General features: G+C 46.8%; 4 protein-coding genes across 7 annotated transcripts in view; 1 reads left to right on the top strand and 3 right to left on the bottom strand.

Annotated features, from left to right (window-relative positions):
• The first annotated feature begins 37,771 nt into the window (after positions 1–37,771).
• On the top strand, positions 37,772–40,996 carry LOC123113322 (lysosomal beta glucosidase-like). The gene is made up of 9 exons (XM_044534525.1): positions 37,772–38,016; positions 38,114–38,318; positions 38,488–38,578; positions 38,663–38,805; positions 38,920–39,163; positions 39,272–39,376; positions 39,751–39,933; positions 40,022–40,226; positions 40,326–40,996. Exons 1-9 carry the CDS (start codon positions 37,800–37,802, stop codon positions 40,805–40,807), a joined length of 1,875 nt encoding a protein of 624 aa, XP_044390460.1. The 5' UTR covers positions 37,772–37,799; the 3' UTR covers positions 40,808–40,996.
• Positions 40,997–41,260: 264 nt separating this feature from the next.
• LOC123113323 (F-box protein At5g07610) lies at positions 41,261–44,169 on the bottom strand. 2 transcript variants are annotated; one of them, XM_044534526.1, is made up of 3 exons: positions 43,231–44,169; positions 42,441–43,101; positions 41,261–41,554 (listed from the first exon to the last, which is right to left on the bottom strand). In XM_044534526.1, exons 1-2 carry the CDS (start codon positions 43,980–43,982, stop codon positions 42,963–42,965), a joined length of 891 nt encoding a protein of 296 aa, XP_044390461.1. In that variant the 5' UTR covers positions 43,983–44,169; the 3' UTR covers positions 41,261–41,554; positions 42,441–42,962. The 2 variants fall into 2 exon arrangements, with proteins under 2 accessions (XP_044390461.1, XP_044390462.1); XM_044534527.1 differs by having other exon boundaries at positions 41,261–41,551.
• Positions 44,170–59,727: 15,558 nt separating this feature from the next.
• LOC123113321 (pentatricopeptide repeat-containing protein At5g19020, mitochondrial) lies at positions 59,728–64,719 on the bottom strand. Of its 2 annotated transcripts, XM_044534523.1 has the most exons (3): positions 61,089–64,719; positions 60,642–60,871; positions 59,728–60,325 (listed from the first exon to the last, which is right to left on the bottom strand). In XM_044534523.1, the coding sequence occupies exon 1, from the start codon at positions 64,528–64,530 to the stop codon at positions 62,560–62,562; it is 1,971 nt and encodes a 656-aa protein (XP_044390458.1). In that variant the 5' UTR covers positions 64,531–64,719; the 3' UTR covers positions 59,728–60,325; positions 60,642–60,871; positions 61,089–62,559. The 2 variants fall into 2 exon arrangements, with proteins under 2 accessions (XP_044390458.1, XP_044390459.1); XM_044534524.1 differs by lacking the exon at positions 60,642–60,871.
• Positions 64,720–68,775: 4,056 nt separating this feature from the next.
• The window catches only part of LOC123113320 (probable LRR receptor-like serine/threonine-protein kinase At3g47570), a 3,801-nt gene continuing 1,031 nt past the window's right edge, over positions 68,776–71,545 (bottom strand). Inside the window, exons 1-2 of one of the 2 annotated variants that reach the window (XM_044534521.1) lie at positions 69,552–71,545; positions 68,776–69,423 (exon numbers count right to left, since the gene is read on the bottom strand). The exon at positions 69,552–71,545 is cut by the window's right edge and continues 1,031 nt beyond it. In XM_044534521.1, the coding sequence (XP_044390456.1) occupies positions 69,047–69,423; positions 69,552–71,545 (2,371 nt within the window). In that variant the 3' untranslated portion in view covers positions 68,776–69,046. The remainder of the gene's footprint in view (positions 69,424–69,551) is intronic. The other variant, XM_044534522.1, reaches the window with a different exon arrangement.

The following is a 71,545-nucleotide window of genomic DNA, read 5'->3' as shown; positions in this document are numbered from 1 at the left end:
TCGTCGCGAAGCCACCTTCAATGTCCCATGAACACGGTTTTCGAAGACCCAGGATCTCTATCTAGCTGGCGATACGTTGTGTCATCCATGCACCTGACAAATTCAGAAAATCCGTGGACCACCTACCCCGCGACATATCCATAATAGAGATAGTCGTGCACCGTCGTGAGCAGTGCGACTCTCATAGGAAAATATTCTTTCTCTACGGTGTCCCACGTATTGGGTGGTGTTTTCCACAGCGTGTCTAGCTCCTATTTCAGCAGCCCCAGATACAGATTCATGTCGTTTCCTGGTTGTTTTGGCCCTTCAATTAGCATACTCATGTGAATGTACTTCCTCTTCATGCACAACCAGGGGGAAGGTTGTACATCCACACAAACACAGGCCAGGTGCTATGTGTGCTTCTCTGGCTGCCAAACGGATTAACTCCATCGGTGCTCGCGCCCAGCACGATGTTCCTTGGATCGTCCCCAAATTCTGGGTGTTCGAAGTTCAACGCTTGCACTACAAAAAAAATACACTTCCGTGATGATACGTGTTTGTCACAGTAGGTCGCATTTTTTGTCATGCATGTACATCCATGACAAAATTATGACAGAATCAAGATAGTCATACCTGTGCTGTCATAGAAATGTTCCATGACATTACCAAAATTATCATCATGAAAGTGTCCACTTCCATGACGATAAATCGCGCGTCACAGAAGTGCTTTCGTCAAGGGTGACCGACACATGGCATCCACCATAACGGAATGCCGTTAAGCTATCGGTCGGGTTTTGGATCCGATAACCCGTTAACAGCCCCTACCAATGGGGATTTTCCACGTGTAAAATCATCATTGGCTGGAGGAAACACGTGTAGGCTCACCGTTGGGATAGATGTCATCCACTCATTGGACGGAAGACTCCTATGGTATGTCGACACGTGGCATGGCCCAACAGAGGCCCATTCCTGTGAAAAGGCCGGTCCAGTAAAAGTTAGCAGGCCAGCCCATATAAGGCCTACTTGTGTCAGGTCCATTTAAGCCCACGGCCCATACGAGATGACACAATTCGGCCAGTCAACGGCCCGTTAAAGATTTGACACCATTGCAGCCCATCGTCAGTCCGAGCCCGTTAACAGCCCGCTATATATCTGGGCTCAATATCGGCCCGATGAGATTTCGGCCTGTTAACGGCCCATTTAATGGATGGGCCAATTTTCAGGATGTACATCTTTCGGTCTTTTAGCGACCCATTTAAATGTTGGGCTAGTTTCCGGCCCGGTGTGTCTTTCAGCCTGTTGACGGCCCATAAATCTGATGGGCCATTTGTTGTCGGACCTGAGTTTTGGCTTTTTAGCGGCCCATTTAAGTGCTGGGCCAATTTTCCGGCCCGGTGTCACTTTCAGCCTGTTGATGGCCCATAAATCAGTTGGGCCATTTTTAGTCGGACCTGAGTTTTAGCCTTTTAGCGACCCATTTAAGTGTTGGGTCAATTCCCGGCCATGTGTGACTTTCGGCCTGTTAACGGACCATAAATGAGTTGGTCCATTTGTAGTCGAACCTTAGTTTTGGCCCTTTAACGGCCCATGCCCTTCATGGTCCAATACCAGCCCGGTTTCCCTTTCGGCCTGCTAAAGGCCCACAACACAGTTGGGCCATTTACAATACGACCTGACTTTCGGCCTCTTAGAGGCCCATGTTCTTCATGGTCCAGTACAAGCCTGCTGTCTCTTTCGGCCTGCTAAAGGCCTACAATATAGTTGGGCCATATGTAGCCCAAACTTAGTAACGGCCTGTTAACGGCCCGTGAAATAAACTGGGGCCACCTGTTGCCCGCTTCGATGTCGGCCTGTTAACGACCCGGGAGGTAAGAGGGCCGACCATTAACTTTTGGCCTAGTAACGGCCCATTAACTTAATGGTCCCACTAAAGTTCGTACATGTCTTTAGGCCAAATTAGATAATTTGAGCCCATTACGACGAGCAATTATGCACAGGACCAAAACCGATCACGCAAAGGTACGACATACAGGGAATAACGTTGCACATCCAGCATATATTACAGGAAATTACATCCACTCGGCAATCAAAGATTGATGTCAGTGCAAATAAATGAGCAGAACCTAACCATCTACAACGTCACAATCTGCAACCTCAGCATAGATGACGCCCATAAGCATGTGGGCAAGTTCTTGCTGCTTTGCTACACTATCTCTGAAAACATTGATCAGTTGTTGTGTCGCACGACTCTGCACCTCTGATTCATCCACCATTTTCATAATTGCTTCAGCCATTAATTGGTTCACAAACATACATTTATTCCGTTGCATTTGAGATAGAGGATACTGAACAAATTCAGATGGAGATTTTGGCAGGCTTGTATTATTGATAGTGGAGAGTGTCTCGACCACTGCGTCATATCATAAATTAGGACGGGAACCAAACAGATTAATCATGAGTTATTGCCATATTACCTGGCCTAGATTTACTGGAAAGAAACAATGGGGTTGTCGTGCTGTTTTTAGAGTTTGTCTTCTTATCTTCAGCAGCCTGCACAAAATTAACACACTAGCGTTGCTATCATTGGCCAAGTCAGATAATAGGAAAGCAACATTGACACAACGAACGTTTGGGCAAGTAGCCTACACCAAATTAACACAATATGGCACAACTATCATCAGCCAGGTAAGGTAGTATGAAAGCAACATTGACACAATGAATGAATGGGCAACCAGAGAAGCACTACAATTCAGTAATGTGCGTGATATGAGATAGTAAATTCATGCAGCTCAGTATGCAAAACTACCAGACAGTTTTCCTTACAAAAATCAACATTGGCGCCTTTAACATTTTGCTACAACTAATTTTAGATCAGATAAAGGTTAGATTCACGCGATTAACAAAATACATGTTGATGTAAAAATATAGTGATATACAACAGGTACTTACATCAGCATTGGAGCACTGAGAATTCCCGCAAGATATTTTCCTCGAATACGATCCCAATGGAGGAAGTCTTCTATCGTTTAACCTTATTTTCTAAAAGAGAGATGGGTAAGAAACATGTAGAAAATATGATCAGAATGCTATAAAATTTCATGATGCGAGGATACGCACACACTTCTTAGAATGGAGTTGACATTCTTTTGCTGGACTGGAGCAGACTAGTTCTTTGGCCACTGGAATCTGCTTATTATCAGTAGTTGTTGGGTTTCTCTGTGCTGGAGCAGTATCTATAAAAACTGGAGTTGGTTTATTATCTCCTGGTGTTTGGATCTTTTGCAAAGACCTGGTTTGTAACCCTTCAGATTCTAACAGAGTCGTCTTCCCCTTGCATGCCTTATATAGAAGAATGGTGATTCAGTTATAAAACATGCTACAGCAGAGATGGAATAGGTACTGAAGAATAGGAAGCCATGACATATTGACATGTATTCCCTCCATCCGGAAATAAATGGACGGGTCTAGGCGTATTTCAGTTCTAGATACATCCAATTTTATCCATTTCTGCGACATTTAATCCGGACGGAGGGAGTATGATGTAAGAGCTAGGGATACGATAGAACAACACAGTAAAAAAACACTAAAAAACCCACTACAGAACCAAAGTATTCAAACCCACTGATATGAGATAGTACACTCATGCAGCTCATGATGCAAAACTACCAGGCAGTTTTCCTTACAAAAATCAACATTGTGGCCTTTAATCATACATTTTGCTACAACTAAATTTAGATCAGATAAAGGTTGGATTCACGCTGATTAACAAAATACATGCTGATGTAAAAATATAGTGATATACAACAGGTACTTACATCTACATTGGAGCACAGAGAATTCCTACAAGAATCTTTCCTCACAAACGATACCATTGCAGAAATTCTTCTATCTGTTAAGCTTATTTTCTAAAAGAGAGATGGGTAAGAAACATGTAGAAAATATGATCAGCATGCTATAAAATTTCATGATGCAAGGATACGCACACGCTTCTTAGAATTGAGTTGACATATTTTTGCTTGACTGGAGCGGACTAGTTCTTTGGCCACTGGAATCTGCTTATTATCAGTAGTTGTTGGGTTTCTCTGTGCTGGAGTAGTATCTATAAAAACTGGAGTTGGTTTATTATCTCCCGGCGTTTGGATCTTTTGCAAAGGCCTTGTTTGTAACCCTTCAGATTCTAACATAGTCGTCTTCCCCTTGCATGCCTTGTATAGAAGAATGGTGCTTTAATTATAAAACATGCGACAGCAGAGAGATGGAATAGGTACTGAAGAATAGAAAGGCATGACATATTGACATGTATTCCCTCCATCCGGAAAAGAATGGATGGGTCTAGGCGTATTTCAATTCTAGATACATCCTTTTTTATCCATTTCGGCAACATGTAATCCGGATGGAGGGAGTATGGTGTAAGAGCTAGGGATACGACAGGACAACACAGCAAAAAAAAACTAGTTGAATGTAAAACTATATGCTAGCGGAATACATACCTAAATAACCAAGGCAACATACACGTGTATGATTGGGAAAATAAGATGGCATTGCAACAGAGCACTAGAACAACACTTCAATATAAAAAAACATGGTATGGCAGACAGATGAAGTACATACTGATGAATAACAATGCATAAGATATTCAGAAGCATGATGTCCAAATTAAGCAGATGGCATTGCGATAGAGTAGAATGACAGTACTTGAATTTGAAAACATGTTATCATGAATGGAATAGGTACTGAAAAACAGGAAGGCATGACATATTTACATGCATGATCAGCATGCTAAGCACATGGCATTGCAACAGAGTAGATACACTCCAGGACATTGTATGCATGTTGTACCCATATCACAGGCCAAGTTAGAGGAAGGACCTTGTGGGGTGAAAAGGATTCATCATCTTTCTGCAAGTCTTCTGAAAAACTGCCTTTACATGTTCCATCATATTGGGTATCATTGACATCAAGTTTATTGGCCTTTACATTGCTCCGTGAGGTTCTTGTGGATATATCAGTGTGTGCAATTATATCTGACATGCATGGACGACAACTACTAGTTAGATTTATGTAAATGAGTGCCTGTAGGAGACGACATAAATAGTAGGACTGGGGTTACCTAGCAGCAACAGGTCTCATAAACTAAAGGGAGAACACAAATGAAAGCTACAGAATATGTATCGTTTGTACTCGAGATTAACTAGATGGCACACAAAAGTATTAAAGAACAACATAGGTAATACTAGAAGTGGTATAATACTATAATCACCAGCCTGTGGGATAGCATTGGCTGATGGATGATAACTATGGAACAGCGTTACCTAAACAACAAGTATCTTAGCTGAACTATGGAACATCGTGAACTCCTGAACAAGACCCGTAAGAGATCAGCATGAATATACATTGAAATGTGATGATCTATTTTCCGTGCTTAGATGAATAACAAAGCCATAAATGTTGCACACAAGAAGATGAGGGTACAACATATCTGGCTGCCATCCATAGGACTGAGCATCATGTGTTGACTTGTCGATGGTCCTGCAGTTGTTGTGGCTGTCCATGTCGGGCGCGCGCATTCGATGCAGGGAACTGTTGACTGGGGACTGTAGCTCCCTTCTGGTGTATGCTTCCCTTGTTGGAGCAGCTGCGGTGAGTCGGAAGACAGTGTGTCTGAAGATGCAGATAACGCATAAAGTTAAGAACGGCATATCTCTTTGATCCGAAGAAATACACTAAGAGATCAACAACAAGGTATGAGAGTGGTCACACGTCTGTTGACTAAAGACTAAATTGGGGTCACACGATTTTATTTTATTTTGGTACTGTCCGATCTACGCCGGGTTGCTTGATGGCCGTCTTGTGCCTTCCGGCTGACACTGTTCGGAATCTTCCCCGAAGAGCCAGCGACCAACAGCAGAGCAGCCTGCCTCCGCCGTCCGTGGCCCCGTCCAAAACCCCGCTCCCTGCCCCACAGCACTGCCGTGGTTGCGCCGCCCCCGGGCCAATCCACAAAGACTCCCTGTCATCCAGATCTGGCGGCGGCAATACCTTCAACCCACGCAACTCTAAAATATAGCCATCTAAGCGCTGCTTCCGCGGCGAACTTGCGGCCCCGCACCCTTACGTTAGACACCAGCCAATCGGCAGCCTAGGAGCTCCGCCACCTCGAGGGGTGCTGCTTCCCATTGGGAATCGATTGGCCCAGAATAAAAATTCAGACAACTGACGCCTAAATAAAGTGATTTCAGATGAGGGTGCGACCTATCTGGCAGCATGGTGAAGTACGTAGGTCCAGCTGCCGAGTCGGTGAGGCCGGCGCGGTTGCGGTGGTGACTGGCGGCAGGGAAAGAGCGATGTCGCGACGGTCGACGGCTACACGGAAGCAAAGCCAGGACTCTGGACGAATCCTAAGTTGGAGCCTCTCCGACGCCGTGAACAACGATGGAGGTGAATCAGCTCCGATACGGTTCACGAGATCGTCGTCGAGGCAGCACCAGCAACACAGAGTAAGAGGCACACAACCCAGTGCACGACGGCAATTGGACAGCGTCTCCGGCATTAGGGAGGAGGGCGACTGTGAAATTGGTGCGGTGGGGGCGCCATGGAGGTGGGGCTGAGGTTTCGCGGCTCGGGAGAAGGGAGCTTCCTGAGGAGAAGGTGATTTGGCACCCACGAGGTATGAATGGGGGCGGGCGGGGGGGGGGGATTTGCAGGGGAGTGGAACCATGTCTTACGGACGCATTTGTCTGAAATGTGAGGGGGAGTTACAGTTCTACCCTTGCCTATAGGCTTCTCGGCTTGGGTCTGTGTACTGAGGGTCGGGGATAGTAGAGTAACTTTGCTTCTCCCCAAATAGTGGGCGGGAGCGATTTCGGGCGAGGAGGGCGTGTTTTGAACTATAGTGGGCGCGAGCGAATTCGGGCGAGGAGAGCGTGTTTTGAAATAGTGGGCGCGAGCTATTTCGGGCGAGGAGAGCATGTTTTGCCGACCATGGTTTATGAATTATTCGGCACATGTCATTTCGGCCGAGGAGAAGGCGCGCTTGGATGAAGTCACGAACCTACCCTCGATGTACAACGGGCAATTGATGCGTGTCCCACATAGGATGGTAATTTCGCGTCTCCCATTTATTTGCTCAGGCGAATTCCACCGAGCAGAGAGGATGTTTAAAGGTTCGTTCAAATTTTGGGAGAACGAGCATCCACGTCTACCTTACCAAGTCGATTTGAATCAAAATTTGAAATATTAGCTTGCCACTTCTTTTTTAGATGGAGAGATGATGCTCGGGAGTAATGTGTTTTTACATGCTCGTTGCTAGCGATTTACTATATGACAAATAGTTGACCCACTCAAAAATGCGAATCAAACCCAAAATGAAATATCTCGATTCAATGAACTAGCTCGTTCAGTAGGTCAAAATAGTGAACTAAATCCAAAATTGAACACCTCAATCGAGTAGCATGTTGTACAGTATTATAGTACTCCATGAACATGTTGAAAGTCAAATTAATGAACTTGTTTGATATAGGCATATATCCGTTCATGTGTGGATTGCAGACAACATGGTCTCCAATTTAAATATTTGAATGCAAGTTTATATCAGTCTTTGATGCATAAAATGCGACCTCCCCCTCTCCCGGACTCCTGTTCTCTCTCTCTCTCTCTCTCTCTCTCACTCTCACCGACAATCTTCAATTCTGTCGCACGCATCCGACACAAAAACCTTGTTGGTCCCTCTCCCTTTCTCTCTCTCTCTCTCTCTCTCTCTGTGTGTGTGTGTGGGGGGGGGGCGGGTCTTTCTAGTCCGCATTCATATATACACCATCTATAGGTCTCTCTCGCACACTATGTATGATACTCTAGCTAGTCCAAGCTAGATATCTTGGGTGCACTCATCGTACGCACACAAATTCCTTGTCTCTTTGCCCGTAACTCTCTCACGCACCACTATGTCGTCTCGGAGCTCTTCCCCCCTCTCCCAAACTCTCCATCTACCTGGGTCACACATACACATGCATATCTCACTCGCACTCGATAGGCCCATCTAAAACTCTATCTCTCTCCATCGTTCTCTCTCCATCTCACACGCACACACACACACAATCTCATGCCCAGCTAGCTAAGTATGATGGTGTCTCACTCAATTGTAGGCACACGCAGTCCCCCGTATATGTATATGACTAGCTAATCTTAGTCTCCATCACAAACATGTGCATGGTCTATCTCGATTTCTCTCGGGGCATCTTTCTATGGAGCACGCACTCCCTCGATCTCCCACCCATATAGTCCCCTCACGATCTCGAGGGGATCTCTCTATCACAAACACACCCTCTCTCCCTCCCCTTGCGTCCATGCCATCCATGTGTCCCTCTCGACCTTTTTTCCTTGTTGGCCAGACCTCTATTGGACATGTGCTACAGGGGTGTCTCTCTCCGTTGCAAACAATCACACACTAGCTATCTTCGTGTATCTCCTCGCCTCGCTTTTCCATCTCGGAGATGCATGCGCGATATGTTCGCATAAGAAACGAAAAATAACACTCTCACTCTAATTTATCGTTTGTTGTCACTTTCTCTTTCACACAGATACTCTTTTTGCACACTTACTCATTCTCCTTCACACGCACTTGATCTGTCTCGACTGAGGCACTCACCTCCGTCCATAGCACATAGATTTATTGAAAAGTCAAACATCACAAAGTTTGACCATGTACGTGGAGAAAAACAATTACATCTAGTATGGCAAACATATACCATTAGATTCACCATGAGATGTAGTTTTGTATGATGTATCTTTGGTATTGTAGATATAAATAACATTTGTGTAAACCTGATCAAAGTTTCCAAAGTTTGACTTCTAAAAAATTTACATGCACTGCATTATCGAGCGGATGGAATATCTCTTTCCCCCTCTCAGCTATCTGACGCACCACTCAGCCTTATCGGGGCTCCTCAATCTCTCTCAAACTTTATTGGTCAGTTTGGTTCGTGACCTGACCCTCATGCCTTGATGGTCGGTACTGCCTGGTGTGGACGTGAGATGTAAAATATTTCTGCCTGGCCAGGCTTGTGTGGTGCTGAAGCGTTTGGTTCATGCCTGGGCCAGGCAAAGCATCAACGTCCCATCAATCAATCCATGCATCAATTATTTAATGCTAATATCCATTCATGTTGCTGTTAGCCTCGTGGCCGCACGACCAGGCATGACCAGGCGTTCGAAATCGGTCGCTTGGGCCAGGCTACTTGCAGTGTCTGGAGTTCAGCCAGGCTAATTAAAGTGCAAGAGGGAACCCAGCCCAGGCGGGCTTTCTTTTTCACTAGGTAGCAACCAAACAAGCGTGCATGAAATCCAGCCACAACCCCAGGCCACGCAAAAGATGCTCACGACACAAGCCAAACGGACCTTATATCTCCCTGGTTCACACATACACATGTCTCGCTCGTGCTATACATATAGACCCATCCAACACTCTCCGCCCTTGTTCTCTCTCCATGTGACATGCACCCCCCTAAGTACCATAATCCCTCACTCCATCATAGGCTCTGTTTGGATCCATGGGTTAGAGTTAGTTTGGGTTAGTTTGGAGTTAACTAACCCAAAAAGATCCAAACAGGAGGGTTAGTTTAGGTTAGATGTATCTAACCCATCCAAAAAAACTAATAAACACTAATAAACACTTTTTTCTCTCGCTCTCCCCGCAGCAGATCCCTGCCCACTTCCTCGAAGCTTCTCGTCCTCTCCCTCCCTCCCTCTCGCACCGCCCGTGAAGGTGCCTCGCCGTATCCGCGCTCCATCTAACCCTGCCATCCAAACACCTCTTTACTTAGAGTTAGTTCAGGGTTGGAATCTAACTCTAACCTCTAACTGAGTTAGAGTATCCAAACAGGGCCTTAGGCGCAAGCACTCCCCCCCTCCTAAGTATGATTATCTCTTACTAGCCATCAGGAACACACGTATTGTCTCCTTCCATCCATACGTCTATCTCGATATCTCTCGGGGCATCTTCTATCGCGCACACACCTTGTCACTCGATCTCCCACCCATGTAGTCCCATCACGATCTCCAGGGGTGTGACGCCCGGATAATTAAGCTACAGTAACCATCTACTAATGATTCCACGTCACCTCGATTACTGTTGCTAATCTCGCGTTAGTTCGAAACCGATTCAAATTCAAATTCAAAATCAAGCAAACAATAAAAGTTTTCAAATATTAAAACTAAAATGTTCGGGGTGAGCCAGATAATGCATAGGTAAGTATGGTGGAGAAACCACACTTTTAGAAAAGGTTTAATACTCTAAAAATATTTTAACAGTAGCAAAACCCATTAGTTGAATTCCTTTTACAAAAATAAAATATTAAACTGTTTTATTGAGTTGCCCAAACTTATGTGGCAGTAGCCTATTTACTAACACTAAATTAGGGACTACTTTTATAGCTTGCAAAACTAAAATAAAAGAGGAACTAAAGTAAGACAGAAAATAGAAAAGAAATAAAATAACTACAGAAAAAGGGGCACCCCCCCCCCCGCCCAACTAGGCCACGGCCCGACTGGTCGCGCACCCAGCCAGCCCAGCTCCCTCCCCCGGCCCGCCGAACCCCTACAACCCCCTGGGGCGATCGAACCCTAACCCCCGCACCCCCCACGCGCCCCACTCCCCCACTCCCCCACTCCTGCATCTCTCCCTCTCCTCCCCCCCCGATCCAGATCGGATCGGGGCTCACTGGCCATCGCCCGGTGCCGCCTCGCCAGCCCCCGCCCACATCCCCGCTCCCTCGACGGTGCCCCTCGCCGCGCCAACCGCGACTGCTCCCCGTCTGCTGCCGCTCGAAGCCCCCCCCCCCGACTTGCCGGACCGTTCCGTCGCTGCCCGGAGCTCCACGCGCCTCGTCCCCGTCATCCTCTTCTCCACTCCGTCGTCGTCGTCCCCGACCTCCTCCCCGAGCCCCGCTGCCTTGACCCTACGGCCCCCCGTGAGCTCCCCCTCCTCCTCTCCCCCTCGCACGCACGTGCTCACATCGTGGCCTCCTCCTCGCGGCCCCGCCCGTGCTGTGCCCTTGCTTGCGGTGCACGCCTCACCGGCCGTCACCGCTTGGCTGCTCGCGAGCTGCGCCTCGCCGCAGCTCCTGGCGTGCCTCCGCCCCCTACCGCCGGCCCACTATTCCACTGCTGTTGCCTTCCTCCGGCACCGGCGTTCTGCACCTGTGCCGTGCCGGACGACCGCGCTCACTACCACGCCACTTATGCGCCGTCTCTGGCCGCAACCGCCTCCACCGCCATCTCGTGCGACCCCCGCCGTCCTCTGCGGCAGTACGCCAGCCAACTGGCCTCGCCGGTGCCGTTCCTGGCCAGCCTCGCCGCGGCCCCGGTCATCGCCTGACGCCGGCGCCCATCTGCGCCGCTTGACCCTTGCCTGGTCGGGCGCCGTTAGCGCCTGCAAACCGTAACCGCTAACGCCCAGTGCCCGTTAGGCCTCTGGGCCACTGCCAAACGGGGCCCAGCCCCTGGAACATTTAAAAAAAAAGGAGAATAAAAAGAATAAAACAATGTTAGGATTAATTAATTAATTAATTAATGAGTTAATTAGTCCTGTTTCACTAATCTAATTAATATAAATTAGCCTAATCACTTAGTTAGTCTAATCAACCCGGTTTAGTTAACCTGAGTCTATGACCAGTGGGACCCATGTGTCAGCTTGACCAGTCAACAACCAGAGTTGACTGCTGATGTCATGCTGACGTCATAAATGCAATTTCGTATTAAAATAATCTTTCAATTCTATAAAATTGATTAAACCTTTTAAAATTAATATTAAATAGTCCGTAACTCGGATGAAAATATTTTGTACATGAAAGTTACTCAGAACGACGAGGCGAATCTGGATACGCAACCCGTTCGTCTGCCATGCATCCCTAACCTATCGAACTCGCAACTTTTCCTCTCCGGCTCCTCTGCCCGAAAACACGAAACACCGGGGATACTTTCCTGGATGTTTCCCCCCATCACCGGTATCACCTCATACCGCGTTAGGGCACGCTTAGCATCACACATTGCTTTGTGATGCATCGTTATGCATCTGTTTGCATTGTATTTATTGTTTCTTCCCCCTCTTCTTCCGCTAGACACCGAGACCGACGCCGCTGCTACCCAGTACGACTGCGGTGCTGATGACCCCTCTCTCTTGCTAGAGCAACCAGGCAAGCCCCCCCTTTGATCACCAGATATCGCCTACTCTTCTCTATACTGCTTGCATTAGAGTAGTGTAGCATGTTACTGCTTTCGGTTAATCCTATTCTGATGCATAGCCTGTCATTGTTGCTACAGTTGTTCCCCTTACCTGCTATGCTACTGCTTAGTATAGGATGCTAGTGTTTCATCAGTGGCCCTACATTCTTGTCCTTCTGCCATGCTATACTATCGGGCCGTGATCACTAGGGAGATGATCACGGGTATATACTATATACTTTATACACGACACATGTGGTGACTAAAGTCGGGTCAGCTCGTTGAGTACCCGCAAGTGATTCTGATGAGGGGGCTGAAAGGGAAGGTGGCTCCATACCGGTAGAGGTGGGCCTCGGTTCCCGACGGCCCCCGACTGTTACTTTGTGGCAGAGCAGCAGGGCAGGTTGAGACCACCTAGGAGAGAGGTGGGCCTGGCCCTGGTCGGCATTCGCGGATACTTAACACGCTTAACGAGATCTTGGTATTTGATCTGAGTCTGGCCATTTGGTCTACGCACTAACCAACTACGCGGGAACAGTTATGGGCACTCGGCGTCGTGGTATCAGCCGAAGCCTTCATGACGTCAGCGACTGAGCGGTGCGCGCCGGATTGGAATATAAGCCTGCTCTTGTATTAAGGGGGCTAGTTCTGCTTCCGGCCGCGTACGCAATGTGCAGGTGTGCTAAGGGCGATGGGCCCAGACCCCTGTGCGCTTAGGTTTAGACCGGCGTGCTGACCTCTCTGTTGTGCCTAGGTGGGGCTGCGACGTGTTGATCTTCCGAGGCCGGTCATGACCCAGGAAAGTTTGTCCGGCCAAATGGGATCGAGCGTGTTGGGTTATGTGGTGCACCCCTGCAGGGAAGTTAATCTATTCGAATACCCGTGATCTTCAGTAACAGGACGACTTGGAGTTGTACCTTGACCTTATGACAACTAGAACCGGATACTTAATAAAACACACCCTTCCAAGTGCCAGATACAACCCGGTGATCGCTCTCTAATAGGGCGACGAGGAGGGGATCGCCGGGTAGGATTATGCTATGCGATGCTACTTGGAGGACTTCAGTCTACTCTCTTCTACATGCTGCAAGACGGAGGCTGCCAGAAGCGTAGTCTTCGACAGGATTAGTTATCCCCCTCTTATTCTGGCATTCTTTAGTTCAGTCCACTGATATGGCCCTTTACACATATACCCATGCATATGTAGTGTAGCTCCTTGCTCGCGAGTACTTTGGATGAGTACTCACGGTTGCTTTTCTCCCTCTTTTCCCCCTTTCCCTTCTACCTGGTTGTCGCAACCAGATGCCGGAGCCCAGGAGCTAGACGCCACCGTCGTCGATGACTCTTATTACACTGGAGGTGCCTACTACTACGTGCAGCCCGCTGACGATGACCAGGAGTAGTTTAGGAGGATCCCGGGCAGGAGGCATGCGCCTCTTTCGATCCGTATCCCAGTTTGTGCTAGCCTTCTTAAGGCAAACTTGTTTAACTTATGTCTGTACTCAGATATTGTTGCTTCCGCTGACTTGTCTATGATCGAGCACTCGAGGCCCCTGGCTTGTATTGTGATGCTTGTATGACTTATTTTATTTTTAGAGTTGTGTTGTGATATCTTCCCGTGAGTCCCCGATCTTGATCGTACACGTTTGCGTGTATGATTAGTGTACGATTGAATCGGGGGTGTCACAAGGGGATGTCTCTATGACAAACATACACTCTCTCCTCCCCATGTCTGCATTTTCTCCGTACGTCTCTCTCGACCTCTCTCCCTTGTTTGTCAGACCCATCTTGGCCACGTGCTAGGGGTCTTCCTCTCTCGGTTCCAAACAACCACACACTATCTCCTCACCTTGCCTCCATTGTCGAAGATGCATGTGTGATATGTTTGCATAAGACACACACGCTTTTTCACCACTTTTATCGTGTGTTGTCCATGTCTCTTTCACACACGCACACACACTTTTTTCACTCTCTCTCTCTCTCTCCCTCTCTCTCTCTCTCTCTCTCGTCAGGGACTCTGTCACGTCCATAAGCATATGGATTTTTGAAAAGTCAAACCTTAGAAAAGTTTGACTAGGTATATGTGGAGAAAAACATTTACATCTGGAACGATCATTAGATTCATCACAACATGTACTTACTTCATACTATCATTTATCTTTGGTATTGCCAATATAAGTAATTTATTTATAAACTTGGTCAAAGTTTCAAAAGTTTGACTTTAAAAAAATGTTGTAACTACATTATCGAACGGAGGGAGTAGCTCTTTCTCTCTCTCTCTGCTATCTCTCACGGGCCTCCCCTCTCACTCGAACTCTCTATACCGATGGATTATACGCTCACTGTGTCAGTGTATAGCTCTGTATATTGTTTAGTTGACCGGTCAACCAATCCACATGCTGCGTTGTCAGCTCGTGTTCTGTATCTTGGTGTGCTGGCCCATGTGGAAGTGGGTGAAAATAAGTAAACTAGAGTCCCATCTAACACGCGGTGAAGGAAACAAAGTTGAAACCACTCGGGGTAGCACCCCGCACGCTAGTAAATTGAGGGAGCATTGAGGATAAACTTCTTGCGCGCGAAGGACGCACTCACGCACAATTCACCACTGCGCGGCGGCATGCACAGAAGGGCGCACTCGTGCACACCCAGCACACAACACACACCAGCACACATGTACACCGACGTCATCGCTGGTTGAGATGGACGGCGAGGCAGCCAACAAGCGGAGGCCGCTCAAGCCAAAACCCCATCCGGCGAGCCTGGACTTCATCAGCAGCCTCCCCGACGACATGTTGCTTGTCATCATCGGCCTCCTTCCCACCAAATCTGCGGTGCGGACCGCCCTGCTCTCCCGGCGGTGGCGCCCCCTCTGAAGCTGCGTCCCCCTCAACCTCACTGTCAACAGCTGCCTCTGCGACGGGGATTGCAAACGCATGGCCGCAGTCTCCAAGATCCTTTCATCGCACCCTGGGCCAGCCAAACGCCTTGACATCCGCATGTTCAGTACCAACTGCAAGGTCCAACCCAAGTTCGACGAGTGGTTCTTATCCCCCGCCCTAGATCTGCTCGAGGAGCTCAGCTTTGAAGCTGGATGATGTCGCTCTCTGCCGTCGTCCGCGCTCCGCCTCACGCCAATGCTGCGCCGCGCCAGCTTCAGCTCCTCCTATCTTCCCCAGATTAATGCCGCGCCTGCCCTTCTTCTCCCTCAACTCAAGCAGCTCGACCTCTTCGACGTTGTCATCTCGAAGAAGGCTATGGAGCACCTGCTCCGCAGCTGTACTGCGCTCGAGTACCTTCGTCTTGAGCAGATCCACGGGTTCATTAGCCTCCACATCGCCTCGACGAATCTCCGATGGATTTATGTGTCTTGCTGGCCCCGCAACAAGACATCAATTGGGAAGAGATCACTCCAGCTGATCCACGTTATGGTCATTGAGAATGCGCCTTTGCTTGAGAGATTGCTTGTATTGGATCTAGAAGGTCCAACAAAAATCAGGGTCATTGACACGCCGAAATTGACAGCGTTGGTGTACTCGTCTGCCAAATTATCTGAACTCTTTATTGGATCCGTAATTGTTCAGGTACAACACTCATCTTCTTCTCCGTCTTCTTGAAATTCACATTTTTAAATTTCTTCTTGATGTATTTACAACCGTCTTCTAGAAAATGATTCCCACAAGCTTGACCCAGTCCATGCGCACAGTGAAGATCTTAGCACTAAAATCTATCGGCCCCAATCTGGATCAAGTTGTTGGATTCCTTACATGCTTTCCATGCACGGAGAAGCTACTCATCGAGGTGAAACTTCTTTCCTATTAGTAATTAGTAATCACAACGTAGCTCAATTTTTTCGTAATTTTCCCAAATTACGATGACAAGTGTAGTGTTCAAAACTACATCTACGCACTGCACTGAAAGAAATGTTTTTAGTATTTTTTCTCACGTGATCACCTGCATCATTTTTATGCTGTACTACTATAGTAGCCTAGGCTAGTCATAGTGGAAAGTAACTTAGACTACTCCAGTAACTCTATGGTTACCCTAAGGGCAAGTACTACCTCCGTCCTGGTTTACTCTTCCAATTTTGTAGTATCAAAATTTGACCATAGATTTAACTGACAAAATGTTAATGCATGTCACTAAGAACTATATCGTTGGATTCGTATTTGAACATAATTTCAAATGGTGTAATTTTTAGTGACATGCATTGGCATTTTCTTAGGTAAATCTATGGTCAAAATTTTATACTAAATACGAGGTAGTATTCCCTCCGTCCCAAAATTCTTGTCTTACATTTGTTTAGATACGGATGTATCTAACACTAAAATGTAACTAGATACATCCGTATTTAGACAAATTTAAGACAAGAATTTTGGGACGGAGGGAGTACAAAAGTGGGCTATGTAGGCCAAAACATGTGCCAAATTCACTTGTGATGCATTTGGCATCGATGCCCCTCCATTGCTCACCTGGTGCCCCAATCTGGAGCACCTACTTTGCTCCGGTGCCAAATTAACTCACGCAATGAAAAAACACTGCGTGGGAGAGAGAGAGGACTGAGGCAATAAAAAACACTTGTTTGGGAGAGTGAGAGGCTGGTGTAGTTGGTTTGATTGATTTGTTTATACATGTGGGTCTGTGTGCACAGCGGTGCCAACTCTCTCACATCGCGAGAGCGGTGCCAAAATCTTTTGATTTGACATCGATGCGTATTATGTGGCATACTTTTGCGAAATATGGCATCGGCCACATAGTGGAAGGCAACAAATGCCCAAGCTCTTCACGTGCTCCTAGTTAAATGAGAGGAAACAAAAACAGAGAGAGAGAGAGGGAGAGAGAGAGAGAGAGAGAGAGAGAGTGAAAAATATCACTAGCCAGCCAACCCTATCGTATGAGAAAATGATGTTGGTACCTCTTGATGACACGACAATCTTATGCAGCCAGCTGCTCTAATATGTTCTCTTCTTTTGCAGATAAAAAAAGACCCGAAAGTGAAAAATGTGCTGCACTATAACAATCTCATCGAATGCCTTGATCTCCATCTTACAGAAATTGATTTGATCGACTACCGAGGCAGCACATCTGAGATTAAATTGGCCAGGTTCTTTGTTCTGGAGGCAAGTGTGCTTAAGGTAATGAGGTTTGGCGTTCTCTGGCGCAACAATGAATGGCGTGCTGATCACCGCAAGCGTCTAAGCCTAAATGACAAAGTCTCCGCAGAAGCTGAATTTGTTTTTGAAACATCAAGTGGCCAGAGACTCGAAAACTTATTTGCCCATTAGTGACTTGTCAGGGCGGTGGATTTTAGTTTGTACGATAACGCTGCATCCACCTAGGTGCAACATTACTCCTAACATTTGTAATATCAGTTTGAAACTTGTAATATTGCCGTGTCCTATTCCTGCGTTTTCAAAATCCTGCGAATCAAACAGGTCATGAGTTGGTGATGATGTTGTGCCTCCCATCTTTCACCAGTAGCCGTCGGATCTAGATCTGACGCATACAAACCAAGCTTCTCCATTTTTGCAAAAAGATGCCCGCACTTGTTCCCTATTTACAAACAACTCCTTGTCTCTCACAATCAGCCTTATCTCCTCCCCACCACATCTAGAAGGCCGTGGAAAAATCTGGCGCGATGGCCGCTGCCGGAGCAGTCCACCCCCAATCTTGGTGTTCCGTGCAATGCACGGGCATCTACGCACGGGAAATTATGTCGAACAGGGCTAGTTGTAAGCAGGCTAGCTCTACAGCCATGATGATAGTGACTGCAGACGGTGAGGCTGACTATGGTATGCCGAACACGGCGCCTATACTCAGGTGTCATCTCCGGCGCAGGGTCTTGTCACTTCACTGTGAGGAGCAGCACGTAATAATTTGACCAACGGGTAGTACAGTGCTAGTACTCCTAGGAGTACTACATTGGTAGTACTACTACTAGTACTAGTAGCACCACCGTCTGGATTTAGGAGTACTACCACGTCCATCTGGATTTTAGTATTTGACTAGCAATATCTAGTAATGCATGTCACAAAAAATGTACTACTCCCTCTGTAAATAAATACATGGTGTTTTATTCCTATCGGCGAGAGAACTTAATGTTTTCTTGCTAACTAGAGTCTTAATAGGATTACATGCAATGATGCAATGAACTAAACACTGCATGTCATGTTTGGTAGTCTCAAGTCATTGAAAGCATGCACGGCCCACATCTCTCATTGGTTGATATGTCACGAAATAAGAAACAAGGAGGGAGTTAATGCACCGTGCCTAAGTGTTTTGGGATTATTTGGTTTTCGTAATGTGACTTACACAACATTTTTGTTTACATGCATTAACATTTTATTAGTTAAATCAAAGGTCAAAACTTGGCGCAAAATGCAAAGGGGACCAATAAACCAGTAAACATCAAACTTCTCTCGTTTGGCCCCAACTAGAGGTCCGGTGAGATGACTATACTGCACCGGCACGGAGGGGGGCGCAGCTTCATTGACTTACGGCAACTGCCTTTGGGTGAATGACACGTGGGCCCAGGGGGTGGCTGGCCCACCTATCATACAGCCAAAGGCAGGTGCAGTAGAGGGCCGAGGAGTAGTACGAAATCCTACGCACCTACGCACGCTAACCAAGGGCAAGAGTGATCACTCGAATCGCAAGATCAGTTGACTAGTAGAAGCTAAGCTAGACCCATGGAGGCGATGAGCGCGAGCATCAGCCGACTGTGCCAGATGGTCCACGACGCCGGCCTGCGGCCCGGCAACGAGGAACGTCTCCAGGTAGTATTGCTTGAGGCCGGCAGGGCGAGGGGCCGCTTGGACGACAACTTCGTCTCCTTGTTCGACGAGGTCCTCGTCGGTTTCCTCGACAAGTTCACCGTCGTCAAGAAGCTCGCGGACGACTTTGACGTAAGCCTTCAGCCGACGCGCCCAGGCTCTTCGATGCCCGCCACCCTCAACGGCCACTATGGTGACAACCTCTTCGACGCACTGGTGGCCCTGCGACTGCCCGCCGTCGCGCCGGAGAATGTCCACCTTGAGGTCGCGCTCGCCGCGCAGCGCCTGGCGCAGCAAGACACCATGGACATAATCACCCACGTCTACGCGCATGCAAGAGGAGGACGATAGGACGCTGGCCTTCTTGGACCGCAGGGCAACCTTGGACGCACTGTTCAGAAGCACGTTGAGCTCGCCGCCAACGCCGCTGCTCCTCACACGTCGGTTGGTGACCCGGCGCACTAGGGCGTGAGGATGTCGTTGATGGATCCGTATGTATTTTTATCTTTCCGTCAAATCCATGTAGTAGTATATGATACTATAGTAATTATCTTACCTTTCGCATCAACTTCATAATTTTCGTACGTACTCCATGCATGAACGGCGCCAGAACCAAACTTCTCATTACTCTAGGCAAAATCGTTATTTTCTATCTATCGATCGCGCCATGGAGCAGAACCAAATTTTACAAGTTACGAGTTCAAAAGGAAAAGCCTGCCGTGTTCGCGTCGCACCCCCACACGGTTGGTCCGGCACGCCGCTCAAGCGGGAATGCGTGCGGTGTTGCATTTTCACTTACAAGTGGGACCGTAGTTGAGCAAACCGACTATCGGCAAACCCCCACCCCGCCCACCGCGCGATGGCTGAGAAAACAGGAGGGAGAAGAGATGGCTGTAGCACGGACTCCAAGAAAATTGGTGTCGGATGGGACTCGTGTGGGTGGCGTGTGCCGTAGTGCTAGACGTGAATGCTAGTTATGGCCCATGCCACCCCACTATATCGAGCCTATATCGAGGTACAGTACGTAGAACAAATTTCCTGCAGTCCGTGCTCAGCACTCCTCTATCTCTCTTCTCAGCCAGCCAGCGGACGCGCGGAGCCCATCGTCTGTTTGCTCACATGCGGTCCCACATGTCAGTGAAAACGCAAGCGGACCCACTGAACCTGCACATCTTTCACCTCGACGTGCTGGTGATGAAAAACAAATCCAAGAAAGATCTTCGGTGGCCGCTTTTGGAGTTACTCAAGAGTAGTAAGATTCTATTTACAGTTTAACCCAAGATGCACATCTCGTGGCTTCAACTTATCAACTACCACTCTATTTTCTTTCATGACACGACCTGGATGCTGGATGTCCCACGTGTCGGCAAAAGGAGGAAGAACCCGACCAAATCTTCGGTTGTGCTCTCGGATTAGACTAGTTGTGCTAACTTAAAAATTTATTGTGTACTCCCTCCGTTCCAAAATACTTGACTTCCATTTGTCCAAAAATGGATGTGCCTATATACTAAAACATGTCTAGATACATATATATTTTGACAAATAGAAGGCATGTATTGTGCAACGGAGGGAGTAGAATGGATGCAAGTTTTTGTATTGGGAAGAAGAGTACATCCATATATTGATAGAGCGCAATTTAGTAGATGTTCTATCACTTTTAGCTAGCACAGAGGCTATAGATGAGATTAGTGCACTTGTTGATACTCCTACTTGGTATGCGTGTTGCTGCTTAGACGCAGAGAAAAACGGACCGGAGGGAGTACTAGAATAGAGGCTAGACATGAGACTAGATGCGAGGAAGCAACGTCTACTTCTTTACACTCGAAGAAGAAAGAAGCACGCAAGATCGAGCCTCCGCAGATCAACAATGAATGCATCGAGAAGGCACTAATCCAACTTACAGGAGTAGTAAAATGTATTCTTGTGGTTCTTGTTTTCTTTGGTCTTGCTTTTCTAGTCAAAATTATCGTTGGAGTTCGTGCAAAACGGAGGTCCGTTTGGGGTCGTGCGTTGCAGTTGGCCTTACAAGTGGGACCGCAGTTAAGGAAACCGACTATCGGCAAACCCCCACCTCGCCCGCCGCGCGATGGCTGAGTTAGAGAAACGATGAGGTTGAAGAGATTGCTCTAGCACGGACTCCAAGAAATATGATGTCAGATGGAAGTCGTGCTGGTGGCGTGTGCCGTACTCCTGGACGTGAATGCTTGTTCTGGCCCATGCCACCCTACTACTCCTACTAGTTAGTTCTATATAGTACTACTAGTATCGAGGATTCGAGGTGCTGGTTACGTAGTACAGTATGGCTACAGTAAAAACACCCGCACGACGCGCAAAGCATGTGAAGCTAGTACAAATAGTGTACTACTATTGTTGATTGGCCCCATCCGATAACCTGTTGCAATGCACGTACAATTATGTATTCGGAAAATATTTTTTTGCCTCGTCGCACCACTCACTCACAGAAGCAACTCGAAAGCCATTCATAAATTTAGTAAGTTTATCACAGGCATATCATTTTATTACATACAACAGGTCATCAACCCACATCGACAACGAGGATACATTATAAATACTAAAGTTTTCACCACACAACAAATAACAAGCAATGAAATGAACTTCAACTCAACCATTCCTCGGCGTTGGAAACGCTTGCTTTGAACCACAAGTGATTCTCTGGGACGGGCCATCCATTGTCGATCTGGAGACCAACGCAGGACTGATCATCCAGGCTGAAGCGGCCTACTATATCAGTACCAGGGTAGGGAACCACCCAAATGTCCGAGGTATAGACACAGTTGCTTCTCATAAATGGTAGTAACGTTGTGTCAACAGCAGTTGGATCGCCTTTCACCATCATTGGATAGTTTTGTCCAAGGAAGAGCGAGTTTTCTCCAAGACTATCAATTCTGTACCAGGGAGAAGGAGTTGGCGCTAGCACACTAGTATCCATCCCGAATACCATGCAACGGGTGTTGGAATAGGTCCGGAGAGTGCGACCATGGGAGACTACACCTGCTTCCTTAGCAGTAACATCATCAGTGGGCTGTATACACACGAGAAGAGGTGATCCATCGGAATTAGTTGCCAGGCGCCAAATAGTATATGGGCGCTGCTCGTCCTCATGCTCGTGATCATCACCATCATCATCTCCCCCTTGGTTATAAAAATCTTCAAGTATAGGTGGTGGAATGTTCACAGGACCTTGGAAACACAAGAAGAAGGTTAATTAGTAAGGCTGGCCATAGTGGGGGTAACATAAGTAGTATCATGCACTTGGACTCGCAAACATGCTTATGTGGCAGGCAATTAAGGAAGAGAGAGATGGTTATAGTAACATAGGTAGATACCGTAACATAATAAATGTGATACTACTATGTGTCATGCATGGCAATAAATGAGACCACCTATGATACTAATCTAAGATACTATGCACTATAGAGGTAGTAACATAAACTACTCCCTCCGTCTAGGTGTGTAAGTCATCTTACGAAAACCAAATAATCCCAAAACACTTAGGCGCGGTGCATTAAATTCTACATCGTTTCTTGTTTCTTGACATATCAACCAATAAGAGATGTGGGATGTGCATGCTTTTAATTACTTGAGACTACCAAACACGACATGCAGTGGTTAGTTCATTGCATGCAATGCTATTAATTAGCAAATGAATATTAAGTTCTCTCGTTTTCCCCTCCTCCTTGGTCACGGTGCACAACCTAAGATGACTTACTCACCTAGACGGAGGGAGTAGTAACATATGCCTGTTACTAGTCGAAGTTACTCCCCACTATGACCAGCCTTACTACCCGCATGCATGTGGATGAAACAATTATAATTACGGTGGAAGACAAACGTACCGAAACAACGAGGATGCCATGCAAAAACAGTGCCACGAGTGGTGGCAGCAAACACAAGGCCCTCGTATTGAATTGCATCATAGTACTCATCCATGTACAGAAACTGATTTTTGAGCAATATCCATCCAGTCAAACCACTGACGACGGCAACAAGCTTGTCGAAGATAGCAACAACTTCATAGTTGTTGTAATTCCAAGAGCGGTTGGGGACTCGAGAAATTGCTATCTTCTGTAGAAGACAGTCACCATGATTGTATTTGAACGTGCGTACAATACCAGTGTGCTCAACCTCTGGGCAGTCTGCTGAGATTTTTGGAAGTGGAACCCGGTCACGAGTGTACACATTCACAAGTTCCCACTCGCAGTTGGACCCAATGTAAACAACCCAATCTCCATTTGCGCCTGCCCAAGCCTTGCCCTCAAGCGATGGCATCTTAACATCATACGTATCATTATCAAGCGGCATCAACTTGCATAGGGCGAGGCCTCCGTCGTGACGGCGCCAGTCATCAGGGTCACGGCGAAGAAGATAGGGGAGATCAAACCGCTCCTTGACTCTTGGGTTCCTTGTAATGATGTTATTAGTTGAGTCGAGAATGGGCTTGAACGAACCTGCCATGCTAGCCGAGGTGATGACGTCGCACCGATCAATGAGTTCCTCCACCACGTCATCTTTCAGATCGGGGCAAGAATAACGGGGTCGTTTCCGTCCTGTTCCCTCCATGGAGAAGACGATCGAACAATGGCAGAAGAAAGGGTGAAGGGCTGAAGGAAAATGGAGGAGGGAGAGGAAGAGCGTGCGACAGCAGTTCCAAATCGAGAGGGAAAGGCGAAGAGTCGGTGGACGGTTGCCAGTTTGCCACGGTTCACGAAGGGGCGCCCCGGCCTACACGTCGGTTCGGAAATACTCCTACTACTCGCCGTCGTCTCACTGATATGTGGAACGGGACCACATGTCAACGAGACATGGTGTGTAATTTCTCGTGCAAAATGCGATCTGGCCGCGTTGGCCCGAGGTGCCGCATTAGTTATCGGCCTTTATTTTTTTAATGGCGCGCCGTTCAGTTTTGAAGCACGACTAACTGGTACTGTACGCAGAGAAAATATAAACTACTCTACCACTACTCCACCTCCAGTACTAGTAGTATAAAGAAGATATATAGGCTGGAGCTTCAGCGCTTTCTTGCCAAGGGCTGCCCACTTGCTTCTCACACTACCACCCTCTCTCCAGATCTAAAAAAGACGGCCCCTCTCTCCCTCCTCACCGGTGGTCACAGATCCGCCGGGGAAGAAAAGGACGTGCAGCGTTGACGCACTCGTCGTCGGCGAGCGAGGTCACGCACTGACGACAAGGCCGTCCTCTCAGACCTAGCGCCCGCGCGGGATCGCTGCCGTAGTGTGTGCGGAGGACGACGACCACGAGCGAAGCCACTTCCCGCCGACCCTCAGGTATGCTACCTCTTTTCGAACCATACCCTTGTTCTATTGCCCCATCTGGCACGTCGTTGCATGTGGATCTTTTTCCACTCCACCATCTTCCCAATTTGCTATCCTCTGCTCTGCTGGCCACGCAGACGAAAACCATAATTTGCACTATTAAAGGAAACCCTACTTCATGCAGACTAATGCATGTCTGGGTTGAATAAGGAAAGGAAGGGAGACTGTACTGTCCAAGAGAGTAGGCATCGAACCCGCATCTAGGTTGAAAAGGGGAAAATCAGTAGCTAAGGAACGAGTCTCGTGTCTCTTGGTTGAAGAAGGGTAGAAAGGCATGACAACGCAATAGAGAATGACCAGGTCGATCGGTTTGTTGTCCTCACATAGGAAAAAGGTGGCTAAAGAGAACAAAAATGGGACGTAATCCACATATGCTGCCTGGATATTTGTTGCTCTGGGCAACCATACCTCCCTCACCACTCTGCGTCCGTGGAGGTACATCGTACTGGTGCGCCCACTGTCCGAATGGGCCTCCCATGCTCTTATTGCCACTTTTTTTGCTGTTAGTATAACGCCAGCAGTCAAGTCAAGCAATGCTACTGCTAAAGTGAAGCCACATTTAACTAGTGCCGCTCTCAGTCTAATGCCACCGATAAATTTAAGCAATGCCATTTAATGTCACTGGATTATTTCAGGGTTAGCTGTTGATTGTGGATGTATTAAAGATTTTTCAGTTAAGGCATTATAATGTTGTTGCACAGCCAGTATACCAACGATGAAACTTGTTACTACCTTCAGATTTTTGCACTGTTAATGCTTATAGATTACATACCTCACTTTCATGAGATAAGTTAATTTTTTTGTACAGTGTCACCAAAATGCCAAGGCGCTGATGTCATTTTATTTTGGTTAAACTGCACAAACAATTATGAAGAGAAGAGGAAAGGTCAAGAGTGGGCACTTCCTCCTCCGGCTGTTCTCTTGATTCGTTCGATCAAGTTTTTATGTTTGATCGATTATCAAGATTGGGATAGCAATTTTTAAGGTCCCCCCGAGTTCGAAATGATATTTACCTTGGAGGTACATGGTTTGCAATTTTTTATACTGTCATTAGTTAATAATGCTAGTTACCTTCAGACTTTTGTATTTGGTTTAATGCTCATGCACAGCTAGTATACCAATGCTGAAACTTGTTACCTTTACATTTTGTATTGTTAATTCTTATAGAAACCTTCCAGTGCTAGAGTTTATTGAAATCTGTTCAGTAAAACCATTGTACTGTACCCTGTAATAAACTAACTACTCTACTGTTGCACTAGCCACTGGATTAGTGTATATTTGTAGTATTCGAATGGTGTTGCATTAGCGTATGGACATAAATAAAGTGTGGCAAGCTTTCCCAGATATGTGCTCAAGAAAACTACTACCTGTTTTTCTAAATACTAGACGTTTGGGTACTTTAAATTGAACCGCGAAAACGTCTTATATTAAGGAACAGAGGGTGTAGAGTTCACTCAAATTATCCCGGTAAAGCTAGTCACACCTTTGTTAAAATTAATGTTCATTATGTTATCGGAGGAGGTCTGTATGTTTGTCTCTAATGCCTGTCTACTACATACCCGACATCATGATGTAATGTTAAGTCATTTCCTTTTGTACAGTGTAACTAAATTGTCAAGGCGGTGATGGCATTTTATTTTAGTAGAACTGCACAAAATTTGCTTAAAAGAAGAGGAAAGGTCAGGAATGGCTCAGTTTTTCAGAAAAAAACTATGTATGCCTTCCTGACATCAGCCGCTGTTGCTTTATTTATTCCTTCAAACAGGTGGTTAGAAACAGTCTTGCTACCTTTTCCCATTAAGAAATTGGAATGCTTATATTTGTGAGTCTATGCTTCAACTAGTGCCACTTTTATAGTAATCACACTTTCAATATCTATGCAAACAGGGATGCTCGATTTTAGTGGAGCTGCACAAAAAGTCCAACTGGTTCAACATTAGGAGCATGTTTTTTTCCAAACCTTTATATCCAATTGGTGGCACTATGAGCTGTTCATTACGAAGGTACATGGTTTGCTACTATCTTGCTACTCTTTTTGTACTGTCATTAGATAGTAATACTAGTGGTTTGCATGTGAATTTATTGGCAGGGTGGACCTACATTGGAGGTGCAGGACAGGATTCAATGATTGGATGCTCAATTTCGGTTGTATCGATTTCACCTCTTCCATCACTGCGAACATGGTGTGGTATATGTTTACTAGCTGCTTGATATTTGTGCAGACAGAGATGTCTGCCCGTTGCTATTTGGCAAACAAACAAAGTGTCCGCAATTTTGGTTGAACTGCACAAGAGAATAGTATAGTCACTGCATGCAGTGCCATTTGAAAATGGACACAAAGATTGGATAGTCACTTCATGGACTGCAGAAAAGTAGTACTGTACTATTTACTGGCCAACAGTTGGTGCTTCATTGCTTTGGTCTGATTATACAATGGGCATCATTTTCCCTAAGTTAAAGTTTGTATTCCGAAAATAGTCTCGCGGTGTGATCGAGAGAAGACCAAATCATATTGCAGTGGATGTTCCTCCATCATGTGTGGTTCATTCTCATGGTTCCAGCTGTTGGTGAAACCACTTACGTTTGCAAGAGGAATTGTAGACTTCACAAACAAATTTGTCTTTCAGTCTGTACTGAATGTTGGCCAAGAGAAGCATCCATGTTAGTAGGAAGAACAGATGTTTTTTCTAGATCTTTGCTTTTGGAGCTACATATTTGTATATGATCTGTGAATCATTGAGATGCATTAACATGTTGATCTTATGTATGGGAATCGTACTAGTTAGTTTTAGTTGCGACGCAAGATCCGAACTGGCTGATCTTTGCTTTTGGAGCTACATATTTGTATATGATCTGTGAATCATTGAGATGCATTAACAGTTACTTATTTCTGTTCGCTCAGTGTTTACAAGTTACTGATCGATCACTAGCTAGCCTACAAATGCGCACCTGGCAGTTTTATTTGCGACGCAAGATGCGAAGTGGCAGTTTTTTGAATAAAAATGCCTACCTCTGAAGAAACTGACAAGCTACACTATCGATCCTACACGGATAAAAATGCCTACCTCTGAAGAAACTGACAAGCTACACTATCGATCCTACACGGATAAATAGCATATCACGCACGTACTACCTCCTTTCCGGTTTGCAGGGCTCAATTCAAGAAACGACCTACTCGATCCTACACGAATAAATAGCGGATCACGCACGTACTAGTACCTCCTTTCCGGTTTGCAGGGCTTAATTCAAACCTCTCACCAACCAAGGTACTCCCTCCGTCCGGGTTTATTAGTCCCGTGAGCAAAGCAGCAAGACCAAGGCATGGCAATAATTAACGGCATGCAGAAGTTTAAGCCTAATTAATTCCAGCGATTTAAGTGGCTGCATGCGTGCCCTCGGCTGCGACTCGTTGCATGCTGCTTCGCGTACTGCCTGCGAGCGATTCTGAGTGCCTGCATGCAGCCGGCCGTAATTAAGGCAGCTAACTGATGCGAAAAAAGATACGCTTTAATTGTTGTGGGCTTTTTAAATCCGTGAAATCATTATTGACAAGGAGGGAGATGATTCGAGTGCACTCGTTTGACCGTCATGCCGGCGTGCAAACCAGACGGGACGGGACGGCACAGTCATAATTTCAGTTTCCCTAGTTTTCCACGGCAAGCTGGCGCGCTAAGCCATTATGCATTGAATTCCGATGACCGTCGCGCTACCTTCCCCCTATAAGTACTGTTTCCCGGCATTCTCCAGTGCCACCGTGACCCAACTCGCCATATCCTCATAAGCCCCCACCAGCCCGACGTCGCTCGCCACGTCCGCCATGCCCCCGCCCGTCCGCGGTAGGCGACGCCGGAGGCTGTCACCGCCGGAACTAGTGTTCGGTTTTTCACCGGAAGGCAGACGGAGGGATGAGGCATTCTATCTGTCTTTAGATAACAATGCGCAGATCGAGGAGTTGTTGGAGCGCGACCGCATGGCGGAGGAGCAGGAGTTGTTGGAGCGCGACCGCCTGGCGGAGGAGCAGCGTAACGCCGATTTGCGCCGCCAGCGGGACATGGAGCAGCAGCGCACCGACGCTCTGAGTCGCGAGCAGAGCGCCCGCAACTGGGCCGACTACGTGGAGGCCGGCGCCCGGCAAATAGCCCTGGAGGCTGTCGGGCACGCACGCGTTCGCGACGCCGATTTTTACTACCAGCTCGTCAAGTGGGTTTCCCGCTTGGAAGCCGAAGCTTCGGTGGACCACGCCGGCATGGAAAGGGCCAACGCGCGCGAGCAACGCGCCCTATCGCACCTCTGGCAAGTCCGAGGCGAGGCGCAGGACGCCGGTGCCGGCGTTTAGCGTGTACCGCCGGCATCGTCTAGTTAGCTAAGAGTAAGTTAGTACTTGTCTAGTGGGAGTAGATAGTTAACTTGGCTATGATGGTTGTCAACGTGGAAGTTCAGTACTCTATATGTGGATCAGACCTGTTACTTTGCTCTGAATGTTGAACTTTCCGTTTGAACGTATGGAATGGGCTGTTATTTTTTTAAATGGGTTGTATTTGTCCTCCACGGGTTTAGAGGCTGACTTGTGGGCCTAGCAAGTTGACGCGTACACAATCAGGAGATGATTGTACGTGGAGAGGATGACAGCAGGGACCCGCCAAGGTCATGGCAGTACGCAAGCAAGTGCCTCCTTATTTCAAGCCAATAAAAAAATGGCTCCTCCTAGTGGATTTCTGACATCTGGGTCCCATGCCATTGTCAACGTAGTCAATAAACGAGAGAATTGCACAACGAGCGGCTGACACCAGGGACCCAGCAGCTCGCCCAGTTATTTTTGTTTTGGGTTAATTTGATAAATGCCTCCGAGAAATGCCACTGCAATTTCCAAACTTTGAAAAATGCCATTTCATGCCATTTCTAGTGGCATTTTTTGAAGTCTGGAGTGGCGTTTTTCAAAGTTTGCAAACTGCAGTGGCGTTTTTCAAAGTTTGCAAAAATTGCAGTGGCATTTTTCAAAGTTTGGAAATTGCAGTGGCATTTTTATGAATCGCCATAATTGGAGTGGCATTTATCTAATATGTTTTTGAGACGGAAGCAGGGTGTCAACTGGGCTGTGCGGGACACTCTGGCCTGTCTAGACAGCCTTTTCTTTTATGTTTACCACAGACCAGCCCAGTAGTTTTTTTTCTTTTTGAAAATGGCTAGCCCAGTTTTTTTGTGATTTGTCAAGTAAGTCACTTTATCAGGCCTGTTGGGCTAGACGAGGAGAGCTTCATTCGGCTGGCCGAGAAAATGGCCTATCAGTAATGAGAAATGGGCTGTACATTTTTAAAACACATCAAACCGGCAATTAGTTTCAAATATCTTTTTTTCATTTCGAGATTTTAAATTGCATTGATTTTTATGCGTGGACAATTTATTGGATTTTATATTGATATACATTTATTTTTAAAATCAGTCTGAATGTGACTCGAAATTTCGGGATTAAAAACAGTTCAGACCGCACCGACATATGCAAAATTTCGTATAATTTTTTAACCGTGGCCACAATATGGGCTGTAATGCTAACAAAAAGAATATGGGCTCCAAAAAAACCCGTAAGAATTAGCAAATGGGCTGTAAACTATTTGAAATAATGGCAGATGGGTTGTATGCTGTTTTCCACAGATTTGAGGCTTTCCACAGATGGCCTGTATACTGTTGGATGTCCATCCAACGGCCGTCGTGCTTCTTCAATCTCTGCTCTTCCTGCTCCAGCCGCTCAAACAAGCGCCGGCGGGACTGCCTGCTCCCTCCTCCCCGCGGCCGGCTGTGCTGCCGCGCAGGCCTCACCGCCCCACCGTACTCCCATCGCTGGCCTAGCTATCCCTCTACTCACCCTCAGTCCCACACATGCTGTTATTCTCCGGCGACGGCAGACGAACCAGTAAACCCTCGTACTCCTCCGCGTGGGAAATAACTGCCGAGTATTCCCTGGCTCCGTGTCGTTCCCTTCCTAGGCCTCGCCGTCGTCCACTGCCCTGGTGCTCTCGGCGCGGCCTGGTCAACGTGGTCAATGAACGACATCCATCGGAAGTGGACTGTACGTGGAGAGGCTGACAGCTGGGTCCACGGCCGCACGCAAGGAAATGCCTCCTTATTACGCGCAAAATAATGATTCCTCCACCTGACATCTGGGACCCACCGAAAGGGCCTCTGTATTTCGCGAAAAAAACGTTACCGCCGCTGACAGCTCGGACCCACCAGCTATATCTTCGCACGCAAGGAAGTGCCTCCTTATTACGCCCAAAAAAAGAATACTCCCCCTGCTAGCTGGGACCCAGTATAGTGGGCCTACTAAGTTGACAGGGATGAAGGGCTTTGTCAACTTAGTCAATATGTACGATTCTAGCTCGACTGACCGTATGATGTCCATCCAACGGCCGTAGTGCTTCTTCAACCTCTGGTCTTCTTGCTCCAGCCGCCCAAAGCAGCGCCGGTCGTGCCGCCTGCTCCTGCCTCCCGTGGCCGGCTGTGCTGGCGGAGGCCTCACCGCCCCCATACTACTCCCACCGCTGGCCAGGCCATCCCTCCACTCCACTCACCCACACCCCTTGTTATTCTGCGGCGACGGCAGTGCAGCCGAACCAGTGAACCCTCGTACTCCTCTCCGCGTGGGCATCCACTACCGCGTCTTCGCCGGCTCCGCGTTGTCCCCTTCCTAGGCATCACCGTCGTCCACCGCCGTGGTGCTCTCGGCGCGCGTGGTCAATGTGGTCAACGACCGATTCCGGAATGTTGGAGGCTGCAGCTGGTCCACGGCAGCCGCAAGGAAGTGCCTCCTTATTACGCGGAAAATAATTATTCCTCCACCTGACAACAAGGGGACCCACCGGACGGGCCACAAGGTATTTCACGAAAAAAACGTTTTGCCCCTGACTGCTAGGACCCACCCGACGGGCCACCGTATTTCGCGAAAAAAATGTTCCCCCTACTGTCAGCTGGACCCACCGGAAGTGCCTCCTTATTACGCACAAAAAATGAATACCCCCCAGCTAGCTGGGACCCACCTTGGTGGGAGGCTGACTTGTGGGCCTACTAAGTTGACGGGGACGGAGGGCTTTGTCAACTTAGTCAATATAAACGATTCTAGCTCCAGTGACCGTACGATGTCCATCCAACGGCCGTAGTGCTTCTTCAACCTCTGGTCTTCTTGCTCCAGCCGCCCAAAGCAGCGCCGGTCGTGCCGCATGCTCCTGCCTCCCGTGGCCGGATGTGCTGCCGCGGAGGCCTCACCGCCCCCTACTATTCCCACCGCTGGCCAGGCCCTGCGGCGACGGCAGCCTCACACCGCAGCCGAACCAGTGAACCCTCGTACTCCTCTCGGCGCGGGCTTCCACTGCCGCGTCTTCCCCGGCTCCCCGTCGTCCCATTCCTAGGCCTCGCCGTCGTCCACCGCCCTGGTGCTCTCGGCGCGGCGTGGTCAACGTGGTCAAGGAACGATTTCCATCGGACGTGGACTGTATGTGGAGAGGCTGACAGCTGGGTCCACGGCCGCAGCAAGGAAGTGCCTCCTTATTACGCGGAAAATAATTATTCCTCCACCTGACAGCGGGGACCCACCGGACGGGCCACCGTATTTCGCGAAAAAAAACGTTTCCCCCCTGACTGCTGGGACCCACCAGCTACACCTTCGCACGCAAGGAAGTGCGTCCGGGCAAAAAAAAACGATTCGCCCCTCTGACTGCTGGGACCCACCAGCTACATTTTCGCACGCAAGGAAGTGCCTGACAGTCGGGACCCACCTGATCGAAGCGTACGTAGCATTGTCATTCTGGTCGCGAACGTGTACGTACATACTGGTCGTTGTAGAGGCGCGCACGTGTCGTAGTAGAGGCGCGCACGTAGCATGTACACGTACGTACAGCGGCCAGGGTGCAAGAAAGAAAATACGGCCGTCTCGAACGCCTACTCGCGCATACGTACATGGCTGGGTCGGAACGGAGAAACAGCGTCGTCGTCGTGTTCATGGGGAGCCAACCGGCTGGGTCGGAACGGAATGCGTGGTCGTGTTCATCGGGAGGGCTTGGACGGAACAGGCGATGGAAACGAGGCCTGGCGTACCGCACAACGGAGGAAACGGCCTTGTGTTCGACCGGCCACGTTCGAAACTGGGTCCTGTTGATCGGGAGGGGCCTGGCGTACCGCAAAACGGAGGAAACGGACCTCCTACGGTCGAAACGGGGGTCCTGTTGATCGGGAGGGGTGTGGCGTACCGCAAAACGGACGAAACGGACCTCCTACGGTCGAAACGGGGGTCCTGTTCATCGGGAGGGGTGTGGCGTACCGCAAAACGGACGAAACGGACTTGTGTTGGAGCGCTACGGTCGAAACGGGGGGGGGGGGAGGGGTGTGGCGTACCGCAAAACGGGACTCCACGGGATACTGTTCATCTCCACCGTCGACCTCCTCCAGCCTCCACGGGCTACCGTCGACCTCCTCCAGCCTCCACGGGCTCCTGTTCATCCAGCCTCCACCGCGCGCTACTCCACCGGCTACTGTTCAACCACCCCTCCACGGGCACCCCTCCACCGTCTACTATTCATCCAGCCCTCCACACCACGGGGTCCTGTTCAACCACCCCTCCACGGCCACCCCTCCACCGTCTACTGTTCATCCAGCCCTCCACACCACGGGTTCCTGTTCATCCAGAGGCAACGCCACCGCTCACTGTTCATCCAACCCCCCCCCCCCGCAACGCTCACTGTTCATCCCAGAGGCAGCATCGATCGGCTTCAGTTAGCAGCAGTAGCGAAGGAATCGCTCCATCGGGTTCAGTTAACAGCCATCGATCGATCGCTCGGGTTCAGTAACGCGTAGCCTGCAGTGCAATCGCTCGGGTTCAGTTAGAGCCCAACGCCTCGCTCGGGTTCAGTTAGAGCCAACGCCTCGCACACACGCGCGTACGTACGAGAGAAACGCGCATCGCTCCGCCCCCGACCTCCCACCGTAACAAGCAACTCCCCGAAATTTTCCTCCCCCTCGCTTCTACCACGGTTTTTTCCGTCATGGACGGCCCAAAGAATGTCATGCAGCTGCGTCTCCGGCCCGCCCAGGACGAAAAGCCCATTTTCTGTCATGATTTTTTGTCATAGAAGTAGGAGCCCACCACATCTATGATGATACCGGGTTTTGTCACAATTATTGTCATAGAAGTGTCATATGTATGACAGGAAAAAAATTCGTTCGGCCCAAAATGTCACGGATGTGTCTTTTTTTTGTAGTGTTGCCACTAGCTCGCATCCTTAGGGTGACTCAACATCTTGTCTTTTTTATTTATCTCCGGATAATTTTCATCATCTTCTCGCTTCTTCTCCTCCCTATCCGCGTGCCAACGCAGGAGCTTTGCTACCTTAGGGTCCGCCAAATACCGCTGCAGACGAAGAGTGATCGGAAAGTACCACACCACTTTTCGAGGAGCTTTCTTCCTATTCTTGTATCGAGTGACGCCGCACACCGGACATATGGTAGACTCCGCGTGCTTGTCCCAATAAATGATGCAATTGTTCATGCACACATGGTATTTCACGTTCGGTAAATCCAGAGGACACACGATTTTCTTCGCATCCTCGAAACTGGTCGGGCACTTGTTCCCCTTGGGAAGACGCTCGTGCCAGAATGACATGTTCTCGTCGAAGCATGCGTCGGTTATTTTGTGTTTTACCTTCATCTCCAGAGCCATGAGCGTTACTTTCAGGCGGGTATCCTCGGGTCTGCATCCTTCATACAATGGATTAACTGCGTCTATCTCCAGTTGATCCAGCTTGGCTTTCTCTCGGGCGGCAGGTCTTGCGTTATCCGTCTGCTTGAGAAGCAGCTCTTGAATATGAGGGTCCTGCACCCAGCCCATCGATGGTCCATCATCTTCTGCTCCGGCATCTTCATCTTCATGATCATGCCCTTCGTCTGCTCCGGCATCTTCCTCATCATCATGTTCGGCATCTTCTACATGATGACTGTGTACTGCATCTACTTCGTGATCATGTCCTGGAGATTCTTCGTCTTCTCGCCCGCCCTCGCCGCGGTTGTCTTGCTGCCCTTCCTCATTTCTTGCCCGGCCCCCATGGACGACTTCATAATCATCTTCATCACCTTGCCACCGATAGCCATCCATGAAACCACGCAAGAGCAGGTGGTCCCACACCTGTACGGAATCCGGGTCCATAAGGCTCTTCAGCTTGCATCTTCGACACGGACATCTTATCTCCATCTCGTTCTTTTGAAGCATCTCGGCCTTCGCGGAGCTCAAAAACCTATTCACGATGCCTTCGATCATCGTGCGGACCATGGTCGCCTGCGGGGTAGAGCAAAACGATATTTTAGAACCAAAAACAATTTGGCACGACTTTGCCTAAAAATAGGACCAAAAAGAATGCATAGTGCCAAATTCTCACCGAAACAGAAATGAATCAACATTCTGGCAAAATATTGGCAACTATCGCATTTCAAATACCGGTACCTGCAAACACAAACATATGCAACACCACAAACATATGCAACACCACAAACATATGCAACACCACAAACATATGTAGATCTAGGCCATAAAAAGTGCATGTGCACGTTGTTGGAGGGAGAAAAAAGTAGATCTACAACATAAAGAAAGCTTTCCCCTTACTTACCTATCAAAAAAAGGAAATTTAACCACTTAATTTGGGTGAATCTATGGTGCAAATGAGGTGAGGAGGAGGAGGCACCCGAGATAAGCTTGGAGGAGGAGGTGGAGAGAATGAAGTGGGAAAAGTGAGTGTGGTAGGTGGCTGTCCAAAATATCTAGCTGGTCCCAGGTTACTAATGGCGCACCACCTAATAATGCGCCATTAGTAACTCTGGTTACTAATGGCGCACCTGTTACGTGGTGCGCCGTTACTAGTTTTGCAAAAAAATGTTATTAGTGGTGCACCGTGTTTGTGGTGCGCCATTACTAGTTTGAACTAGTAATGGCGCACTGTTGCTTGGTGCGCCATTACTAGTTTTACTAGTTTAAAAAAAATTGTTAGTAGTGGCACACAGAGTGTGTAGTGCGCCATTACTAGTTTTGGAAAAAAATTATTAGTAGTGGCGCACCGTGGGTGTGGTGCGCCATTAATGTCCATATTAGCTATAGCCCTTTTCCTAGTAGTGACGCTGTCTGGCGTCGGCGGTAGCTAGACCGGGTAAGGTTGATGCAGCAGTACAACTCTCAAGATGGATTAGTGGCAGGTGGCTGCGGCGGCCTCATACCCAACAGGCGTCCTGATTGAGGAGCACGCCAGACTGGTGGGTGCCCATACACAGCAGACGTCCTGATTGGGACCTCAGGTCTTAGATGTTAGGTTTGACTGCGAGGTCTGTTTGGTATTAGGCCTAAACTATCAGCGCTCCTTCATCAACTGGATAGGAGTAGCGACATATGTTGATTAGACGGTGGCTTTAGTCTTGCTGTTGTATGACTTTGTAAGGTCTTGTGTTAATAATTAATAAAATAGCCGTATGCATCGTCCAGATGCAAAGGCCAGGGGTCTTCTCCTTTTCTAAAAAAATTGTATTGTTGCGCAGACGGTCAGCTCCGGCCCTCGGCTCTGCCGCATCTCGCTCTTTTTAACACCTGCCCAGTAAATAAGCAGAAAACACGATCTCAAAATAGGATTTGATAAGCTTTTTTCTCAAATGTAGCTCGATTTCGAGCATCCAAATAGTGAGTGATTGATAAAAAACTACCACTTTAGGGGTTACCGTCCCATGGAACTACCACTTTTTAAAAACTGATCGAAAACTACAAAAAATTTCTAATTTTGTGACTAAAAACTACCACTTTCAAAAAATGGCCAGTTTAGACGATTTAAACAGGTTTATGACATGCAGGACCCACTCGTCAGAGCTGACGTGGCTGCAAAGTCAACTCCGTTTGACTGTTATTACAAGTGGGCCCGCATGTCGGTCTAACAAATATGCTTATTTTTTCCCTAAATCCCCAATCTTAGTCAAAGAAAAGAAGTCCACCTGCTGCCCCGTACCTCTGCTCTCGAGCCCGCACCGTCGCTCGATCAGGCCGGTGAGGCAGCCGCTGGCCACCGGAGCCGCGGGATCCGAAGAGCACCTGCCCCTCCATTTTCCCGGCGAGGCAGCCGCCAGCGCCGCGGGGCCGAAGAGCACCCGCCCCTCCATCTTCTGGCGAGGAAGTCGCCATCGCCGCGAGATCCGGCGAGGCTTTGGATGCTGCTGCCGTCCCCTGCCTCCTTGTCGAACTCCTCGAGCATATCTCTCGCTAGGGCGCTGGCGGGGGGAGGGCCGAGGTCGTCCTCGGCTTCGGCCCAGATGGCGTCGTCCTCGTCGGCCTCCTTCTGTCGTCGCCCTCGTCGGCCTCCCTTCGAGCTGGAGCTCGTGGTCAGCGGCAAGGAGCAGCAGCACCACGGCACCGGCCTTCCTCTCGGCTCCGGCGATGACCACCGGGCAGTCGGAGCTCCGCAACACCCTCCTCCCATCCGCTGGAACGGGACGTTGAGGCTCAGGCCCGTCACGCACAGAAGTTGTTTGTGAAAATGCCAAACAAAAATAGAGAGAGGAGGAAGAAGAATGACGTGTGGGTCTCACCTATAATAACGGTCAACTGAACGGTCAACATGTTTAAATCATTTAAACCGGCTATTATCTGAAAATGGTAGTTTTTAGTCACAAAATTAAGAATTTTTGGTAGTTTTCGGCCATTTTTTAAAAAGTGGTAGTTCTGTGGGACAAAAACCCCTAAAGTGATAGTTTTTTGTCAAACACTCTCCAAATAGCTCAGGTTACAGCAGACAAGTCCCACGGTATAAAATTTGTCACCGCGAGGGAGAAAAGAGTAGCACCACGAATAACATTGCCAATGGCGCTGTTAGGACAAAGATCAGTATCAAGCATTACGCATACCGATCTCCAAACAATTCTAGCCACAGGGCAAGTGAAAAACAAGTGTTGAGAAGATTCTTCCTCTCTACTAGTAGTAATTTGGTGTGGGTTAGGCTCTATCATGTATTGACCGATTCACGTGTGATCAGACTCTACTCATACTACTTTCAGCATGAACTGCGCTGGACGGTATGTGTAGGAGTACGTACTAGTTAGCGTGGTCAGCATCAACGGGGAATTAACAACTAGTTAGCCAGCGATATCGTCCACGGAGACGTCTCAGTCGATAGTAATGAGATACCCATGGATCCTCTCGTGATGGTAGTGGTGCTGCAGTAGCGCAGGCAGTGATCTCCATTGTTCCTATACATAGTATATATGATCCGCCGTGGTCGTCGATCCCAGCTAGCAAGTAAGGCGTGAGGTCCACTCGTGCGAATCGAACCCAATGATCTCTTTCGTTTCTTTTTGTTATCTTGAGATCCTCGTGTGCAGGTGAGACCACTCACGAGGGTATAAGAGCAGCCATTGTTTCCTTCCATGACATGACATGCTTGCTCACCCTTCTCATCATTCTCACGCAGCCAAGATGGGGAGTTTGCACAAGGCCACCTTTGTTCTCCTTATGCTCTGCATGTCAGCATTGGGGAGAGCAGAATATCTCAAGTACAAGGACCCGAAGCAGCCCGTTGGCGCCCGCGTCAAGGATCTGCTCGGCCGGATGACCCTCACGGAGAAGATAGGCCAGATGACGCAGATCGAGAGGATAAACGCCACTGCGGAGGTGATATCAAAATACTTCATAGGTAAAATCATATCCCATGCTCACGCTAAAACATGTGCAAATGGCGAATGCCGGCTGCGGACTCTGTGTTTGACATTGGTGTGCGGTGACGAATGCAGGTAGCGTCCTGAGTAGCGGCGGTAGCCCGCCTTTTCCCCGAGCGTCTGCTAAGGATTGGGCTTCAATGGTGGATGAAATGCAAAAGGCCGCCCTCTCCACCCGCCTAGGCATTCCTATGATCTACGGCATTGACGCTGTGCATGGTCACAATAACGTCTACAAAGCTACCATCTTCCCTCATAACGTTGGTCTCGGAGCTACTAGGTATAAAGTGCTCTTAATTTTTTTTTTTGTGATAGATAGGTTTTGTATATTACGTCGATAGGGTGTGAAAATTATGTAGAAAAAGAATAAACACAAAGTGTGATATGCATATAGTTTGCGATGCATATGTTGATTCCATCTATATTGTTAATGTCTCGCGGCCTTCCAGGGACCCTATGCTGGTCAAGAGGATAGGAGAAGCAACTGCTCTTGAAGTTAGAGCTACCGGGATTCCATACGTCTTTGCTCCATGTATCGCGGTAATAGATAATACATGCTGCAGGTTGGTCTGGATAGCAAAGATTGTAGTTCTTAGTTACTCATTTGCTTATTTTATTACTCAGGTTTGTAGAGACCCAAGATGGGGACGCTGCTATGAAAGCTATAGTGAAGACCCATATGTTGTCCGGTCAATGACCACAATCATCTCTGGCTTGCAAGGTGATGTTCCCTCAGGTTCCGAGGGAAGACCATATGTTGGTGGAAGGTAATATATATCCAACACATAGTAGCCAAATTGTCTCCCGAACGTGTAAATGTGAAAGTAACGTTACATTAGAAGATGTGGCTAACTTTGCCGCAACTCTGATATCCTCTGCAGTAAGAAAGTTGCCGCATGCGCAAAGCACTATGTTGGTGATGGTGGCACGTTTATGGGGATCAACGAGGGCAATACAATCATCGACAACCATGGGATGATGACTATCCATATGCCTGCTTACTACAATTCTATCATCAGGGGCGTATCCACTATTATGGTCTCGTTCAATAGTTGGAATGGAACAAAAATGCACGCCAACCATTACCTAATCACAGATTTTCTCAAGAACAAGCTCAAATTTCGGGTGTGTTGCTCATTCTGGCAGAAGATGTCTCTTCCTAGCTATTTGTTTTACTTCTTGTATATGAAGATATATTGGTGTCATTAATTTATTGGGAATTTGTGCAAACAGGGTTTAGTGATTTCAGACTGGCAAGGCATTGATAAGATTACTACTCCCCCACACCTGAACTATTCCTATTCAATTGAGGCCGGAGTTGGTGCTGGTATTGACATGGTAAGCCAAGTCCAATCAACTTCTGTCGACAAAACTCGTTTTGATAGCTAGCATGACAAAGGATGTTCCTTGTCTGGCTATGATACATCCTTGAAAATTGTTGTCTCTTCTGCAGCTAATACAAATGTGACAATTTCTACAATAGCTACTTGCCATATAGGTAGACATAATCATAATATAGTATGTTAATTTTAAGATGCAACTTCAATAGAAGAAAAAATGTATTTATTATACAATTAAAATTGAGAAAACATATCAATAGAGTACTCCCTCTCTCATTCGCAAAAAAAGGCCTACTCTGAGCTCACTCTATGATCAATACCCCAACATTCAATTTTTTGTTGAAAAAATATTTACTATATGTTATCTTGCAGATCATGGTTCCTTTTGCCTACACAGAATTCATTGATGGTTTGACATCCCAAGTTGAGAAAAACATTATCCCCATGAGCAGAATCGATGATGCTGTCTACAGGATTCTTCGGGTCAAGTTTACCATGGGTCTATTTGAGAACCCTTATGCTGATCGAAGCCTTGCTGGTGAACTCGGGAAGCAAGTAAGTTCTGAACACCACATTTTCTTTCTCTCACACTTCATTCATTAATATGCTATAGTTTTTAGTATAAACTCCTTCCCATTGTTAGGAACACCGAGAACTCGCTAGGGAAGCCGTCAGGAAATCACTGGTGTTGCTGAAAAATGGAAAATCCGCCTCCACTCCATTGTTGCCTCTCCCAAAGAAGGCCGGTAAGATCCTCGTCGCCGGGAGCCATGCTGACAACTTGGGCAACCAATGTGGAGGATGGACAATCGAATGGCAAGGAGATACCAGCAATGACAAAACTGTTGGTAAATGGTGTCTCTTATTTCACCATTTGTAGTACTAATTTGGAGTAGAGTTGTTGATCACTGGAATAAAAGTTCATGAAATCATCTAGTGAAACGCAGGGACGACGATCCTTTCGGCGATCAAGTCCACCGTGGACCCCAACACGCAGGTAGTCTTCTCAGAGAACCCGGACAGCGCCGCAGTGGGGAGCAGCAAGTACGACTACGCTATCGTGGTGGTGGGTGAGCCACCCTATGCCGAGTCGTTTGGCGACAACTTGAACTTGACGATCCCCACCCCCGGCCCTGTGGTGATCCAGACTATCTGCAAGAGGATCAAGTGTGTTGTGGTGCTCATCTCCGGCAGGCCGCTAGTGGTGGAGCCGTATGTTAGTGCCATGGACGCATTGGTCGCCGCCTGGCTGCCCGGCACGGAGGGCCAGGGTGTCACCGATGTGCTCTTCGGCAATTATGGGTTCTCCGGGAAGCTGGCGAGGACGTGGTTCAAGTCGGTGGACCAGCTGCCGATGAACGTCGGGGACAAGCACTATGACCCATTGTTCCCGTTTGGGTTTGGCCTCACCACGGAGGCGAAAAATTGAGTGGGGTGAAATAATTGAGATGGGAAGAATGACGGTTAGTATGCAAGAGATAAGATTATAAACCGTTAAATCATGTCAACCTCCATAGGGGCGCATGGCTTTATGTATCTACTATGTACTACTCTTTATCTACTACTGCTATCAACTATGTATACTTGCTTAAAAAAACACAAGTTTGGTGAATCCAAATGATCTGAGCCATCCAATCACCTGGATGCAACGGGCCAAGGCCTCTTGTATCCTATGCCGAGGTGCGGTCTCTGTCGCAGCGGTGTGAAGGCGCAATGCAACTCTGCTCTCCCCATCTAGATGCTACCTTGCGCAAGTGCTCAAACTCATACGTGTTTTTCTCTCCAAAAAAACTCATACTTGCTTTTCTCTTAAAAAATATACAAGCAAAATTATACCAAAAAATAAACCTTCAAGCAAAATTAATAATTGAACAAAACCAGCGAATATGAAAGTATACCATTACTTCTTGAATCTCCGCTGACAGGGTGTCATGATACTCATGAAACATGCATGTACTTGACTCACCAACATAAGAATAAAAGTAACTAACATCATCCAACAATACAAACCATAGTAGAAAAATTAATATCATCGGACCATACAACAAACCAGGGCACCCTTCTTTATCTTTGGTACTGAAGATTAAAAGCTGCAGTCGAAAATAAAATACGTTGACAACATCAGACCATATCCCTTCTGAGTAACTGAAAAAATATTGGAGACCAGGGAGAGCTGCTGGACAACCAAAAAGATAACATTAGTACGCATGAACAGACATTTTCTATCAAGTCTACTACTGCACTGTATTCAATCAACAACATCTTCAATGAACCTTTTTTATGGAATCAACAGAAACTTTTGAATATACAACTCCAGTGCTTCAATTAAAAATAGTTGGAGCCATGGAGCTAACAAAATGGATGTGAAACACTGGTTTCAGATTACATATATTATCTCAGCTGTGAATCCCTATTTCTCCTCTATTTTAGATATCCATCATTTCAAATTTGATCTTTCACTGTGGGTTAGTTTACAGTTTGCATTGTGGCGATTCTCCTTTTAAAAACCATCCAAGCTTGAGATATTAGTACTATTTCACAAGCTGTCTATCAAGTACCAACCATCCATTAGAATTCTCCACACGTATTGTCTTTGTTTCTTGGAAGCCTTGTTAGCAATCCTTGTGTGTTTTCACAATCTATCCTGGAAAATCCATTTCCAAAATCTTAATGTTCCTAGATAGGGTTTTTAAATGTGGATCACATGGTACTCTGATCAGTATGATTTTAACATTTCTTGTGCTCAAATAAGAGTTTTTTTTGCACGTAGAGGATAAAGTGGTCATAACGGGCGATAAAGATCCCTAAATACAGCAATAGCTACAGAGCGCACCACAAACGTGTAGTAACCAAACAATGAGAAGTACCTAAATTCTGTGAATGAACTACAATGCAAAGGACTTGTATAATGAGGTCTGAATCTAACAGTTCCTCATATGCTGCATGTGTGCTCACATGTACAAGAAAAATTGTCTTCCCAAATAACATTTGACAATTAAATAAAGACATCAAAAAGGAATAAAATAAGACAGAGCTATAAACTGAAAGGAAGTAGAGCAAACCTGGAACTACAGGGCATTTGCTGCAAACAAAAATATAATCAAAGGGTTTCCATATCAGTTGCTTCCTGGTAAGTTCCTCACCCAACATGATGCGTATGAAAAGGACTCTTGTAGCTCTTCATATCCATACCTCATCTCACCCAGGTATAGAACTTTGCAGCTATCAAAATTGTAGGCCACTGTTCTGAAGGCCCCATGAAAGAAAACAACCTCTTTGTAAGGATGAAATCCAAGACAATAAAAATAATCCCGATAACCACCCTTGTTATCCCAATCATTTGTGCTAACCACGTATTCATTGTCAGAGTCCCAGTCAAAATCGCCTTCTGTCATTGCTTTGTCCTTGTCATCTGCAGGCTGAAGATTGATGTCATTCTTCAACACCAGGTCCATCTGATCCTCCGACTGCACGACCCAGTTTGGACCATCAACGTGGTTGGCAGGATAAATTTCCACTACTCGCTGAAGGTCGATGACATTCCTCAGTGCCCACTCCATCTGACCATGCGATTCATCAAGGAACTAAATCTGAAATGTGTTGCGGTCGACGCGGAATGCACAATACACCCCCTTCTCTGATTTTCCTATGCGAGGCACAGTATATCCTTTATTTCCATCTGGAAACTTGATCACTCGATAGGTATCATGCAACAAGTTTATTCTGCAAGAACCAAATCAACAACAATAAACATTATAATAAGCAAAATTATACGGATATTGGTGGGGAAAAAATAAACTGAACATCCAATTGTATCTGGTGCCTAAGATGGGGGCAGATGTATAGTACTACCTCAGAAGAAATTCCTCTTCGCAACGAACATAGAGTGCGTCCTTCCAATAGGCGGCGTAGAGGAAAAATGATACAGTATCATAAACCGCTTTCACTTCGGCAACCGTTCCTGCGGCCTCCCCTTCCCGGAGAAGCGATCTTTCCTTCCAGCAACCGGTCTTGGAGGAGAAGACGTGCACGATGTAAGGCGAGGGTGGCCATTCCATCGCAGACACCGACTCATCATCACGACAAATGTGCATACAGATATGCCCCGTCGGAAGCGTGAAGGGAATGTTAGGGATCAAGAACACCTCGTAGTGCGGCGACAGGGCCGGATCGTACACGAGGTAGCGATTCTGGCTGCTGCAACGTGTGCAGCCTGCGGCCGTGCACGAGGGCGGCAGAGGGGGCAGACGCACCCACTGCCGTGTGGCGGGGTTGACCACGTGATAGCACATCAGGAGAAGGCCACTGCAGCAATCCATGATCGGGAAAACGTCGTCCAGCGGCCAGTCCAGGTAGTCGAGCTTACCGGTGACCCTGCGGCCCGTGGCGGGGCTGGAGAAAAGCATGGGTTCGTTATAGGGACAGGTCTCGTAGAAGATGCCATCGAGCGTGAGCGGGAGCAGATCCGCGCGGAGCAGGCGGTTGGCGTCGACGACGGCGCGCCACGCCTTGCACACGCAGCGGCACGCGGCCAGGCTGCGCGGCGCGATGCGGCGGAGGACCTCCGCGACAACGTCTTGGGGCGCCAGATCCATGCCGACCATCGGTCGGTTGGTTGCTTGCTAGTACATGCGGTGTGTGAAGGGGGCCGGCGGCCGGGACGGGGTGGTTGGGGGCTGGGGGAGCTTGGAAGGCGAGATGCCGCGGCCGGGCCGGCGAGGGGAAGATCTGGAAGATTGGATGGCCGCCGGCGCCCCAAAAAATTGGTTCAAAGGATTGGGCACCAGCTACTAGCAGATCTCCAAACATTTAATTCAGCGAAATTAATTCGGAAATGTTAACGCTCACACGTGTGGGCGTTAGCCAACTCACCCACACGTCTCCATCACCGTCCAGTAACTTCTACACGAATCTTGGCACGAATTAGCTGATTTTGTATGCCACGTAGGACAACTCGCGTGTGTGGTGTGTGAGAGAGATCGCTCACACATCCGTTCTACCACATGGAGGGGTCGGCGTGTGGGCGTTTAGCAGTTCGCCCACACACCAGTCTCAGTAACGTACAAGGGCTGGTGTGTGGGCAGTTTGCCATCTCGCCCACATGCCCGCCTCCTCTCCCACACCCAAGCTGTCAGTTGCCATGCGTTTTGTAGTGTACATGGCAACTGTCCTAGTGTGATTGCAAACAGATGGCAACTCTCTTTTTTTTTACCCGAACATGTCAGTTGCCATATGTTTGGCATCGTACATGGCAAACTGCCCTAGCGTGCACGTAAGCAGATGGCAACTCTTTCTTTTTTAAATGGCAACTGCCCTAGCGTGCTTGTGAGCATACGACAACTCTCTCTTTTATCCGAACATGTTTTTTGCCATGCTTTTTTGTAGCACTACACGGCAACTGCCTAGTGTTAGTAGGTGGCAACTCCTAAAGTTTTGAAATCATGGCAATTGCAGTAGAGCAGACCACACATGGCAACAACTGTAGTTGTCCAAAAAATGGCAATCTGAAACTTTGACCTGAGATGGCAACTGCAGTTGAGCAAACATGGCAATTGTAGTTGTCCGACATGGCAACCGTAGTTCAGCGACATGGCAACTGCACTTAAACGAACATGAACGAGGGTCCGGCCCATGGCAACTGCGGGGCGCGCGGTAAAGTGTCACGTGGGGCGTGCGGGCCTGACGTACAGGGCGTGTGGGCGTTATCTATTTTGCCCACACGCACGTGTGTAAGAGGGACCGGGAGAGGAAAAAAAGGCGTGTGAGCGCTAGTCGTTTTGCCCACACAGACGTGTGGGCTGGTCCTCTTAGGCACCACACAGAACGTGTGGGCAGATGGCAGTTAGTGGCGTCCAATTAATTATACTCCTGTCGCGACCAGCTAGCAGATTCACCCCGCATCCATTCCCAGCTAGCTCCAGCCGATTGTCCACACAAGTTTGCCTTTGCTTGCAGTCACGGTGGAGGCGATGCAGGAGCACTAGAAGCCCACACAGAACGTGTGGGCAGATGGAACCCTGCATCGGGGCACCAGCTTGTCTCCATCCTTAAGTCCACAAAAGGGACAACAAGTAGGATAGCTTGGCATTGCGTAGGGGCGCTGCTGTGGGCTATTTGGACGACTCGTAACAAGTTTACGATCGAGAAAAAATTTCCTCGTCACCCCGCATACGTTATCTTCAAATGTCACTTATTCCTGCAGATGTGGACACCTCTGGGGAAGGAGCGCGATGCTGAGCGCATGTCTGATGCCATGGCGCGCATCAAGGCGATTCAGGTGCAGGCAAGACAGGCGCCGGCAAGCTGACGAGGCTTTTGGAGGGACTTTGCGGCAATGTTTGTTATCCCGGTCGTTGCGCTGATCTAGGTGGATATATGTGTTATTTGTCGTGACGAACCTTTTGTCCTTCGCCGTACTGTTCTTGGATCGTTGAAACTTTATCTATCTCTTAGCTTGTAACCAGTTGAATTTGTGGCCTTTGGGCTTTATTAATTTAAAGCCGGACGCTTCTAGCGTGTACGTTCCAAAAAAAAAAGCCCAGCTTCGACCTCATCCACGCGGTAATTAAGGCCTGGCCACTCGCGTCGGATTCAGAGATCAGTCTCACGATCCGAGCTGAGCTAAGCTCCACAATTGTGTTTCTCTAAAGATCTTGACTGGGTTCTGAATTTGTGGTTGGTTGGTTGGTTCATTTCAGGAGGAGGAGGGGCTTGCCTTGTTCAGGATCAACAAAGGAGCAAACCTCTTCCTGCACAGAGGGTGTTCGACCTCTTCTTCCATTAATACATCCTATTTACATCATGCTTTTTACTGTTATTTATATTGTTTTGGACTTATATTCCATATTATGGTGTTATTTATACTAGTAGAATGTCTGTGCGTTGCCACGGGCTAACAAAATTATATGTGAAATTAGTATCGGTCGAATAAACTGTAATTCAACATGAGGATGTTGCATGCGAATTATGATTGTATTGATGATATGAATATTGGTCCTTCTAATACTACCTCGTTTCTGATTTATTGGGCCCACGTGTATCCCTAGATCAATGATTTGATCAACATAATACAAGATATTTTTTTTCAAAAATTATACTATTAGAAACTTCAGATGTAACGAGCTAATCTAGTAGAATGTCTATTCGAGTCCCATCCAGCTAGGGTGACAAACGAGTCAAGCTCAAACGAGTTGACCTAGGCTCGGCTCAGCTCATACTAAAATTTAAGTGAGCTCCGACAAAGTGAAGTTCGATTGTTTCTTAACCGTCTCACTAATAGGATAAGGGTCTCCAGTGAAATTACAATTCTACAAATTATAATGATAGAAGAAGACCGTCCGTCTAAAATAATAATAACAGAAGAGTAACTTATTAAAACTTGAAAAATATGGCTTACTCAAGTAAAGGGACATCATCAACCATATTGATGAACAAACAAAGTTCATTTATTAAGTCGTTGTTTGCTGGATTGACAGACGATGAAAGGATAAATGACCGTGGGATGAGGTCAACTTCTAACAATGTGTTCGGCGTTTTGACGTCCTTAGGGGGGCCTTTTCCAGAATCATACAATCCGTGGGATCTATGTTGTTTTCATCAACTTCCAATCCTTGATATTTTATATCATCTTCAATTCCGAGTCACTAAAATGACAGCTAGTTTTGTTCTAAAATCTTCATATGATCCTGTAAAGTATTAATCAGAATTAGTGATACAACATAGAATAGGTAGAATGATACACAACGAAGTATACCTGTGTAGGAGTGTCAGACAAAATATCTTCCGAACTACTCCATAAAATTTAACATCCACAGACCACAAGATGACCTGCATGATTGTGGAACTTACATATATTCAAATATTAAATAATAATCTATTAACTTTTATGGATAATATTTATATAAAAAACTTTTATAAACATCAAATGATCATGACTGTAAAAAGAATGGACTTTTTTTAGAAGAATGTGAGGTCAGTCGCACATGCCCGATAAAAAAGAATGGCTTTTTTGGAAGATAATTTTTTTTTGGTTTGAACACCGTCACGATCACAGGCAGCACCAACTCCCATCCCCAATCTTCGTTGGTGAGGGCGCTGGTCCCCTCTCCCTCCGCTTGTCGCTCCGATGGCAGGAGGGAGGGAGGGAGGATCTCGTTCTTCCGTTCTGCCCTAGTAGGTAGGGTTAGGGTTTGTCTATTGTGATGCATCATTGGGGTGGTGGGAGCGGCGTCTGGGCGAATAAATCTGCCTCAACTCTATTCCCACACTGGCGGCGACCTTCATGGCGGAGCCTCGGAGTTGATGGCAATGGGTGCTTGTCGTCGTTCCAACGTTCCTTTCTTGACGGTTATGGTGATGGCAGTGTGGAATAAATTTGCTTCGGATTCTATTCCAGTGGGTCACCGTGAACCGGTCGTCGGCGGATCTGGTAGCAGGCTAACCAATCGAGACTGGTGCGGCGGCGGTGCCAACCTCCAGGTGGATTTTATACCCTGGCCCTGCCGTCATGATGACGCGCGCTCTGGCGTCAACATGGGGGCATGGAGCTTATGTAGGAGCGTGTGACTCTGGATTTGTAGGTTCTCATCGGTGGCGACGCTTCATCGTTGTCGCTCAGCAAGCCGATGCAAGTGGCGGCCCAGTTCCAGTCTGGCTTATCTCCGGTGTGCTGGTCCTCTAGGGCTGAGGATGATGACTTCCCGTCGCCTTTAATCCGTGCGCACAACCAAGGGTTTCGTCAACTCCGACAGGGAGCGACGGCAACAGTGACGGTGGCGTGCCCTCATCATGCATTGGTGGTGTTGCTAGATTGGTTCCCCAGAGTGCTATGCCCTGCGTTGGTGAGCTTGGCATACTCGCGGGTGACGCCGGCCCCCTCCATCGTCCTGATGCCCTCATACCTATGTGGTTGTTTGGGTCCAGGAAAGTCTCTCTCTCTCTCTCTCTCTCTCTCTCTCTCTCTCTCTCTCTCTCTCTCTCTCTCTCTCTCTCTCTCAGCCCGCCGTCTGCTCCTGCCCGTCAATTCGGTTAGTCACCAGGTGCATTGACTTTTGATACGTCACATTGACTTCCGGTGTGGATTTGGTGGCGCCAAATAATTAGACGCTATTACATGTATTAAAAACGCCAAATAAATTGAGGTCTATCTCGGAGGTCAAATTCGGAAATAAGATTTTTTTTAAGGGTCAGTGAAGGGATTAAGTTGTTAAGGGCTCATTTAGTAGAAGAAACAGATTAGAGCTACCGTATTGCACTAAATGTCAGGCCGCTTTTTTGGCCTGCGTCACTAGAGCATCAACTTATTGCACTGATTCGGTGTCTTTAGGCCCAATTCAGATTCGCTGACTTGCTGTGGCAAACTATACTCTAACTAGTCTTTCTAATGATTCGAATCATAAAGTCCTCCACACTGTAGATGAGGTGGGATCAGATGCCACCCGGTTAAGAGCGATATATTAACGATCGATTTTCCTACATTAGGAATATGAAGTAAAAGTGTGCACTTATTTATTGATGAAATTGCTAAAGCATGATTGATTCATTTGCCTATATTATTGTCTGTAGCAATGCACGGACATTCTATTAGCAACGCACGGACATTCTATTACTATGGCACGGCGATCATTAGGAGCCCAATAGTTCTTGTACTTGGACCACCTCTTCCTCTGTTTAGCATCGTCGGAGACGGCCTGATTCATGGTCCAACGAATGATGTCGACTGTCATCGCGCCCTTCGCTGGGTTAGGAATCAGCATCTTCAACTCTTGTGCAGTGGCCCTCATGAGCACTGCATCAGATTCCTTCTACATGTCAGGCATGGAGCCGAAGTTCGAGCACATCGCCATGGTGTTCTCGAACTTGGTGCGATCACCAGCCGACCACCTGAGGAAGAAGGCCCTCCAACCAATACCCCAAGGGAAGGGGTTGTCATTGGATCTGGAGCTGGAGCTCATGGCGATGGAGAGGAGGAAGGTTGATAGTGAGAGAACAGAGGGGGTGGGTAAGTAGGGGTGGTCAAGTGAGTAAATATAGGCGCCATGGAGAGGAGGAAGAGTGACAGTCATGTCATTTTAACTACATGCTCTTCAATAAGCCATGAACTCTGTGATGTGCCTGACTCCATGAATTGTGTGCAGATCGAGGAGAGCAATGAGATGGTCATGGAGGTGCTCCCGGCCGTTGACAAGAAGGGCAAGGAGGCGGTGCTCCAATATGTGAGAAGTCCCGACAAGAATGCTAAGAGAGCTATCCTTACCTTCTGCCTTTTGATCGTTGAAGCACTGAGATTGAAACCCTTCGAGTCTTCGTGCACCGAGATTTGGCAGTAGGGACTAGCTATTTCACTAAGGTACATGCACAACATATTGAAAACTAGGGTGATATTTCTTTTTTGTTCCTCCATAGAGGGGGGCAATGCCCCCTCCCCCGGCCTTAGTGAACCTCCACTACTGCTTGCTAGGTTTTATATCCTCGGGGAATCCCTGTTTATGTTCATCCTCGCCATCGACCCCGTGCAACGTGTCCTAGAAGTTGTTGCTGCCTTGGGGGCATTGCCCCCTATCTCGACGACTCAATTTAGTAGGGAGGGGTCTAAAGTGACCCCCTTACCTCAATGTGTGCAGTCACAACCACCTTAGGTTGGGCATGCTTCTTCGTGCCCAAGAATCTAACGATGGTCATGTTCGGGGCAGACGTCCGCTGCATTGTCATTGCACTATTTGTAACAAGAGAGTTGGAGACGAGGTCTGTTTGGGTCCCATAGTGGGCTTGAATTGTCGACCACTATGGGATAATACCGTGGATCGTATGTTCTACATGAAGGTTGTTCTACATGAAAGATCATTGCACTATTTGTAACAAGAGAGTTAGAGACGAGGTCTGTTCTACACGAAAGATTATACCGTGGATCGTATGTTCTACATGAAGGTTGTGGAAGACAATAGTGGGAAGGGTGGTATCCGAAGGACTCTCGTTAACGATGATGGTGATATGGTGGTATCTCTGGGTGAAAGATTGGTACTCAAAAATTCAGGGCTAAGTAAAAGAACTTCAAGGTAGTCGGGCATCATTACATGGTTAGTCATTAATCATCCAAAGCTCTCAAGGGGCACTAGATACACTTAAATGTTCAAGGATGATTAATGACTAATGAAGGAATGGTTGTTGATCCATTTTCCTACGTACGTTAGGAATATGAAGTAAAAGTGTGCACTTATTTATTGATAAAATTGCTAAAGCATGATTGATTCATTTGTCTATATTATTATATGTAGCAACACACGGACATTCTATTAGTTGCGGTGGTTTTTGACAATTTACTGACCGAAACTGCCTTGCCTTGCGTACAATCACTTCTTGTATGATTTTCGTACGACAAGACAGAGGCATGTTTCCCGAGGTTTGGGCCCACACCACTTGATGAGTCTGGTCGTCCAAAAATCATATGGATTTATATCGTACGTATAGCAGCTCTGTTTACTCACAGAGATGAAGTGATCGACAGTGGTCATGTACTCATGTAGTGGCTGGCGGATGTCCTCGAGCGTGTTGATCCCAGCTGGCCGGCCGCGCGTGTACGAGGGACAACTAGAGATGCGTGCGTAGGTATGTCTTTTTTGTATTTAGTTGGCGTGATGCATGCATATCGGTCTTTTTCTTTTTCCACCGCAAATTACACAACTTGCGGGCAAGGCCCTAACATTTTCCACCTGACATCTTAAAGTTTTTGTTTTCTTACAAACAAGACCCTAGTATTTTTCAACTGACACCCTAAAGTCTTCGCTTTCTTACAAACAAGGACGACATTTTGACAAGTCGGGAGGATTTTTGTTAGGAATTTTGGCAGCATAACGGGTTGAAATAATGTAGCTCGCGTCGATAGAAATTAATCTGCAACACTAATCCCCGGGCGCCAGATCCATGTCAACCGTCGGGCGGTTTCTTGCATGCTAGTACATGCATGCGGTGCGTGGAGGGGGGTGGCGGCCGGGACGGGGTGGTTGGGGGTTGGCCGGCTGGGGGAGGAGAGATGCCGCGGCCGGCGAGGGGCGGATCCGGGAGATTGGATGGCTGTCGGTGCCCCAAAAAATTGGTTGGAAGGATTGAGCACCAGCTAGCAGATCTCCAAACATTTAATTCATCAATTTTTTTTAGGGAAAGACCTTTATGGCTAGCTTTATTAACTTAAATCACACTTACATCGTCTGCTAATAAAGATAAAAAAACATGGAGGTGTTTCCGACCACAACATCGGTGGATTAGACCTCCCAAAACTAGCTAGCTCATGGGCAATCATGTTCGACTCCCTATTACAATGTTCAATAAGGACCTTCTCAAAATTGGCAAGTCTTCTGAAGAAAATATGCCCTAGAGGCAATAATAAAGTTGTTATTTATATTTCCTTATATCAAGATAAATGTTTATTATTCATGCTAGAATTGTATTAACCGGAAACTTAGTACATGTGTGAATACATAGACAAAACAAAGTGTCCCTAGTATGTCTCTACTTAACTAGCTCGTTAATCAAAGATGGTTATGTTTCCTGACCATAGACATGTGTTGTCATTTGATGAATGGGATCACATCATTAAAGAATGATGTGATGGACAAGACCCATCCGTTAGCTTAGCATAATGATCATTAAGTTTTATTGCTATTGCTTTTTTCATGACTTATACATGTTCCTCTAACTATGAGATTATGCAACTCCCAAATACCGGAGGAACACCTTGTGTGCTATCAAACGTCCAACGTAACTCCGTGATTAGAAAGATGCTCTGCAGGTGTCTCCGAAGGTGTTTGTTGGGTTGGCATAGATCGAGATTATGATTTGTCACTCCATGTATCGGAGAGGTATTTCTGGGCCCTCTCGGTAATGCTCATCACTATAAGCTTTGCAAGCAATGTGACTAATGAGTTAGTTATGGGATGATGCATTACGGAACGAGTAAAGAGATTTGTCGGTAACGAGATTGAACTAGGTATGAAGATACCGACGATCGAATCTCAGGCAAGTAACATACCAATGACAAAGGGAACAACGTATGTTATTATGTTGTTTGACCGATAAAGATCTTCGTAGAATATGTAGGAACCAATATGAGCATCCAGGTTCCACTATTGGTTATTGATCGGAGATGTGTCTCGATCATATCTACATAGTTCTCGAACCCGTAGGGTCCGCACGCTTGACGTTCAATGACGATTTGTATTATGAGTTATGTGGTATGGTGACCGAAGTTTTGTTCGGAGTCCCAGATGAGATCACAGACATGACGAGGAGTCTCGAAATGGTCGAGAGGTAAAGATTGATATATTGGAAGGTTATATTCGAACATCGGAATGGTTTCGGAAAGTTTCGGATAAGTTTCAGAATATTGGGAGGTTACCGGAACCCCCCCTAGAAAGTAATGGGCCAACATGGGCCTTAGTGGACAAGAGAGGGCCGGCCATAGGAGGTGGCGCGCGCCACCCTTGCCAATCCGAATTGGATAAGGGGTGGGGGCGCCGCCCCCCCTTCCCTCTCCTACTCCCTCTCTCTTTCCCCCTTTGCTACTCCGGAAAAAAGGAAAAGGTGGGGGGCGAATCCTACTAGGAGTGGAGTCCTAGTAGGACTCCCCCGCATGGCGCACCCCTCCTGGCCTCCGGCCTGCTCCTTCTCCTCTCCTTTATATACGGGGGCGGGGGGCACCCCAAAGGCACATCAATTGTTCTCTTAGCCGTGTGCGGTGCCCCCCTCCACAGTTTACACCTCCGGTCATAGCGTCGTAGTGCTTAGGCGAAGCCCTGCGCGGATCACATCACCATAACCATCATCATGCCGTCGTGCTGACGAAACTCTTCCTCGACCCTCTGCTGGATCAAGAGTTCAAGGGACGTCATCGAGCTAAACGTGTGCTGAACTCTGAGGTGTCGTACATTCGGTGCTAGATCGGTCGGATTGTGAAGACGTTCGACTACATCAACCGTGTTAACCTCACGCTTCTGCTTTCAGTCTACAAGGGTATGTGGACACACTCTTCCCCTCTCGTTGCTATGCATCTCCTAGATAGATCTTGCGTGATCGTAGGATTTTTTTTGAAATTGCATGCTATGTTACCCAACAACTTCCACATTCATTGAGGATCGGTGCAGCCACCAAAGAGTAACCCTAGTTTCTATTCATTGCATCAACAATAGTCACATTATCAGTTTGAACCACAACCTTCTCACATCCCTGACTTTGAAGGAGCAAAAGTCCTTGATGCAGCGCTTCCGATTCGGCAGTAACCACGTCAGCTACATGTTCCATTCGAGCAACGACTGCTGCAATAAAGCCTCTTGTATGATCACGAATGACAGCTCCACACGAACCACTGTTATCATCATCATCTAAAGACGCATCCGCGTTAAGGATTTGGAAAGCAAACAATGGTTTCTTCTAGTTATTTTGGCGAATAGTTTTTTCTATTTTCCCTGTTGTGCATACAAAGTTCAGAGATAGAATGTGTATAGCCAAAGCTGTACGATCAGGCGTCTGTACTTTTTCTCCCTTTACTAACTCTCTTCTCTGCCACCATAGGTAGTAGCAAGTCGAAGCAATAATTTCTGGAATCTCAATCAGATCAGCATAAGTACGCTGGAACTTACTTTCACACAAGAGAAATTCCGTCACTTTTGCACCAGAGCGATTATTTAATCATACTATTGGTTGGAAGGTTGGAGCTCAATATTGTTACATTGATTCATCAAAAGCCAAAAAATCTCCAAAAGCACCTATTTATCAGCTTTTGTGGCTTTTTAGCCAAAGTGAAAAAGCTGCAAAAGCAAAAGCAAAAGCCCAAACAAATAGGGCCTCAGAGCTCGGCGAGGTAGACACAGACCTTATCGGCTCAGTCGTGTACTGCATGGCCAATGTGCCCCACGCGTCGTGCCGCTGCCCCGGCTTCGACATGACAAGAAGGTCACCACTGCGAGAAAGACAACCGTCGGGATTCACAACAGGCTTGGAGCGCATGAGAGCATCCAGTGTGTTAAATTTGCTGCCTCTAAGGACTCTCTCCACGAAGAGGCAGCCTCCATACATTGTATCCAACGTCTCTAGCCAAAAATATGTTAGGCTAGTCATAGTGGGTAGTAACTTAGACTAGTAGCATGCATATGTTACTAGTCTATGTTACTACCATCATAGTGGGTAGTAATATAAGCGTAGTATCATGCAAGCCTTCATTTATTATGTTGTAGACTCATTTTACATTGGGATGCGTTATGTTACAGTAACATATCATGTTACCACAAGCATCTCTCTCCTCATTAATTTCATGCCACATAAGCATATATGTGTTGGGATGTGTTATGTTACTATCTAAGTTACTTCCACTATGGCCAGCCTTAGAGTCGCCTCCAACGTCAGAGGGAGCCTCCATTGATTAAACAATGCAAATGACCCCTCTTGTCATTGTATGTTGTTTGTGCCAGCTCTTTGTAGTTGTGGAGAAAAGCTAGAAGCAGTTATGAACACCTCTTCTTTCCACACAAGTTTGCGCATTTTATATGGTCAGTCATCCAAATAGCGTCCAATTTGTATCCACCTACAAGTGTTGCCAATATATATGGTCACTGCCTTGACGGAATACCAAATACTTTTAGTATGCTAATACGAGTGGGAGCGTCTGCCTTATTATGGTCACTTTAGCTATGTAGAAACGATTGTGTTTCTAATGGCAAAACCTCTTCTCCTGTGCAGGTTATTTACCGATCTACGCATTGGCTACGTATGTGGTCTACGCTACAACGAATGGGGTATCAATTGTTGTTCAAGGCGGTGTGTATGTGGTTGGAGCGGGTGGCCAGGGAGGTTTTTATCCAACATGGGTGGTAACATAATCTCCGGATCGGTCCACCTCCTTCGTCGACATTGGCATAGTTTGGGGCTCATGGATTTACTGTTGTCAGCTTATCGTTTTTTTCATATATACTTTGTTAGACTGTTCGTTTAAGGTTGTGTGCATCTTAGCTATGCCGAGGTCGGGTGTCTCACATTATGCTTTTGTATCCACTTGATGCAACATTCTGAATTAACAAAAATGCCCTTTATCAAAAAAGAAGCGGTTGTGAAGAATTATATTTTATTTCTATTGTGGGGGCCACCTTAGAGGTTGAGTGTTTTTGCTACATGGATTTCAGCTATGGCTGGAAGCAGATGTGTTGGACCCATAATAGAGGCAATGCTACCTCTACATTGTTGATGCCCTGAACTTGGTGCGGGAGCGCATCTGCAGAGCAAGCCAGGCGGCCATGGCCCATGGGACCCATGTGCAGGTAGCTGACTCGCCCGGTCCCGTCCTTTTCCAGGCCATGTACGAATCCTACGTTTGTATTTGGCCTAAAGGTCAAAAACGAATGGGATCAGTGAGGTCAAGGTATGGACTTCAGGAATTTAAACGTCAGAGTTCATTTGTGTCGGGCTCTACATCCTCAGGGTTTAATACAGACTTCACTCCTTCAGCTTGTATCACGCTTGCCTAACAGTTGAGATGCCCGCTTTCGCTTGCACCAGGCTTGCCACACAGGAGAGACACCCAGCACCTGAGCCTCTGACCACAGTCTGACTGTCCCGCACAACGAAGCTACATCTTCCTCACCAGCCATTGCCGTCAAACACCCCATCAGTGTTTATTTTAAGGACCTCCCCTGTTGGTGCCTGCAAATATGTAGTCCTAATACTACAGTGTTTGTGTGAGAGTTGTATTATTTTTGCTAAATGACCCCTTAAAAAACTTAATCCCTTCACTAACCCTTCAAAAAACCTGGTCAAATGTGAATACATGCCAATTTATTTGGCGTCATTGACTTTTGATACATCACATTGACTTCCAGTGTGGATTTGGTGGCGCCAAATAATTATACACTATTACATGTATTAAAAACGCCAAATAAAATGAGGTCTATCTCGGAGGTCAAATTCCTAAATAAGATTTTTTTTGATAGTGAAGGGATTAAGTTGTTAAGGGCTCATTTCGTAGAAGAAATAGATTAGAGCTGTAGTGCACTAAATGTCAGGCCGCTTTTTTGGCCCGCGTCACTAGAGCATCAACTTATTGCACTGATTCGATGTCCTTAGTTTATTTCGGTGTATTTAGGCCCAATTCAGATTCGCTGACTTGTTGTGGCAAACTATACTCTAACTAGTCTTTCTAATGATTCGAATCATAAAGTCCTCCACACCATAGATGAGGTGGGATCATATGCCACTCGGTTCAGAGTGACACTTCATCACCCAGGGTGTAGAATAAGTTATTCTTCACCCGAGGTAATCTTACATCATTTCATAAACAAATTATGTTTCAAATACAAATAGTTTCAGTCATATTGATTCACTGCGTGAAATTTGGCATAAAAAAGTCAGAATGCCAGAAAAATTACATTTTATGTACATTTTACACTATGGTTTTACATTTGTAATTTTCGTAACATAAAATATTTTCTGAAATAAGACAAAATTTACGGAACGTAAAATCACGGTGCATTGATGTTAAAATAGAGGGGGGGATAATATAAAATAATTATTCCTCACCTAGGATGACGAATGTGTGTGTGTGTCATCAATTTGTGTATGCTTGTAAAAATGTGTGCTTGTGCTTGCGTCTGTGCGTATGTGTGGGTGTTGGGGGGGGGGGGGGGGGCATTGCCCCCTGTCCCCAAGACACAAAGCTGGTGGAGAACAAATTTAGTTCACTCACCTGCATCGACTAATCCACCGCCAAACTTTGGATGAAAGCAAATATTATTGGTCAGGGTGAAGAAGAGGCAGAGAGCAAGCCGACAAATTGTACACGTTGGCATTCGCCAGTAAATCTGGTATAGTGCACCATACGAAAGATTCTGGCTTGTTGTTTCGTCAAAGCTCCATTGCTCTCCGATTCAAGTCGGCTATTTTTTTTGGTCATCTAGACCTCATGACAAAATTGTTAAGACAACCATACTAACTGACCAATATTAAGGGGGACAGAGGTAGTGCACTCAATCTACCTATGGCAATGTATTTATTTCCTAATGAGGTGCTAAGCACATTAAAGAGTTTAGCAACTAAAATCCTCAATGCATAGGTGCATAACTTGTTGTAGTTAAGTTTCCTTTATTTAATTATTTAGCAACTAAACTCTTCCATGCATTGGTGACGTTTCTTCGTTTAAGTGTTTTGCTAGGTTCATGTGTTTGGCATTGTTTCTTCCCAGGGTCACAGACCTGCTCTCTCTCCTTCTTAATTGCTTTGGCATGTCATGTTTTTTTGCTTATGTGGCAATACTTGTACACCATGGACAAAGGACCTAATGCGCATGACTTGTCAATGAGCCTACATTTTCTACTTGGCAATAGAGGTTACAGTCCACATGCTGACAGTGACTATAATTATACAGGCTCATTTCATTCAGATTTTGAGACGGAAACTTAATTAAGAAGCATCCTTTCGTGCCCAAATAGAAATGATCAAGTATATGCCCCCATGTAGAGCCAATATTGGTGACATATGTATTAAAATAAAAGATGCGCTATTGACACAAAAATGTTGTTTATGCATGCACCAAAGAGGGGAAAAACAGGTTGTAGCAATCAACATACTAATAATGTTTTACAAGAACACTCATCTCAAGGGCTCTTCCAGCAATGAACGCAAGTCCGTTTTATGACTTTTACCAACATTGTGATCTTTTCATATGACAATATACTAAACATCCATCCTAGTGCAACAGGAGGGAGTTTTCATAGACATCGTGTAGCGGTTGAGAACAAGCTGGCCTGTAATATAAGAGGCCAGCAACATAGTGCCAAACATACACCACATGATCTTGAAACTGAGAGTGGGCGAAGAAAACATTGTATCTTTGATAGTTTGCCAGACGTCGACTAAATGAAAATTCAGGTGGACAGTTTGACCTCGGTGATGTTTCCAAAAAAAATGGTTTACCTAGCATCGACCATCATTTCAACCTCATCATGATGAAGATAATAAAATAAGAGCTTGGAAGATGATGTTATATTGGTCATGATCCTTCCTTGGGTTGGAGAACAGCCAGCGGACGCCAAGGTATGTGCTAATGTGCAAGGCAGCTGAGCAATAGAGTTGAGGAGTTGCATCACCCTTTGCATGTCGAGCCATTCGCAACAGATGGGCTATATATTACTTTTCCTCGTATCTTGTAAGTAGACACTTGACATTTGAATTATGCAATCAATCATTTTAAGCAACTGGTCAAGAATCTGGAAGGAGAAACAAGGGTACATTTTTGGCTTCAGATTGTAGATGCACCAGGATGAAAAGCAAAATGAGAAAAATAGTACTCCCTCCGTCTCAAAATAAGTGTCTTAACTTTGTACTAATTTTACTACAAAGTTGTACTAAACTTAAGACACTTATTTTGAGAAGGAGTAAAACAATTCAAAAAATCTTAATTTTTTACAACAAATATTATTGAGTTTAAAGCCTAAATGCAAAGTTTTGCAAAGAAAAAACATTCATAATCCTGTGGTAAAAAAGAATAAACGCTCCAAATATGATGTTTTTTAAAGCATTTCAAATCACATAGTTTTTTTTTTTGCCAGAACACCGGGAACGACATTACTTCACGAAAATTTGCAGGTAGGTAGACCACTGAGCAATGTTTGCAGCCAAAAAAGAAAGATTTTTTTTTAGTTCAGAGCAAAAGCAAACTCAAGATGATAAAAGATAGCACACACGGTGGGATAATCTGGAAGCGCAGTTGCACATGAGAAGATAAACTGCTGACGGAGGGAGTAAAACATTACATATTGCATTGATATACTACGAAACATAGTTCACTTTATTATAATCAAAAGCCTGGCACAGAGTGCGACGTGGATACACAAGTGAGTGTGGACATCAAAAGCCAACATCCTCACCCAGGATCGCAAGCACATTATATAGAAAAATAAAAACATCATATCAAATGGGAACAAATGGCTATTGATATGCAAAGAAATTAGTAAGTACTCCCTCCATTCCATAACTCTTGTCGTTTGGAACGGAGGGAGTAACTGATCCATGAGGAGCAGGAACGAAACAATATTAGGAAAAACATAAAGAAGAAATAACTATTTGACAATGCACAAAACATATGTATGACACTGGGGGTGAAACCCAGCGATTATGAGCACTAATCCTTAGCCTACATCAGATCTAGCTTTAACAAATAATCGAGTGGCTACATCATCTAGAAAAGTCATTTTCTTTATTCTACACTCTAGACAGCCAACTATTGCTTAAGAAAATCAGATGTGGATTAGAACAAAAAATCAGATGCCATCAAAGTATCATGCGTATGTTACTATTAGACCATAGCAATGGCATCACTAAGATTAAAAAAAAAACTCTGGCGTTACAAGTACTAATGATGGAGTATTACTGAAACAAAAGTATTACCCAGTCAAGCAAAAAGCTTGCTGCTTCACTGAGTTTACGTTACACAAGAATATTTTCCCCCATCTGTGGCTACATGAAGAATCATCTGTACAACTTAGCACTTTCTTCCATATGTCAGCATACACAAATACAATGGGTGATAAATGACTCACTCTTCAAACATATTGCCGCCCTTGCACAGAAAAGAAAAGGTTAGAAAATTGGAAACAGTATCCTAAGCTCACATATTGCAGCCCAAATAATTATAGGCAAGAATTCTGAGTTTGCAGGGCAATGATCAAAAGGAAAATGCCTATTCTTGTTTACTTTTCCTTGATACACACCTCTCCTCATCAAATAGATGGGGTCAGGGAAAATTGAAGTGCTAATGTTAGTGAGCTTGCATATATATGCTGCCTTTTCTACTGGCCTTATCAACAGAGTCTGCACTGCATTAGCCAGAACTTATCACGGCATGTCATTCATGATATGACAACTGACGCCTGGTTTAAATTGTGGGCGAAATCATGGTACCAGCTTTAACAAACTGCAAAGCAATTCAAAAAGCTATAATCAAGATTGACCTCTAGGAATAGAAGTTTGCGATCTAATACAAACATTTAAAAGCTACATTTATCCCAAAGAAAAATCTATGGTTAAGTAACTGTTAAACAATGGTTGTTCCAGAAGATGGAGAAGAACAATATGATTTTGTTTGATACAGCGTGTACACGGGACCATGGATTAAGTAAAGACCCAATGAAAACAAATAACACCTTTTGCCATAAAAAAGCAAACGACAACTTAATAAATAATGAACAGACAGATAACAGGTGGCCTAAGAGTAGCAACCAATGGGCAACCTGGTGCATGTAGCTCCCGCTTGCGCAGGGTCCAGGGAAGGGTCCGACCACTTTGGGTCTATAGTACGCAGCCTTTCCCTACATTTCTGTAAGAGGCTGTTTCCAGGACTTGAACCCATGACAATGGCAGTAGTAAAATCCCTTTTGTCGAAATATTCCTTTAACAATGTTACTGAACAGCCTAGGCTCATTGCAGCTTGTATTTGATTAGTTCACATCTGAACTCCGAGCTGCCATCGAGAAGAACAATGGTAAGTGAAGTGCTCCTAACAGAAATATTAAAGATCCATGAAAGACCAACACGTTGCTTTTTGTATGACACTCAGACTGATTTTGTTAGTAAATATAACATAGCACACACCTAGAGTGTCAGTTTTAGTATAGATCAAGTAAAAAGTGGCACCAACAGGGGAAAAAAAGCTTTGAAGTGAAGCATGTAGCACACACCTATATTGTTTTGTAGCAACCTTTGACGAGAGGAGAAAGATGTCTTGATTTGAGAGTAAATGCAACACCATGAGGCATATCCATCAGACTCTAAGATAGATACTGCAAAAATTATCGACATTATCACAAATTGTCACAATACACAACTTCAAGGTGAACCATGCAACTTGACTACAAAACAAAAATGACACAAATAAAGGAATAAGAACATGCTTTAATGCACACTGGAGTTTTATGATAACATATGTATCTACAGCCCTTCTCATATGATTCATAGGATGATACAAACCTGCCTACTTGGCAATCAGCAACACATTCCTAAATCTGAGTAATCATTTTAAGGATGGTCGATGCAACTATAGTGCTGCAATTGACGCCCTGAAATTGACGCTAGGCTGGTGTACAGTTTTCTTTTAATGTTTCTTTCTTTGCCTTTGCTTTCTGTTTTTGCTTTCATTTTTTAGTTCGTCTTTGTAAGACTCCCACCATCTTGGCGTTCCTTCTAATACAATGACGAGCACTTAGGTGCCTGTTTGAGAAAAAAAATCTTGATGTACATAAAGGGAACTAGGAAGCAGCCAATTCTTCCCTTCTAAGGATGAAAAAAAAACTGAATGCTAGCTTGCCACAATGTACCACTGTAAACTACACAGAAAGAAAGGGAACACCATTGTGGTAACAACCTTTACCACCTACATGAATCATGATCAGTACTCCCTCTATAAACTTCTTTAGTGACCTAAAACGTCTTATAAAAGTTTACAGAGGGAGTACTTGTTAACTATTTTACCAAACCAGAGGTAATCGGCACTGACATGCAAACCATGTCTCATATGAATTCTAGATTGGTAAATGGAAAAAAACAATCGAGCATGAAAAATCTCTACAGAGAAGAGCAAATCAAAACTGAACTTGATAATCTTAAATCTGCCTGCATAGAATCTGAACACAAAACCTGTGATGCGAGGATACCATTTAGAAGGCCTATATCTGAAGCAAATGTGTAAAGCATATATTGTGAGAAGAAAGACTGATATTTCTCGTAGCATCCTAACCTTTTCCTGAATAGTCCATGTGATTTTAACATAGTGCAGAAAGTGAAAGCAAGAACGGCCAGGCAAATTTGGTCCAAAAGGATAGGAAGCAAGACAATGTTTTTAGGATTTGCACATGTGACATAATGGTAAGTAACGTGCAATTAAATATTTTGTTCTGAAGTTCATACATAGATTTTCTAAATAGCAGTTTTACATGCAAAGGAGTAGTGTAACTGCCTAAAGAAGAAAATAGCAGTTTTCTGGAGATGTATTGCCTGTCAGCTTTGTCATATATATTCAGTTGCTGCCATTTTAGTTCTTTAACGAATCATAACTGTACGTACGGCAAACCAAATGAATAATCACACAAAAGAAACTGCTTGCTATCATAGTTGTTGCACAAGAAGAATCCAATCAGGAAATGAAATGACCCATTACTGAACAACTCCACTGCTTCCAGAAAACCTCTCAATATTTTCGTCCTGGAGTTCCTTCCTCACCAAGGACACATTATTCCAACGAGCAGCCTCAGCAAAGATATTAGATAAGGCCACTTTGGATGCTCCATGGTTTGGATCAATCTTGGCCAATTCTTCCACAGCCTTTTCTCCTAAGGCTACATTTCCATGTGTCCTCGCGGCTGCAAGGATGCTGCCCCATATCACCACATCTGATTTCATAGGCATCATCTGGATAAGACTTTCTGCCTCTTCCAAGTGTCCAGCTCGACCAAGAAGATCAACCATGCAACCATAGTGTTTAATTGTTGGTTGGATTCCATATTCTCTCCTCATGGACTCAAAATGGTGCCTCCCTTCGGTTACCAGCCCAGCATGACAGCATGCATTTAAGACACCAATGTATGTGACTGAGTTGGGCTTAATATTGGTGCTTTGTAGTTCTGAGAACAGTTCAAGCGACGTGTGTGCATGGCCGTGGATGGCTAAACTGCAGATGACAGCATTCCAAGGAGACACAGAAGATAACTTATGCTTAACATAACTGAATAATTGAACTGCATCAGCGACACTACCACACTTTGCGTACATATCAATCAGTCCAGCACTCAGGTTGTCTGTAAGTTGGATTGATTTGCTGATTATATAGTCATGAATAAATCTGCCTTGCTCCAATGTGCCAGAATCAGCAACTGCGGATAGAGTACTTGCCAAAGTGATGCCGTTTGGTTCAACACCAGCACCCAGCATCAAGTAGAATAGCTGCAAAGCCTTGTTTGAATGTCCACTCTGTACATACCCAGATAACAAAGTACTCCATGAAATGGTGTCCCTCTCAGGCATGTCATCAAACAGTTGCCTTGCTTCACGCATTAGGTTCCTGTGTAGTAGACCAGACATGAGAGCATTCCAAGATGCAATGTGTGACTTGTCTGATAATTTGAATTGCATCCGGGCAAGGGCAAGACGATCACAAGAACCATAGAAATGGATAAGGGTCGCTTGCACAAACGGATGGGCATCAAAACCATCCTTCAGAATGACTGTGTGTAGTTGCTGCCCTTCTAAAACCGCAGCATGTCGAGCACACACCTTTAACAAATCAACAAGCAGCGCCGCATTGCCCCTCGTGTCCACCTCAGCCATCATGGCAACATATGCCCTCAGGGCTTCTGATGCACAATCTGCACGGATATACCCATCTATCATCGTCAACCAAGAGACCGCATCCCTTTCCGGGATCCTCCCAAAAACCTCAGCAGCCATATGAACCATCCCAGTCTTCAGATAACCATTAAGCATGGCATTCCAAGTGACTGTGTTCTTATGCGGCATCTGCTCAAAGATCTCACGGGCAAAACAAACCTGTGACGCTGCTGCATAAGCGTGGACCAGGTTGGTGGCCACAATGAGAAATCCGTCGAGCCCACGTCGCACAGCGACTCCATGCGCCACACCCACCGGCACCGGGGGCCTCTCCTGGGCCAGTGCGGTGAGCACGCCCGCAAGAGTCACCTCGTTGGGAGGCACGTCCTGGGCGAGCATGCCACGGAAGACGGCCACGGCGTCCTCCGCATGGCCGGCACGCGCGAGGGCGGTCAAGACGGTGGTGTACGAGACGGTGTCCCTGTGGGGCATCTCCGCGAGCATGCGCCGCGCGAGGTCGAGCCGGCCCGCGCGGGCGAGGGCGGCGAGGAGGGTGTTGTGGGCGGCGGGGTCGCGGAGGGCCAGGGGTATTTCGTCGAACAGGTGGCGGGCGAGCGCCGGCGCCTGGGGGGAGGGGAGCCGGGCGTAGAAGGCGAGGAGGGAGTTGCGGACGAAGGGGTTGGAGGCGAGGAGGCCCGACTTGGCGGCGAGCGCATGGAGCTGCTCCCCGTGGCGGAGGCGCGCGCCGGACTTGAGGGACGAGACGAGGAAGACGGCGAGAGGGGCGCCCCCGCTGGGCATGTGCTTTCCACTTCTTCGTGCCAATCCGCTGTATCTGCCTCGGCGAGAGTCCGCCGTCCTCCCGTCGTCGCCTCCCGCCTATTCCGATGGCCCCGCCGCCGTCCGCCTCACCCCCTTCCTTGTCTCATCGCGCTCTCGCTTTTGGTGAGCAATGCGCCGTTGCCATTCTCACCGTCGAGATCTTGGGGTACTCCTCCCGGTGCTCCAATGTCACAAAAACATTTTTAAATGTTTCAAACAAATGTGTAAAAAAATATGAACGCTTACGAGGAATGTGACTACAACCGCTAAGAATTTCAGGTCCAAACTCGAAATGGCATTGGGAAACAAAAAGGACAAATTTATATGTTAATGGTGTCAATGTTGCTTTTGTCTTTTTACACTATTTATGTTAGATTTCACATTTTTGTTTTTCAATATGTATTTCGAGTTTAGACCTAAAAATTTTAGGTACTATAGTCACGTTCTTTATGAACATTCACAATTTTTCGGGATTTTTCTTAAACATTTAAAAATATATTTTTTAACATTGGAGCAGCGAGAGCACTCAAGGCTGAGCCTCAAGGCTGGAAGCACCTGATACTTTCTCAGCTCGGTAGCACACACTCCTCACTTCATACTAAAAAAATATAGTTTACACTATTTAATTTATTTTTTAAATCACACATGCTTTAATTAAAGATCAAGTGTACACGTTAAATTGGGTGCGAAAAATATATATTCTTGTGTCTTTGTGAAAAAATGACATTTTGGTATCCTAGCCATTGGTTCTTTTTTTTTTAAAAAAAAGGAGAGGTAATTGTCTGTACGTGGTAGAACTATGTAATTTTTTATCCTTTGATGCGTCTTTTAGGGCAAAAGTTGCTTCAGTTTTAAGTTTGAATAGTTATTGGAATACAAAAAATTTCTAGAGTTGCCATGAGCTATAATCGTGTCTCTCGTTCATTATCGCGTCTTTCCTTATTGAAATAGTTATTTTTTGAATCACACATGCTTTAATACATGCGAACGAACTAGAGCTATAATCGCGTCTTTATCAAAAAAGTCTTTCGTCCCGTTTTATATATAAAGCACAGATCACCAACAACTCAGTACAACACCCGCCATCAATATATACGCACACATCAAGGCAGGATACATAGGCGCTGAACGCAGCAACACCACCCCTAGCACTACAAGAGCCATCGGGGGCCTCAACCGTGGACACGCCACCGCGAAGAGAAGAAGCTACATACGACGCACCGTGGGCTCCAAGGCGGTGCCTACAGGAAGGTTATGACACCGAAGCGCCGCCACCGCCCGACCCAAGGATCAGAGTTTTCCCCGGAGCAACACGACGGGTAGTGAGAGTCGCAACGACGCCTTCAAGAAGGGAACGAGCATCGGCATCGCCGGTCAATCCGAAGATAGAACAGGTTTTCACCCCGACCAATATTCACCGCCACCGAACGCCACACCCTGGCTACCACGCCGCCCACACGGCCATGGCCATCAGGCAACACCAAGTCACGGGCTTTGCCCAGGAGCACCGCGACACCACCACTAGGGCCGTCGTCCCAGCATCCAGGACCTTGACACCACCTCACCCGCCATCCACATCTACCCCAACCAAAGAGACGAATGGAAAGGAACCGCCTTTCGCACTCCTGAGCAGTCCCCAGCGTCGACACCCAATAGTCCGGCCAAAACTGGCCACCATGGACCCGTCCTGCTGCCGGGCGCGAGATGAGCTCGGTCCTGCTGCTGGGCGCGAGACGAGTCGGATCCTGCTGCCGGGCGCGAGACGAGCTCGGTCCTGCTGTCGGGCGTGAGACGAGTCCGGTCCCACCGCCGGGCGCGAGACGGGCGATGGGCGGCGCTGGGAGAGGGCCGACCCTCCGATGAAGGTAGCGCCCGAACGACGGGGAGAGGAATCAAAGGTCGTCAAGGGCGCTCACCGATAGCAGACGCCGAAGAAGTCCAGCCGCCGTCGTGAACCGACCCAGACCGCCACCATGGGCCACCACCACGCCGCGACAACCCACATCCAAGCCGGAACCCCGAGGGGCAGTTCCGAGCCATCGCCACCACCCTCGCCGCCAATGGCCGCCGCACGCAAGGATGGCCGAAGCCAACACCGCCGCCAACGCCACCACCGGCACGAACCAGCATCACCACCACCACCGCGCCGCCGCCACCACCTACCACTGCAGGGAGGCCGCCCACGGCCCAAGCCGCCCACGGCTCGCGCCGTCACAGAGCCGAGCAAGCAAGCCCGCGGCCACCCGCCCGCCTGGATGCGCATCATCCACCACCGCCGCCACGCCTCGCCACCACGCCAGCAAGCCAGCCGACGTGGCCAGGCGTGCACCACCAGCCCCGCCGCCCTCGGCCCGCGCCGCGGGAACAAGCAGCCCGCGCAGATCTGGATCCCGCCGCTGCCACAGCTTCCGCGCGCCCCGCCACCTGTAGCGTCGTCTGAAGCCCAACAGATGCACCGGCGACCACCAAGGAGCCCGCACACCGCTGCGCCGCGACGCCTGACACTCGCGCCGCGCCCAGGGCGGAGGGGCCGCACCGCGCCAACCCCAGCCGCCGAGGGGACGAACTGGCCCCGCCGCCGCCGGCTGCAGTCGGGCTTTGCCCGGCCGAGGCCCAGGGCGGCGGCGGAGGGGCAGGAGAGAGAGGAGGGGGCGGCGGCGCCGGAATTTTAGGGTTCCCCCGGTCGCCGCGCGGGGGCGACGCGGGAGGGGGAGAGAGGATGAAGATTTAGGGATCAAGTCATAATCGCGTCTTTCGTTCATCATCTTGACCGATCCAACAAGGCTTTGATCAATGACTGCTTTGCTTGGACCCAATACATCTCCTCAATACGCCCCACTATAGCGACAATCTGTAGAAACCTGAAATGTATTCCAACTCATCAGAGTTCAAATACTAGACTTAACATTGATGCTTGCATTTTTCTGAATTTATTTTAAGACTTTTGATGGTGTGCGTTCGGTAGAAGGAGACGTTCTTGTTGACTATTTGGACGTTTGTGACGACTTCGTCAACCTCAAGACGATGTGCCGGCTCAGCCTCTCGAAAGTGCCCATAGGGTAGGATATACATGTGTGCGCGTTTATATGGATGTATGCTCGTCTATGTGAGCGACTTCGATTGTACTGTTTAAAAAAAAAGAGGGTCTCGTTACAAGCCAAGTTGATCAGGTCATCGACCGCAACAGCATCATCCTTTTGGCTCGTAGCATATTGCATCGCCGGTCATAGCTTTGCACATCCCTGGTCACAGCATCTGCGGCTGGCGTGGTCGCGTCCTTGTCGATTGTATCTATTAATTTGTTGGTTGCAGCTTTCGGCTCTGCTGGTTGCAGCATTGACGACGTGGGTGTGGTCCTATGTGCTCGGCTATTGTAGCTTTCAATTTCTATCAGGTAGCAGCTTCAGATTTCGCTGGCCGCAGCTTTCGGCTTCACCGGTAGAAGCTTCTAGCTCCGCCGGTGGTAGCATGTGTGGCCGCCGCCGTGGCCACGTGCCCAGCCAGTTGTAGCTTCCGATTCCACCGGTCATAGCTTTTAGCTTCACCGGTAGGAGCTTCCGGTTGCGGCATCGTTGGTTGCCAGCGTGTTCGCGTGCCCTACCGGTTGCAGCTTCTGATTTCGCCGATCATGGTTTTTAGCTTCACATGTAGAAGCTTCGAGCTTCGTCGATTGTAGCACCTCGTAGCTCCTCCCCTCGGCCTCGCAACACCGATCAGCGGTGCTCGCAGCACCGCTCGCCTGCTCCACCCCGCACCTCCACCGACCCCTCCCTTTTGCCTTTCACAGCTCGTAGCAGCCTTGGCCAGCATGTGGAAAGCATCAGGAGCCTTGGCCCGGTCGTCCAATTTTAATCAATTCCTATTTCCATAACACATGGCATCTTCTACAACCTTAAAAATCTTTGTTTCAGTTATAACACAGCAACACAATGAACTGCTGCCCTTGCTTTTTTCTCAAGAAAAAGGAGAAACTGTAACGACTAGTAGAGCTTCAGTTGTGTGCCCTGCAACTGACATGATCAGGTCGGCCAATTCGAGTTGTGGCGTGTCTCTCGGGTCATGGTAATACATGTTGCTAAATTGCTATGCTTGATGTTTCGACGGTCCGCAAAATCACAATGACTAACTAATGATCGATGCATATGCAGAAAGCCCATACAAAATTCACTAGTACCCACACTGTTTTACTGCAATCAGCTCAAAGGTCGCTCCACCAACGCAAAAGAATACGTTATTGGTTGATCTTCATTTGACTAGCACAATTATAAGTGACCGACTCCGTACGTAGCGTCCGTCTTCGAGGACAAACTGCAAATACATTTGCTCAAAGGACTACATTTCCCTCGGCTTTGCTGTCTACTTAAGGTAGACATGGTTACTGTGATGAACAGCAACAAGAAGAAAAAGAACAGATACATTGGAATAAGAAGAGAAACAAATACATGCATGCACATTTATAGGGGACAGGAGGCAAGAAACTAGGTAGCAAGCTCGATCACTGTGTTGCACTACACGACGTCTTCACTGTCCGCCCAGTGAACTCAGCTTTGATCTTCTTCAGCGTCACCACCACGTCGCGCATCGTCATCCTTTGGTCAGGCGAGTCGCTAGAACATTGTAAACCTAGCTCGAACACGGACGCAACAAAACCATTGTCCAAGCTGCAGTTCGAAAGAGAGGAGCCTTGCAGTAGGTGACCATCGACGACCTGGAAAAGATCTACCGGAAATGCTCGATGAACCCACTGCCTAAGGGTTAGTTGTGCGTCGAACATAGCGTCGGTTGGTCTCCTTCCGGTGAAAACTTCAAGGAGCATGATCCCATAACTGAACATGTCACTCTTCCGCGATGCTTTTCCAAGTGTTCCGTACTCTGCCAAAAAAATTATAAAATTGAATTAAAACGTAGTTGCTCAACCTTATTATTCTAGGTGGAGCCATAATTATCAATGATTTGTGTAGTTGGTTGAGCAATGTAACATGATCTAGCTAATTAAGTACCTGGTGCCATGTATCCAACTGTTCCAGGCATGCTCACGGATATCATTGAGTTGTCGTCAAGTAGCAACCTTGCAATGCCAAAGTCCGCCACATGTGCAGTCATCTCCTCGTCAAACAACACATTGCTAGGTTTCAAGTCACAGTGCAAGATCAACTCATAATGATCATGGTGCAGATACTCAATTGCCATCGACACATCCAGCATGATGCCCAGCCTCTCAAGGAATCCTAGGTGTTGTGTACTCTTAGAGCAGTGCAGGAGTGTCTCTAAGCTTCCATTTGGCATGTACTCAAGTACTAGTGCTCTGAAGTCCTGTGTGGAACATGTGTTGAGTACCTTTATGAGGTTGCGGTGTCGCGTCATCCGAAGCACTCGACACTCGGTGTCAAAACTTTGGATGGCCTGCTCTAGTTGCATGTCAAGAACTTTTATCGCGACCACCAAGCCGCTGCTCAATAAGCCCTTGTAGACTTTTCCAAAGCTTCCTGATCCGAGGATGTTATGTTCACTAAAATTATTGGTGGCGTGAATGAGCTCACGGTAAGAGATTATCTGATGGCCTATGACACTGGTTGGACTTAAAGATGCATTGTACTCCTCCTTCTTAATTTTCTTTTTGAGCCATAGGTATACACAAATGGCAATGGCAACCACTGCTAATATGAGTGTTGGGAGTAGAAATAGTGGTAAGTGTATATCAGTTGAGGGAGATCTTTCAAGGCAAGGCGAAAACCGAAGGCGTGGAGCACCACATAGGCCAGCATTCCCAATCAAAGATTGCACCGTGAGGTTTGAGAAAACACCTCCCTCGGGTATTTGGCCTTCTAGCCTGTTGAATGAAAGGTTTAAGATAGTCAAATAGGTAAAGTTTGCAAGAAACTTTGGAATGGTGCCCGAGAGATTGTTAAATGAGACGTCTAATGATGCTAAGCTTTTTAGTTTTTCGAATGTGCCCGGAATTGAGTTTTCCAGTGAGTTGTGGGATAGATTTAGGTAGGTTAGCATATTAAGTTGTCCAAGTGATCTTGGGATGCTTCCTGTCAATAGGTTTGAAGAGATGTCCATTTGATATGTTTGTCTTAGACTAGAAATATTGGATGGTAGTGCACCAACAAAGGAATTCTGAGAAATATCCAATTTGATAAGTTTATTCAGGTGGAAAAAGCTCGTGGGTATTGTTGAGCTTAGTTGGTTATTAGACAAGTTGATGTTTTCTAACCAAGTAAGGTTACCAAAGTTGCTTGGTATGCAGCCCGAGAATTTGTTTGCCTGGAGAAATAAATGTTGAACACTCCCGAGCATACCTATTTGTGTTGGTATGGGGCCTAACATGTGATTGTGGGAGAGATCAAGGTACAAAAGATTTTCTAACGTTGAAATAGACTCTGGAATTGGCTCTGTGAATAGGTTGTTTGAAAGATCTATCACTTCAAGGCTACTTATATTTGAAATTGCTAGCGGAAGGCCACTTGTTAACTTATTATAACCTGCGGAGAAAATGGCTAAACGTGAAGTGACGTTTCCCACAAGATCAGGAAGGACGCCGGTGAAAGAATTTTCTTGTACATCAATGCCTTGGAGTTGTCTGCAGTTGGAAAGATCTAACAAGAAGTCTAAATTCCCCTCTAAATTGTTATTTGACAAATCAAGCACGTTCAAATCTGCATTATATTCAAGTGTTCTTGGTCCTTGGCCAGACAACTGATTAGTTCCCAAATTTAGGTAAGACAATTCGGATAAATTTCCAAGGGATGCTGGAATGTTTCCTGTGAATTGGTTGTATCCCAGATGCAAATATGATAGTTTCTGCATAAGACCTAATTCTTGTGGGATTTCCCCTTCCAAGTTGCCATTAGATAGTTCTAATGCAGCAAGACTGGTGAGATTGCCTAGAGTAGCTGGAATTGACCCTATGAGGTTATTAAAACCCAAGGAAATCGCTTCAAGGTGTGGTAATTTGGCTAACCATGTTGGCACGACATCCACAAAGGAA

The sequence above is a fragment of the Triticum aestivum genome, chromosome 5B (assembly GCF_018294505.1).
Source record: "Triticum aestivum cultivar Chinese Spring chromosome 5B, IWGSC CS RefSeq v2.1, whole genome shotgun sequence".
NCBI classification, from domain to species: Eukaryota; Viridiplantae; Streptophyta; class Magnoliopsida; order Poales; family Poaceae; genus Triticum; species Triticum aestivum.
The sequence above is the reverse complement of the archived record's forward strand: the minus strand, read 5'-3'. Positions and strand labels throughout refer to the sequence as shown.

Bases quoted from the DNA above. Each gene is read 5' to 3' on its own strand.
- LOC123113322 (XM_044534525.1), top strand. From the start codon at position 37,800: ATGGGGAGTTTGCACAAGGCCACCTTTGTTCTCCTTATGCTCTGCATG. The intron at 38,579-38,662 runs GTAATAGATAAT...TTTATTACTCAG, and splicing joins TCTTTGCTCCATGTATCGCG to GTTTGTAGAGACCCAAGATG. The intron at 39,164-39,271 runs GTGTGTTGCTCA...TTGTGCAAACAG, and splicing joins AGAACAAGCTCAAATTTCGG to GGTTTAGTGATTTCAGACTG.
- LOC123113323 (XM_044534526.1), bottom strand. From the start codon at position 43,982: ATGGTCGGCATGGATCTGGCGCCCCAAGACGTTGTCGCGGAGGTCCTC. The intron at 43,102-43,230 runs GTAGTACTATAC...TGGTTCTTGCAG, and splicing joins GAAGAGGAATTTCTTCTGAG to AATAAACTTGTTGCATGATA.
- LOC123113321 (XM_044534523.1), bottom strand. From the start codon at position 64,530: ATGCCCAGCGGGGGCGCCCCTCTCGCCGTCTTCCTCGTCTCGTCCCTC.